A 72,089-nucleotide genomic window follows, 5' to 3' on the forward strand; every position below is an offset into this window, starting at 1 on the left:
CTGCAGCCTACACCTCAGGCGTCACAAACAGTGAGTTATGCCAGCCCACAGACATCAGCTACATCAGGATACCCGTCTAACCAGCCTACGACAGTGATGGTTAACAATGTACAGGACAGAGTGCCACAAGCTGCACAACTACAATACCTGCCCATGCAGACAACACCAATAAATCAGCAATACACCCCACTCCCGTCTGCACAGCCCATGCAGCAACACGCTCCACTAATGTTTACACAACCAGCCTATCAACCCCCCCAAATAGCAACAGCGCCATATTCTGCACCACAGCTACCTATTGCGGCTGGCACTCAGCAAGTTATCAATACATCACCCTACAGTGCTGCCACTCCCCTGGGGACTGTTTATTGGCCTCCATCAACCATCGATCGCTACACCATTAAACCAGTCACAATTTCCACAACAGAACAAACGTCTGTAACTCTACCAGCCTGTGTCTTTGCCGTCAACTCAGCCAGCATATCAATTAGTGTCTCCCCCTGCTGGTTTCCCCCTGCAACAGCCCTCATCAGCTCAACAGGTTCAGTATATCCCCCAGTCTCAGTATACAACACTGCAGGTACCTTACACTGCCCAGCCCCCCAGACAGCCTGTTCCAGTACCTGAACTGCCTAAGTTAGTGCATGACAGCGAGAGTTTGCTGACTTAAAAATGGCGTTAGATCACCTGCTCATATCCACACACAGAACTTTCTGAACATTACAAATACTGTGTGCTTATGGAACACTTGATCCTGGATGAAGCCAAGCTAATAGCTCAGTCATGCAGCCATTATGTACAGCCCTACACCGCCGCCATGCAGGCTTTGCAGAGACAATATGGGCAGCCACATCAGTTGGCACAAAGTGAAATTGCAGCCATCCTGAACTCCCCTGATCTCAAATCAGGAGACCCCAAAGCTTTCCAGAACTTCGCCCTCAACGTTGACTTGCTGGTGGGAATGCTAACCTCATTGGAAGGGCCTAATGGGATGGAAGTGATGTCTACTGGCCATGTTGACCAGCTACTTAGCAAACTCCCTAGACACATGAGAGACAACTTCGTGGAGCATCTGCAGATTCAAGGGCGCCTCAGCACCAGCAGCCTACACCCATATAACCTCAGAGACCTAGCAGAGTGGCTCAAAGTGAAGGCAGAAGCTCAAAGACTGTCCGCGAAAATGGCACAGCGCCATCGAGCTGAAGGAGCACAGCCTCTCAAGAGAGACGGACCTGTTCCTACTTCCCGGCCTCGGACTCAGCCTGTTTCTGTGTATCACGGCGCAGACCAGCCCAAATCAGCTGAAACGCCTCGGCCAGCAGCCAAGCAACAAAGGTATAAAATGATGTGTCTCTTCTGCAAGAGAACCGAGCACTACTTGTCGCAGTGTCCAGACATTATTCAACGCTCATCACAGGAAATTGAGAAGTGGATAGCAGACGGAAAGCGCTGTCATAACTGTGGCTGTACTAACCACGATGGAGGGAGCTGCACGTTAAAGAAACCCTGTAGTGAGTGTCAGGAGATCCAACTGAGAGTGCTGCATGACATCACCAGGCCGGGCTCCCACATCTACCTCATCACACCCAAAGAATGCACCTCAGCAGCTAACTCGATGCAAGGAGGGAAAGTATACCTCAAAGTTGTGCCAATTATCATCAGCCATGGGACCAGATCATTGCAGACCTATGCAATCCTCGATGATGGAGCTGAACGCACCATAATACTTCCAGCTGCAGTTCGAGACCTGAAGCTCAGAGGCAGAGCAGAGTCCCTCACCCTGCGGACTGTTCGTCAGGATGTGGTTCACCTCACTGGAGCATCAGTTGACTTTCATTTAGCTTCTCCAGCATCACCATCAGAGCAGCATTTGGTTGAGAGGGCCTACACAGCAGGTCGACTTACCCTGACAGAGCAATCCTATCCAATAGCAGCGCTCCAGCGACGCTACCGCCACCTGAGAGGATTACAACTGCAGAGCTTCAACAAGGTGCAACCACTGCTGCTCCTTGGTGCAGATTACTCTCACCTGATCACTGCTACAGAACCTGTAAGATTTGGCCAAAAGGGAGGATCCGTAGCTATCCATACAGCACTCGGCTGGACGCTCCAGGGCCCAGATGGTTCACAGTTCCCCGCTGCATCATGTTACTACACCGCCTTCAAGCCTACACCAGATGACATCTACCAACAAGTCGAACGCCTCTGGAAGCTTGATGTGCTCCCATTCCGTAGTGAGCGGCTAGCGGTGCGGTCTCGCCTGGACCAGGAAGCGGTGAGCGTCTTGGAAGCATGCACTAAGAGAGTGAAAGTTGGTGACACACTTCGCTACACTACACCTCTGCTCCGGGTAAAAGGTGCACCACCACTGAAAGCAGATGTTGAGGCCGTGATGCCAAAGTTACGCAGTACAGAGAGACGACTGCATAAAGACCCTGTCAAAGCTAAAATATATGAAGCAGAGATCCAGAAGCTTATAGATGGTGGGTGTGTCACAAAGCTCCAGGGGGGAGAGGAAAACAGCTCCAGTGAGTCATGGTTCATACCTCATCACCTCGTCCATCATAATGGCAAACATCGCCTTGTCTTTGACTGCTCCTTTAATCATGGTGGTCTCTCCCTTAATGAGCAGCTTCTCCCAGGTCCAACCCTTGGCCCATCTCTCATTGGGGTCGTCCTGCGGTTACGCCAGCACGCTGTCGCCATCAGTGGAGATATCCGAGCCATGTTCCACAAGTTTGGTTGCTACCAGAGGACCAGCCGTTGTTGTGGTTTGTTTGGAGAAACCTGCAAAGGGAGAAACAGCCTGACATATACAAATGGCAGGTGTTGCCATTTGGTACCAGGAGCAGCCCGTGTTGTGTAACATTTGCTCTGCAAAAACATGTCAAGGAATGTGCTGCAGGAAATGAAGACGCCCTGCAATCCATCGAACAGTCTTTCTACGAGGACAACTGTCTGCAGAGCCTGTCGACAACGGAATCAGCCAAGCTCCTGGTGGACAAGATGCGACGATGTCTGGCCTCAGGAGGATTTGAGATTCGACAGTGGGCAAGTAACTTCTCTTGTGTTGTCTCCCACTTGCCTTCCAGTGCCCAATCTGAAAGCACTGAGCTGTGGCCGGCCGAGAAGAGCAACTATCTACAGGAACCGGCCCTTGGTTTGCGGTGGTATTGTCCATCTGATCGGCTCGGCTTCAAACCAAAGCCTCCAGAGAGCGAGACCCCTACTATGCGGTACATCTATAAGGTACTTGCCCGCCAGTATGATCTGATCGGGATCACACTACACGGGCCAAGATTCTTGTCCAGAGACTGTGGGCAAAGAAGCGGAGCTGGGATGACCCGAACCTCCCTCCTGACATCCTCCAGGCTTGGTCCAGCTGGGAGAGAGAACTCCCCGAGCTGGCCAACATCTCCATCCCTCGAACCTATGCACCATTGGAGCTTGCTACTGACACCACAGAGTACTCTCTCCACGTCTTCTGTGACTCCTCTGAGCAAGCCTACGGGTCAGTGGCATATCTCACCATAAATACTAATGACACTGTCTATGTCTCATATGTGATGGCAAGGTCTAGGGTGGCCCCAAAACATTAGCAGTCAATGCCACGGTTGGAGCTCTGTGCAGCGCTGACAGGAGCCCAGCTGTCCTCCCTCATCCACAAAGAGCTCACCTTTTGTATTGCCCAGACCTTCTTATGGACTGACTCCACGACAGTTTTCACCTGCTGACATCTCAGTCATGCAGGTTCAAGGTTTTCGTGGGAACTCGGGTTTCTGAGATCCAGGAGCTTACTGCCTCACACAACTGGAGGTATGTGGACACAGCTAACAATCCGGCAGACGGTCTCACCCGTGGCAAGACGTTAGCTGAGCTGGCTGCGCCGAATCGTTGGATCCAGGGACCAGCATTCCTTCGCCGTCCACAGGATGAATGGCCATCATGTCCTAGCATCACGGAGCCACAGGACAGTGGTGAGTAAAATAAAGTGTTTTTTGTGCTCTCACACAGACCAGCTCACCACCCAAGATACCAGATCTCACCCGGTTCAGTAGCTGGAGAGAGTTGGTCAAGGCTACGCAACAGTCTCTTCATGGGGCGGCAGCCGAGCCTGCTTCCCCTCTGTGCGATCTAAGAGATGCTGAGGTCCACCTGCTCAAAACCAGTCAAGCAGACTGCTTCTCTGAAGAAATCCGATGCCTCAGAGCCGGCAAGCCTGTGCCACCCAGCAGCAGGCTGAGTACGCTAGCCCCAGAATTAGACCCTACATTGGGTCTTATACGGGTTGGAGGACACCTGCGCCGTTTAGACAGCTCTAGCCCCACTGACTTTCATCCAATATTGTTGGATCCCCGTCATGCAGTCACCACACTCCTCATTAAAGAGATGGATGCTCAACTACACCAGCCTGGACCTGATAGAGTGTTTGCAGAGATGAGGCGCTACTACTGGGTTCTGCGAGGAAGGCAGGCTATCAAGAAGTACCAGAGAGCTTGTGCTGATTGCATGAAGTGGAGAGGGAAGCCAGTGGTGCCAAGGATGGCAGACCTGCCCTCAGCCCGTCTGCGGCTGCTCAAGCCACCTTTCTTATCAACAGGCGTGGACTGCTTTGGTCCGTACATGGTCAAGGCTGGGAGGCGAAGTGAAAAGCGCTGGGGGATCATTTTCAAATGTCTCACGATGAGATGTATACATCTGGATCTGCTCACTAGACTCGACACAGATGCTTTCTTCCTCGCACTGAGACGGTTCATCGCACGGAGAGGCACTCCCTTTGAGGTCCTCTCTGACCAGGGGACTAACTTCAGAGGGGCAAATAAGGAGCTGAATGAGGCCTTTGCAGCAATGGAATCACAGTTGCAGGAACGGCTTGCAGAAAAACAGATTAAGTTCCGTCTTAACCCACCCGCATCTCCCCACTTTGGTGGTGTCTGGGATTGCGAGATTCAATCAGTCAAGAAATCCCTACAAGTGGTCATAGGTGCACAAGTGCTGCAAGAAGAGGTCCTGCTCACACTCCTCATCGAGGTGGGAGGCGTCCTCAATGCCAAGCCTTTAGGATATGTATCCTCTGATGTGGCCGATCCAGACCCAGTGACGCCCAACATGTTGATGGGGCGGCAGAATGCCTCTCTCCCACAAGTTGCCTATGCTCCTGACACCCTCACCAGGAGGTGCTGGCATCATTGCCAGATGATGGCCGACCACTTCTGGACACAGTTTATCAGGAGCTAGTTGCCCTCTCTTCAAACCCGCCAGAGGTGGTGCCAACACACAGATCATCTCCCCCTGGACACAGTTGTGATGATTGTTGATCCTCAGCTTTCACGCGCTCACTGGCCAATGGGGAGGGTGGTGAAGCTAAATGCGGGTGATGATGGATGCTGAAATCAAAGTTGGCGAGAAGACTTACCTAAGACCAGTTGCTCGGCTGGTACAGCTGTCAGCTCTTCTTGAAGATAATCCTGGTTAAAGGACTGTTGTGGGAATGTATGTTTGTTTCAAAATAGCCATGCTATTTAGGGGGCGGCTGTTATAAATTCCCTTTGTCAGTGATGAAGATAGAAGATAAAGTCCTTATTTAATATGTTAATTGTTGAATATAATTGACTATTATTGTTGACGTAACAAGCTATTAATATAGTCATGCACTTTTAAGTTGAGTCTGTTTTATTTCAGGGAGTTTACCGGGCAGCTATGTTTACTTCTCGGGGTCCTTGGGTCGGTGTGTAGAACTGTGTGTGTATTTGAGAGTGTACTTAGCTGCTGCTGCTAAAAAGTTACATAAAGAAGTTGAAACGTAAAAACGGTGTCCTTATTCCCTTACGCTCACGGGTGAAGAGTCCCAGCTCAACAACAACATCATAACATCCATATGGTTCTTTAATACTTAGATTGGGTCAATTGTCCCTGCCTTTGTCTGCGTTAATTGATTCTGGTGCTGAAGATAACTTTTTAGATTTTGAATTAGCTAACCATTCTAACATCCCCTTACAAGCACTTAAAGCTCCCATTAAAGCTAATTCTTTAAATGGGAAACTTTTGGCTAATGTTACTCACTGCACTGTACCACTAACACTTTGCCTCTCTGGAAACTACCTTGAAGAGATTCAGTTTAAGATAATCTCTTCTCCCCACACACCACTTGTGCTTGGACATCCGTGGTTGAGTCTGCTCTACCCCACCATCAACTGGTTATACGCTGATACTGTATTATAATAATGAAATAGTCAAATTTTTTGGACTTGATTGAATAATTTTGTGAATTTACCTCTTGTTAGTTGATTATGGCCCATAAAAAAGTTTTCCTAACTAAATTTAACAATCTAAAACAATGTAATACATTAAAAACAAAAGAAAACAAAATTATTTTCCTTTTGACTCCTCACATTTGTTTCAGAAAAAGTCACTTCTACAAAATAACGAAAAAAAGGAACACAAATTTAAAATTTCAAAATGAAAACAAAATCTGTGTTGGGACAGAATCTTTAGGTGTGTGCTATATTGATATTAACGTAAAGATAATGTTCGAAACTGCTCAATGCCTAGGTTTCTTTTTTTTTGGGATGTGGTAAAAAATAAATAATCTTGTATGATCTGTATATATCTCTTTATGTTCACCCATTGAGGGAGATAGATATATTTTTATTGTCCTAGTCAGGTTTTAAGACAGCTAAGTGTTGGGCCATGAGTAGGCCCTGGAGCTTGAAATGTAACTAGCAACAATAACACCCTCCTTATCTCAACTGGCCGAGGCAAGGAGGAGGGGGGGAGGAGAAGAAGGGGGGCCGGTGAGAGTGAGAAAAGAGGCGAAACTTCGGTAGTAGAATTAGATAAATTTGGGCAATGCGATTGAACTGTTGTATCTAGATTGATCTCCCAAGGCTTTGGATTAAAATATCAAAATGAGCAACCTCTGCCTCTGATTGATTTAAAACCAGCTTATGTGTCATCAAAAGAACCTGGGGGGGACCGGCGGAAGAACTGGTCCAACGCAACACCATCTTTTTGGGGTTTTAATGCCATAAACACAGAGTGGACAATTTGTTTGCTTTATGATAATGTTTGTTTATTGAACATTATGCTTATTTTGAACAGCTCAACAAACAATGGACACAAAGACTCACACTGCTAAAACTACAAACACGACTGACGGGGCGGTGACACAGTTGGAGGGGACGAGGCATGAAGGAGGTCATTTGCGTATAAATAAAACATCTTGATATAAAAAAAACACCTCAAAAAGGCTTGAAAACGGTCTGTAAAACCTAATCTATGTAAAATTTGGTCCACTTTTACATGTTGCGGAGAGCAGAGGTTCTTAACCTTTTTGACTTTTCTACTACACAGGGGCCTGGGGTCCAATCAAATAATGCCCCTTGAATTACTGATCTTATTCTTGAATTTAATTGTATTCAATCTTTGTATCTAACCTACTGACAGCTTAACAGGATAAACCTTTTCAAATTATATGAAAGCAATCACAAATATTATTATTAAGGCTTAGGTCAGGCTTATTACAAAACAAATACTAATAAAAAATGATAAATAAACATAATAGATTGCTAGGATAAATAAAGTAGAATTAAATTAATAACAAATAATAAAAAATATGTTTCTGAAATAAACTGTCAACAAAATTAAAGTGCAAATAAAAATATAGCTTCACCACTTTAGTTCTAATTTTTGCGCTAAAAATGCCTTTAGGTCTAGACTTCTTCAGTTTTTTTTTTGTTTTGTTTTGTTTTTAATTGTCATAACTTCCACAAGTAGTGCAAAAGTGTATTACAGTTGAGTATTGCTCTGGACTATACAGACCACAGATATTAACAATGGGCACTGGCCCTCTGGTTTTAGAGGGCCCTGATATAGAGTGTGTAAAAATAATAATAAGACCTCTTTATTCAAATTTCTTAAAATTAGTTTTGCTTGCAAAGCAAATGAGCCTGTTAATTTAAAAGGATATTTGGTGTTACAAGATTTTGAGTTAACATCCTGCTCACAATTTCAACCATTCTTATTTTTGTATTTTGGTACTGTTCAGTTCAGTTCAGTTTTTTATTTATTTCCATTCATCCATCCACCCATCCATTTTTATCTTATCTTATCCAAGTCGTGGCGGCAGCAGTCCAGCAGAGATTACCAGACCTCCCTGTCCCCGGCCACCTCCTCTAGTTCTACAAGAGCGATAGGACACCAAGGCGTTCCCAGTCCAGCTGTGAGACATAGTCCCTCCAACGTTCCCCGACATCTCCTCCCGGCTGGACATGCCTGGAACACCTCAACAGGGCGTCCAGGAGGCATCCGTAGTAGATGCCCAAGCCATCTCAGTTGGCACCTCTAAACGTGAAGGAGCAACGGCTCTACTCTGGGTCTCTCCCTGATGACCAAGCTCCTCACCCTATCTCTGAGAGTGATGCCAGACATCCTGTGTAGGAAACTAATTTCTGCCGCTTGTATTCAGGACCTTATCCTTTCTGTCATTACCCAATGTTCATGACCATAGGTGAGGGTAGGAACGTAAACCGACCTGTAAATCCCAGCAGCTTCACACTCGGCAGCAAACTGCCCCAATGAACGCTGAAGGTCCCAACCCGATGAAGCCAACAGGACCACATCATCTGCAAAAAGCAGGGATGCGATCCTCTGGCCACCAATCTGGAAACCCTTCACACCCTGACTGCGCCCAGAAATTTTGTCCATAAAGATAATGAACAGGACCGGTGACAAAGGGCAGTCGAATGTCCACATGTTTGACAATGCTAACCAGACTCCTGCTCCGCTTGTAGTATGCCGCGCAGGAACGGACCCTCGACCCCTGGAGCCCCCTCCACAGGACACCGACGGGGACACGATCGAAGGCCTTTTCCAAATCCAAAAAACACATGTTTACTGGTTGAGCAAACTCCCATGCCCACTCCAGTACCTTAGCGAGGGTATAAATTACGATCACGACGAAAACCGCATTGTTCCTCCGAGGCTCTACTAACGGCCGGACTCTCCTCTCCAGCACTCTGGAATAGACTTTCCCCGAGAGGCTGAGAAGTGTGATCCCTCTAAAAATTGGAACACACCCGGTCTGCCACTCCAGACGTACCGCCCCAGACTTCACGCTATGTTAAAGAAACGTGTCAGCCACAACAGTCCCACAACATCCAGAGCTTTGAGGGTATTCGGGGCAAATCTCGTCCTCTCCTGGGGCCTTGCCACTGGGCAGTTTTTTGAATACCCCAGCAACTACGGCTCCAGTGATGGACATGTTCGCGTTTGCGACCTCGGAATCTGCTTTCATTTATTTTGTTCATAAAAAATCAAACAACATAATTAAATACAAATAAACCAATCAATATAACATCAAAGTAAAATGTGAATGAAAAGGAGCAGAAAGAAGTTAAAAACGTGTAAGATTTGCCCCCTATTTTCACAAATACAACAATTGACTTTTAATGTTGGCGACTACAAAGCCATATTTTCATATTACAAGATTTAAACCGCCAGTGAATAAATAATTCTACTACGTCATACCTTTTCATCATCATGATTTAAAAAAAAATGTTGAATACAGAAAGAGATATACATTGTTTTATTCCACTGTCAAATTTGTTCCATAATTTAACACATCTTTTTTATTTTATTGTTTTTATTATTATTTGTATTTTTTAAATGTAATTTAATTTCATAATAAAAAAAATGAATTGGATATTTTTTATCACTATTATTATTATTTATTAATTTGTTTATATTTTATTATTATTATTTAAAAGTTTTTATTTTCCCCGGAGGATTCGACAGGGCGGTTGCTGGTTGTTCCAACTCCATCGTTGGGGTCCCTGCGGGTGGGGTTGGTGTTTCCCGTAGCCCCATGCTGGGCGGTCCTGCGGCCGCCGACTTGGGAGCAGTGGCCTGGGGTTGGGCTCGTGGGGGCCCGTTTGCTGGTGGGGCAGTCTTCCCGTCCATTTGGGGGGAGTCTGTGGGACCCTTGGGTGGGGCGTCCCACCTTTCTGCCCGTGTGGTCTCTTGCTGGCTTGGGGGCTGGCTGTCCCTTGCTTCTCTCGTGCCTTGTCCTCTGTTGGGCGCGTCTGTCTACGGCCTGCTGCTGGCTCTTCCGAGCGGCATGGTGGGCCGGGCTCTGGGGTTCCTCTAGCTGGCCGGCCTGGCTGCGTGGGGCCGGTGGTCCTTTGTTGCCTGGGCGCCACACCTGCTGTTTGTGGGTTGGGCTCCCTGGGTGCGGGTGCTGTACTCTGGCTCCCGCACACACTGGGAGTCAAATATATTGTACATACAAATACACGTATATACTTACATACACACAGTTATTCCTACATACATACATACATAGGTACTTATGCTCCCACATGAATACACAAATACAGTACATACCTACACACGCAAAGTTCATACATCCACACGCACATTCACGGTACAAACATACATATACACATACATGTACATATACATTCACTGTACAAACATACATATACACATACTATACATATCCCGTTAAAAGTACATATACATAAATACACTCATGCATATAATCATGTTTCATCAAACATATCATTGTTCTTACCAACACATGGCACACTGACAAAGCTTAACCTCTTGTTACTATAACAATCTACAAGTTTAATATAGGTCGCTACTCTTTCTTGAATGGAGATTTATTTGCTTTCTTTTGTATTTCAAGTTATCATTACATATACGTTTGGTTGCATTTGAACAACTGTATTATTGATTATAGAGGTAAATTATTGTTATTATTTATTATCGATAGTCCTATTTTTATTAGTATTTGTATTGCTCCATTAGTAGTGTAATAATGTTCATTGTCATTTTTGTATTATTATTTATTTCACTAACTGCTTCTTTGCTATCAGTTTTACTATCATATTTTACTATCATATCTGATGCTGTTCTATTGTTGTTGTTGTTGTTGTTGTGTAACACAACATAAACACAACAGAACAAATACCCGGAATCCCATGCATCCCCAACTCTTCCAGGCTACATTATACACCCCCGCTGACACCAACCGACGCACGGAGTCCAGTATTCAGCGTTCAACAGTGTGGCGGGACAATTGGACTTCTGATACCCTTCTTTTTAGTTTGTCATCTTCAGGAGACAAGATTTCAACAGTGTCACTGAGGCATTTTTTAACAAAGTCCCCTTCATTGTATGGCTTTTTACCCTGTGCAATGTTCCAAGCCAGTTAATAGATACAAAGGTCTCTGAGTGCTTTGTACATTTTTGGAAAAACTGTTTCTGCTTTTCTGCCTGACTTTTCCAAGTGGCCAACTTGTGCTCACGAAGTTCTGTCGCTTTTGGAAATTCCTGGTCTATGTTAGCAAGGAGTGAGCTAAAGTGACGCTGAAGATTTGAAGCTTTGAAATGGACTAATAACGCCTGATATATAAGGCAGAATGGCTTGCCATTACATTCAACAAAAAAATATAAACTCTCCCACACTGTTGAAATGTCCTGTGTTCTGCATATTTTCGTTTTGCTGAGCTTTTTTTCCCTGCCATTTTGAGAGCGAACTTGTCACAAATTGTTTACTATTGTGATCTCACGCACATGCACGTTTGATGTCACTCAAACCGGCTTCGGCTTCTTTTTCTTCTTATGTTCAACTCAAACCGGCTGGAACCGGGTGAAAAAAGTAATCCGGATATTGTAAACCAAGTATTTCCTTTTTTTTTTCGTGATGATCACGATCACGGACGATAGAGGAGGCTGCGTGTTGAACGCCACGGTGTTTTACAAGCTATATTTTGATAAAACGCCCTCTTTGTGCTGAGCGGAAGTCAATGAAGCGGCCGTTTGTCTCGGTCACGCTGCATTTTGGGAAATGTAGTGCTTTTCGTCCTGGCGAACGCCAGGGGCAGTAGATGTACTACAGTACAGTAACACGGCAACGTGGGCCTCCGACATCAAAGAGTTTGTCGTGTCTACACCTCGTGGGCACTAGTAGATTCTTTAAAAAAAATGTTTTAAAATTATTATTATTATTATTTTTATTTTATTTTTTTCTAATAGAGTTAAGAACCACATGAAACCAGCCAAAGAGGCGCATGAGGCTCCCGAGCCGCAGGCTGGACGGCCAAGGTGTAGTAGAACCAGTTAACCCTTTTGCTAACCTTAACCCTAACACCCTCCTACCCCCTCTTCCTTCACCCCCAACAGGCCCTCGGGGCTGACCCTAATCCTGCACCGTGACCCCGCATTCTATTTCAATATTAAGTCAGTGAATGTTTGGCTCTCAGCCAAACAAAATAAACTTTGTGTTGCATCGGTGGGAAAGTGTTTGTGATGAGTTACACTACTTCCTGACCTTGTCTGCCAAGTGTGGCCTTCACCTAGAGCTGAAAAAGATGTATCCATACATCCATTTTCTACCGCTTGTCCCTTTTGGAGTTACGAAGGGGAGCTGGACCCTATCTCAGCTGCATTCGGGCGTAAGGCGGTGTAGACCCTGGACAAGTCGCCATCTCATCACAGGACCAACACAGATGGGCCAATTTTGTGTTGCCAATCAACATATCCCCAGGTGCACGTCTTTGGAGGTGGGAGGAAGCCGGAGTACCCAGAGGGAACCTACGCAGTCACGGGAGAACATGCAAACTCCACACAGAAAGATCCCGAGCCCGAGATTGTATCCAGGACTACTCAGGACCTTTGTATTGGTGTACAAACGTGTTTTTTATAGGTAGATATCAATAATTATTGATATCTAAACTAAGGACAAAGAGAAAAATATATTAAACGTAAATATTATTATTTTAAATGTAACCTCTGAGTGAGCTAGGCACCAGCGCCCCCCGCGACCCCAAAGGGAATAAGCGGTAGAAATGGATGTATGGATGGATGTAACCTCTGAGTATAACCCCCCAACCTTTAAAGCAGAAAGGAAAGGAAATGTGAAACACTCAAAACAATCTGAATGCAATTCTAAAATTACATTGAACACCTAACAATAACCTCTTAAAATTAATGTGCAAAAATAAGAAATATGTAAGAAATACTTAATAAAGTCATGGTTTCCCCTAAAATTGACAAGATACTTGTGGCGGTAGTGTTTAGAGACTTTTAGTGACTTTTTCTTTATTGAAAATAACGACAAACAAATCCAACATCTTTTTTCTGGTGTTATAGACCAGGGATCGGGAACCTTTTTAGCTGAGAGAGCCATGAAAGCCATATGTTTTAAAATGTATTTTCGTGAGAGCCATATAATATTGTTTAACACTGAATGCAACTAAATGCGTGCATTTTTAAGTAAGACAAACATTTTTAGAGTATTATACTTCTCTTATTCTTTTTAATAAATCACATTGTTATTCTGAGGCCAACCAATGATAAATAAAATACTTCTTACCATTAATGGGACTTCTTGAACAGGTGGGGTATAAAACGAATGGATGGATTAAAATGCATGTTAATGTATTACATTTTGAACTTGATTTTTAACACTGTGTGACCAGTTGGACTTCCTCTCTTTAAAAGCCGCCACTGTTGTCTTAATATTTGCAAATTTGAAGTTTGCTGTCTGTGGGTATATCTGGATATATTACAGTTACGTCATATACGTCATTGCAGACATGCTGACTACGCTCCAGACAATGGTGTGTGTTTTGTTCATGTCATCGCGACATCCAATTTCGGCAGTGTTGTTTTTGGTTATCAAAGTATTTTACCTGCAGCCGAATTTTGGTGAATTACTGGTCAATAGAGCACAAATAATAGGCTAACTGTATATATACAGTATATAAAATCACACTGTAACGACTTGTTGGCGATAATGTTTGATGTTGGTGTGGTTTTGATTTGATTTTCATTTTTCAAATACGCTCTACATGCCTGAGAGAGTATTGGCCACAGAATAAGGAGATGTTGTTGTATTTGCACAGGAGGTAAAACCTGTTGGAATTGGGCTGAACACCGGTTGTTATCACAAGATTAGCAATAAAAATTATATATTGTTGGACTGCGTGCGACTTCTTTTGGAGGCTACAATCCGTTATATTACTTTGATTTGATTTCACGTAAAAAAAAAATCTTATTTTCATGCTGTGGCGGCTATGATTTTGTCGTGGCGTTGCGCCATAATCACAATCAGTAAACCCTGAAAGTGTAACAAAATTATTTCTGAACCACACTGGACTACGGTACTTTTCAAAAAATCCAAAAAACTGCCATACTGTTGAGGTGAGTTTTCCTGTTTAATCACAAACTTGATATTTGACACTGTTACCTAAATGGCGGTTCGCGTGTCACTCCCACTGATCAGTGACCACTTCTTGCATTGACCGGTTAGCGAGGGCCTTCGTTCATGCAACCAACCTTGCTTGGCAACTTCCGGTTTCTTCCGACAAAGAACAATAAAACATATATCCATATATATCTGTATATTGATAATGTTTTGTCACTTAGCCCTAGATCCGACGTGATATCAGCACAAATGTAGCCATATTTATTCCGAAAAATTTCTTATTTTTACCAAAAATGTGTAAATAGTTAAACACACATAGTTTTGTGTGTTGTTAGCTACTGATAAGGATTTAGACAAATTTAGGTACTAACATTAGCTATCATTGAATATATGTTCTATCATAACAACAACAACGTATGTGGACGTCCAAAGGAAAGATGCTGTAGCTCTCCAGCATCGTCTGAGGACGATCCGTTGATGGCACATGTTGTTTATGTATTTTCTCTGTAGAAAAAAGGCATGCTCAGGTAGGTTTGTGTTGCCTTCCTGCAGAGAGGCTGAATTACTCGCCTGCAGCTACAGCACTGATTGGAAGTGCATGGCCTCGTTAGACTGGAAGCACAATAGTCAATGTTATGTTCAATGAATACTTTTAAGACATCCTCAATCTAAACTGTGCATTATTCTCTTTGGGAAGGATGGATTTTTGATAGAACTTGTGTATGGAATTCAATAATTTGTACTCGGTTTCATGTTTCTGAATAAATAGTTTCTTGATGTGTTTGGACTAGAGCAGTGCTTCTCTAACAGTGGGGAAGGGGCGTGGGGGGGGGGGCTTGAGGTGTTGTGGGTGCTTGAGAGGAAAGGGACTTCCAGTATTATATATATATGTATATATATCAGTGGTTCTTAACCTGGGTTCGATCGAATCCTAGGGGTTCGGTGAGTTGGCCTCAGGGGTTCGGTAGGGGTCAAGGAGGACAGTAGGGGCGGTATAGCTCGGTTGGTAGAGTGGCCATGCCAGCAACGTGAGGGTTCCAGGTTCGATCCCCGCTTCCGCCATCCTAGTCACTGCCGTTGTGTCCTTGGGCAAGACACTTTACCCACCTGCTCCGAGTGCCACACACTGGTTTAAATGTAACTTAGATATTGGGTTTCATTATGTAAAAGTGCTTTGAGTCACGAGAGAAAAGCGCTATATAAATATAATTCACTTTACTAATTCACTTCACTTCAAAACACACCCGACTCTCCGTGTAAATACAAACTTCTCCCTATCGGCGTATTAGGGATACGGCAACAGCCGACTGATTTGCAAGTGTGTAATTTGTTGTGAGTAAATGCACTGTGTTGGTTTTGTTGTTTGAACAGGGTGATGTTCATGCACGGTTCATTTTGTGCACCAGTAAAAAAAACATGGTAACACTTTAGTATGGGGAACATATTCACCATTAATTAGTTGCTTATCAACATGCAAATTGGTAACATATTGGCTCTTAAATAGTCATTAAGTACTTATTAATGCCTTATTTGGCATGGTCTTATTATAACCCTAACCCTAACCAAATAACTCTAAATTAAGTCTCTATTATTAAGAATATGTTTTCCGAGTGTCCAAATGACTCTAAATTAAGTTTTCGTTACTTAGAATATGTTCCCCATACTAAAGTGTTACCAAAAACATATAACTTTGTCTTGAATTTGAAAAAAAAAAACATTTTATTTTTCATTAAAGAAGGGTTCGGTGAAAGCGCATATGAAACTGGTGGGGTTCGGTCCCTCCAACAAGCTTAAGAACCACTGATTATATATGTATAGGTATCTCTCTCTTTCTCTCTCTCTCTCTCTCTCTCTCTCTCTCTCTCTCTCTATCTATATATATATATATATATATATATATATATATATATATATATATATATATATATATATATATATATATATATATATATATATATATGTATCAGAGGTGGGACCAAGTCATTGTTTTGCAAGTCACAAGTAAGTCGTAAGTCTTTGCCCTCAAGTCCGAGTCAACTCTCGAGTCAAGACAGGCAAGTCCCGAGTCAAGTCTAAAGTCAAGACTGGAAAGTCTCAAGTCAAGTCCCAAGTCTTGCATTTTGAGTTTCAAGTCCTTTCAAGTCCTTTTAACCACCGACTAATATATTAACACAGATTGTGTATGCTTTTAAAACGCTGTATTTATTTATTAAAACAAGTGCATTTTAAATTGCAGGAAAGAAAATTGTGCTGACATTGCACTTTATAATAGCACTATTAACCAGTCATTTTAAACATTTGGAAAATAAAGTGCAACTGTACTTATTTGTACAAAAGTGTTAACATTGAAAAAACATGACATATATGTGAACATAACAAAAAAGCTCAGGGTCATCAAGATGATCTCCATCATTGTCACCCTCTTGTTCACTGGGGAAGTACACAGTGAATGCTTTTCGCATGTTAGCAGCGTTGTCACTAATAGTGTAGTCCAGTTTAGCTTTAATATTGTATTCATCACATATTGCCTCAATTTTGTCACAGATTCGTTCAGCTGTATGTGAGCCTTTGTAGCGCTCACAAGCCAAGAGATTGGACTTGAGCTGTATCCTCTCTGCCTCTTTGTCCATCCACTGCACGGTGACACCGAGGAATCCCCTTATCTTTCGGTCAGACCAAATGTCCACAGTCACTGAAACATGGTCAGTGTGGCTCAATTGAGTTTTTAATTTTGATCGTCTTTCTTCAGCGAGGTTCTGTTTTTGATGTCAGCGTTCTGCGATACACTGGGCTGTACTTGCTGTCAAGTACTGTCAGAAAGTGGCGAAAACTCTTGTTTTCCACAATAGACAGGGGCAAGTTGCAATCAATAATTAAGTCAGACAGTATTGCATTGGTGATAGTGTTCTGCTGTGAATGAGTCATACTGTAATGCCCGACGTGATTGTCCAGGAACTGCAAGATTGAAGGCTGTTGTGGTTCATTTGTGATGCTTTTGTTCATCAGGTATTCTTGAAATCCGTAAGCATATTAAACATGTGACAGAAAATCCCTTATAGCCATATATGAAAAGTACTGAAACTTCTCTTTATTACTCATATTATTAATATCAATCTTAACAGTGTGTGTGTGTGTGTGTGTGGTAAACATTAGGTTACAGTTGCTGCACTAGTCATGTATTTTAAAACTTATTTCGAGTTGAAGGGATAGTTCGGGATTTTTGAAGTGGGGTTGTATGAGGGACTACACGGAAAATGGCGTGCAACCCACTCTCAATAGAGAGAAGCAGACAGGCTACCAGCACACGACTTAGGCTTTACATTGCTGTGGACGGGGTCAGCTGCTATTGATTAAAACTTTTATTAGTAGATTGCACAGTACAGTACATATTCCGTACAATTGACCACTAAATGGTAACACCTGAATACGTTTTTCAACTTGTTTAAGTCGGGGTCCACGTTAATCAATTCATGGTACAAATATATACTATCAGCATAACACAGTCATCACACAAGTTAATCATTGGAGTATATACATTGAATTATTTACATTATGTACTTTTTTTTGTCATAAAAAAATACAATCATGTGTGCTTACGGACTGTATCCCTGCAGAATGTATTGATCTATATTGATGTATAATGTAGGAGCCAGAAATATTAATAACAGAAATAAACAGCCCTTTTGTACGAATGAGTGTGAATGATTGTGTGAATGAGTGTGAATGAGGGAGGGAGGTTTTTTTGGGTTATTGCACTAATTGTAGGTGTATCTTGTGTTTTTTATGTTGATTTAATTTTTTTTATTTTTTATTTCTGGTGCGGCCCGGTACCAATCGATCCACGGACCGGTGGTTATGGACCACTGACTGGTAAACAGCCAGCAGTATGTCGGCAAGCTAGCTAAAACGGTACACATATTCATATAGTATACATTTTAACTGACCTTTTTTTTACAATTTTCGTCTTTTTTTAGGTGGCTAAAATATGCGGTGCTGCTGACCGCTGTCTAAGTTACGTTACTTTGTGTGATATATTGACTAACGTAACCCTGCTTGAAAAAAATCACTGAACAAAAAGTATGAATAAGGTAGTGAACTGCAACAGATTCCTGTGTTTGCAATAACGTTGTAACGTTAGCAGTGAGTTTACAGCCTCACTGATTTGACTACACAGCAAATAAAAGTCACGTTACTTAGCCAATAAACTTTAGCTTACATTCAAAACTTACCGTTCTTTGTGCGACTTTAAATGTTAGATGAAGTTGAAAGTTGTTGCCTTTCCATCAGTAATTTTCGAACCACATGTGCTGCATACTGCAAACCGTTTTGTGTTGACCACCTCGTAATTTTTATACCCAAACACAATTATTTTAGGTATTATTTTTTGTTCACTGGCATTTGGTTTGGACATTCTTCTTCGTTGGTTTTCCTGCAATTCGATTGGATGAAGGCTGTGTGATGAAAACAACGTAGATCTAATTTGATTGGCTGTTGTACTGACAGCGCACACGCAGACACGCAACGCTGATAGACAGGTACACAATGAAATAGCGCGCCCGAAACACTTTTTAATCTTTGGGTTTTGGGGAAAGTAGCAAGTCATGTCAAGTCATGTCAAGTCAAAAAGCTCAAGTCCAAGTCAAGTCACAAGTCATTGATGTTAAAGTCTAAGTCGAGTTGCAAGTATTTTTACATTTTGTCAAGTCGAGTCTAAAGTCATCAAGTCTGACTCGAGTCCAAGTCATGTAACTCGAGTCCACACCTCTGATGTGTGTGTATATATTCATCCATACATATATGTATATATATATGAAACATATTTATATATATATATATATATATATATATATATATATATATATATATATATATATATATATATAACATATTTATATATATATATATATATATATATATATATATATATATATATATAAATATGTTTCATTCTTGAACGATACACAAGTCTCCAGCCGGGTGGCATCACTGCTTCAATTAATCCGGCTCAATAAGAAATAGGACCAAGTATACATACATATCCCTTCAGCTTACCTGTAATGAAAATAAAATACACTGGCATGTAGGTGCCAGTAACTCATAGGGGTTTGTAAAGACAAATACATAAATAACAAATATTATCAGGTTCTCAATGGTATTTTAATTTAGGGAGGCGTGTAAAAATGATGTCCCTGAAGGGGGCGTGACAAAAAACAATTGAAAACCACTGTGTAGTGTAACTGGACAAGAGAGTTACACCGCACACACACACACACACACACACACACACACACACACACACACACACACACACACACACACAAACACACACACACACACACACACACACACACACACACACACGCACACACACACACACACACACACACGCACACACACACACACACACAGGTCAAGAAACACACGTGCACACACACGTACACTTATTAAGAAAAAAACATTTACGCACACGTCACGTCAATAAACAACCATTTACACACGCTCACACTTGTCAAGAATATCTACACAATATGACACACACAATTTCATGCACACACATATCAAGAAACACATTTGTACACACGTTTACACACTTCAAGAAAGAAACGTTTACACACACACGCACGCACGCATGCACGTACGCACACATCAAAAACACACATTTATACATACACACATCAAGAAACACATTTACAAACATTAAGAAAGACACATTCACACAATCACACACATTAAAAAACATAAATTTATACACACACATAAACATACATACTTATATACACACATTAGGGTTGTACGGTATACCGGTACTAGTAAGTACCGCGTTACTAATGAATAATAATCAGTACTACAGTAAGCAAAGTGACCGTAAAGATGTGCTTGACACTAGAATTCAGGAGGGGCCAGTGTTTTAATCTTGGGTGCATCCATGTGGTTTTGTGGTGGGGTTAATGAGCAGAAGGTGAGAAGAAGCTCAGTCTTCGGTCTCACTATCCACTCAATGTTGTCCCTGCTGGGGATTTGCTTCACCACTTGTCTTAGCTGGCTGTAGAATAGCTCTTTCACCCCATCAGTGATGGTCATCGTTGGGGCGTACACGCTGTTAAGTGCGGCATTATTATTTTGTAGCAGGATAATCCATAGAGTCATGATCCTGTCACTCACGGGCATTGGGTCCTGTTCCAACCCACGAGCAATTGGGTTTCTGATGGCAAATCCTACTCCAGCTTCCCGTGTTTTATCCTCTCCTCTTCCACTCCAAGGTTTACCCCTGGTCCTCTATGCCGTCCAGTAGAGGCAGACACCTCTCGCACAGTACGGTTATGCCAATGTTGTATCGTTCTGGCTCTCTCACAAATAGTTCTATCAGGCGGTCTGGTCTCTTTGCTCGATTGCTGTTAAGCCACGTTCTAAAATTCAATTCTGCGAGTTTTAGAACTCGCTTAGTCCTTTATTTTTCTCCTAGCTGACTTTTCACTGGCCGTCGGAGAAGAAGCAAACCAGAGCAAACCTTGATTTCCCGGGCGATGTTGGAGCCGGTATGGAACCATTTCATGAAATTAACTGTGTGCAAAAAGGGTTTAGTCGTATTGGTTTTTGCAATTACTAATACAACTCTCTTGGCGTGGCGAATATGTTATCCAACGGGCAAGAGCAAGTTGAGACATGTTGGCATGCTCGTCACATTGCAGCGGCTGGCGGAGGAATACGTTTATCTATCCCTGTCCTCAGTGATGCTGTGGGCACTTACTGGGGTGGTCCACCACAGACCTTAAGACAGTTGTTGTTTTTAGTATTGTCAGGATGCCCAGATTCACCCTCCTCATCCTGAAAGGATGGGGTTTTCAGTTTAGTTGCCGACTGCTCGACCCATGACACAGGTGGTAATGGTCTTACATGGTCTACTAAGTAGCAGGATTTTTTTGTAGCCTAACCTGACCTGAACATTTACACACACTGGGGTTGTACGGTGTACCGATACTAATGAATCAAAAACGGTACTATATTCTATACTTTTACGGGCATGACGGCGCGTCGTCGTCAAGTTATAACATTGCTGGTTTTACGAGCAGAGGAGCATGTTTGGCAGCACACAATCCCGGAGTACTTACAAGCAGACACAGTGTGTGGACAGAATAGAGATAACGGACGCATTTTGCCCTAAAAACTAGAAGATAAAGGTGAAGTTCTAACACTGAAACGCCCTCCAGAAGGGGTACTTTAAGAAATGGCTAGCTAACTAGCAGCTAACATCCATCCGCAGTTGGTAGTGTTTTAGCTACTTCTAAATTACTAATCATCGCCTCGATGGTGAAAAATAAGGTACGTTTTTAACAAGTATCATCCATTCAGGACGAGGAATAGCTAAACATGCTTCACAAAGAAAAAGGCTCCGCTTCTGCTACTGGAGTTTTTGTTAAGTCTGAAGATGTTGACCACTGATTTGCACAGCTAAAGGAGAGTTACCTGGCTTCTTCGACCTGATTTTGGTCCGCTGAGAGGCACCTATACGCTGAAATAAGACGAGTTGGAAGAGCCGTTGGCCTCAAGCCATTGGCGCCTTACTGCAATTCAAAGCGGTTGCCTAGCAACCAAAAGCTACGGCGGGTTTACAGCTGTTTTATAGTGCTTCCGACGTCGCAGAGTGAAATAATTTGACAGGCTGACACCTGAAATTGATCTTTGGACAGCGCACGGTACGAAATTGTTGGAAAAAACAGGTTAAAAGTGCCGCAAGTTGCTAAAGAAGCAACTGCCGTTCAAGACGCAAGAGGCACTGACGTCAGCGACTGCCGCGATGCCAAAAGCTAAAGGAAAGATTGAAATTCCGAAACGTTCGGTGTTAGCTGACACAGAACCCACGTGGGAACAAGATTTGAGGCTGGACACAGAACATGATAGGAATCAAGAAGGGGTACTACAAAACCTATCACATGAATTTAAAGAAATGAAAGAATTGAAAGAAGAAATTAAAGAAATAAAAAAAGATGTGAGAAAAGCAACAACAGAACACAAACAAGATGTGAAAAGTCTGCAGGAAAATATAGAAAGTCTGCAAATTCAGAACACCACCAGAAGAAATGAAGCCCCTGATATGCGCCAACAAATAAAGACCCTTCAAGAAGACAACTGCATGCTGTGGAATATCATAGATGAAATGCATCAGGATAAACAAATAAATTATATCATCGTGACAAGGCACCGAATTAAATCAAGATCCTATGCGAAAGCTGTGAATAATGAAGGTGAACCAGATGAAATGGATCTTGTCTCAGCAGAACAGCAAGTGGTCAACTTCCTACAATCAAAGGAAATTGAAATCGACATTGATATCATCGAAACATGAATCCCACTGAACAGAAGAAACAACAACGCCACTCCAGTTGTGCTCGTGAAACTCGTAAACACAAAATCTAAAATGGCATTGCTGAGACAGGGAAAGAAGCTAAAGGGAACAAATGTGTACATGAATGAGCATCTCACAAAACGTAATGCTGGAATCGCCAAGAAAGCACGCGACTTGAGAAAGCAGGGAAAAATCCAGGGTACTTGGAGCGCCAGCTGTAAAATCTACATCAAGCTGAATGGAGGTCCAGAAGCAGGAGTACTTGTTGTCAATGACTTCAAGGACCTGGACATTTTTTAAAGTTTACACAGCTTCCACAACAACGATGATGATGGACAGAAAACAAGCACCTAAATTCAACATCAACACTACTATGCTCCAAGGGTCGACTAAAAAAGAAGCCCTAGATTCAGGATTGCATCCACCTACACTTATAGAGATTATTGAAACAACATCAAAGATTGTTGAACAAGAAAATATGGAACTAAAAACTTCTACAACAAAGATCACAAAAACCAGGTGTGACGGTCTCAAGCTATCGTGCTGGTTCCAAGGACCACCAAGCACAGAAAATTGCGAGCAGGTGTAGACTTCTTTATTTTTCAATAAGGAGAATCTTTCGCGGGTTGCTTTTCAGCTTCCGTCGCTATCACTGCTTACTCCTTTGTTTAGCTTTTCAGCCGCCCACGTCGTTTGCGTCTGCCTCTCGCTCTCGTTCTCTTGTTGTGTCTCTCGTCTCTCTCCTCCTTCTGCCCTGCCGTCCTCTGCTGCTTCCCTTTTACCTCTTGCGAGGAGATTAGACGATCGTGCCCAGCTGCGCGATGCCACTCCTGATCTTGTTTATGGCATCGATTCTGGCGTACCCCGCTGGCCACGCCTCCTCGCCGCCATCTTGGAGCGGGCTCTGGTGTGCCCTGCCTCGCCGTTGGAGTGTCGGCCCCGCCTCTCCACACCAGGATTTGGAAAACGATATAGATCCAGATACAATTTTTTTTCCCACATCAGTAATAATTGTTTTTATTATACAGATGAGTATAATAGTAACATTAAAAGTGATAACAAATAGTCAATTATTAGTTTTAATAGCCGAAGCTTGTATGCAAACTACAACAACATTAAGAACTTTTTGGAACACATCAACGAACCCTTCAAAGTGATCGCTGTCACAGAAAAGTTGGATTGATGATAAAAAAGGAATAGATTTTGATCTGGAAGGATATAAACTAAACTACATAACCAGAACCAACAAAAATGGAGGAGGAGTAGCGGTGTATGTGATGAAGAACCTGAACTACAAAGTGGTAAAAACATGTCATTTGCAATAGATAATATCTTAGAATGTATAACCATTGAAATATGTAAAGAAAAAAACAAAAACATATTCATCAGTTGTATATACAGATCACCTAAGTCAAGTATAGAAACATTTGAAGAATGGATCAAGGCAACTTACATGGACAATGGTAAAATAATAATATTCTTATGCGGTGACTTTAATATTGACTTATTGAACCCTAACAAGCAAAAGTCTAATGTACAGCATCAGTTCGTATCCTAAAATCCCAAAGCCAAGCAGAATCACAGGACACTGTGCCACGCTTATTGATAATATTTTTTACAAATTATTTTGATAAAAACACTACAAGTGGTCTACTTATAACCATCGTTAGTGATCATCTGCCAGTTTTTACAATATATGATGAAACATGCAAAAAGAACATGGAAGGCAAAAGGACATTTCGAAGACTGTGCACAGAGAAGAGGATGATTGCTTTCAAAATCGAGATACAAAAGCAAGATTGGGACAATATATGAAAAAGAGGTTGATGAAGCATATGAACATTTCTTAAACAAGTTCATAATACTTTATGACAAACATGGTCCATGGAAAAAACTCAGTCGTAAGCAGAGAAAGAATAATAAACCATGGATGACAAAAGGATTAAAAAATGCTTGTAAAAAGAAGAATACACTTTATAGAAAATGAATAGCACAAAAAACTACAGAGGCAGTAATTAAGTACAAAAAGTATAAAATCAAGTTAACAAACATGCTACGATCATGTAGAAAAGAATATTACAGTGAATTATTGGACAGGAAAAAAAATAATATGAGAGCAACATGGGGCATTCTCAATAGCATTATTAAAAATGGTACTAAGAGGGATTACCCCCAATACTTCTTAGATGGAAATAAACATAATGACAACATAAAGGAAGTAGTTTAAAGCTTCAATAATTACTTTGTAAATATTGGACCGAAATTGGAAGAAAGGATTCCAGACCCAGTTTCAATTGAGGACTATCAAAATACCATTGAGCGAAATCCCAACTTCATGTTCTTCAGTAATGTGACGCAGGACGAAATAGTTATAGTCGTGAAAAAATGTAAATATAAGACTTCAACTGATAGTAACAGAATTGATATGGAAACGATAAAAAAGGTTATTGAAGAGAGCTCAGGACCATCAATGTATATTAGTAACCTATCATTTCAAACAGGTACATTTCCAAACAAAATGAAAATATCTAAAGTTGCACCAATTTATAAGACTGGAGACAAACGTCAATTTACAAATTATAGACCTGTTTCTTTACTTCCACAATTTTCGAAAATCATTGAAAAACTATTCAATAACAGATTAGAGAGTTTCATAAATAAAAATAGAATACTCCAAGAGAACCAATATGGATACAGAGCTAATGTTTCAACTTCAATGGCTTTAATCGAAATTACAGAAGAAATTACCGATGCAATAGATAGTAAAAAATGTGTGGCAGCAGTGTTTATGGATCTAACTAAAGCATTTGACACAATTAATCACAATATTTTAATAAAAAAACTAGAACGATATGGCATCAGAGGGTTAGTCTTAAATTGGATAAGAATTTATCTAACGAACAGGAAACTTGAAGCTAGGTGAACACACTTCTACAACGCTAAATATATCCTGTGATGTACCTCAGGGATCAATACTAGGACCTAAATTATTCACTCTCTATATAAATGACATTTGTAAAGTTACAAGAGATTTAAAGTTAGTATTATTTGCGGATGATACAACAGCGTCTTATTCAGGAGAGAACACACAGAAGATAATATAAATAATAACACAAGAAATGAACAAATTTAAAAAATGGTTTGACAAAAACAGACTATCGTTGAATCTCAGTAAAACTAAAATAATGCTATGTGGCAACAGTACAAGAGAAAGTCAAACACAAATACAAATAGACGGAATATAAATTGAAAGAATAAATGAAACCAAATTTCTAGGTATAACGATTGATGATAAATTGAAGTAGACATCTCAAGTAAAAAATACACGGCATAAAGTAGCAAGAAACACATCAATAATGAATAATGCTAAATATGTTCTAGACCAAAAATCACTTCATATTCTCTACTGCTCACTAGTGTTGCCATATCTGAGTTACTGTGTAGAAATATGGGGAAATAATTACAAAAGTACACTTCATTCACTAACAGTGTTACAAAAAGATCAGTTAGAATAATACATAATGTTGGATATAGAGCACATACAAACCTTTTATTTATTGAATTAAAGATACTGAAATTCCACGACATACTGAATTTGTAAACAGCTAAAATTATACACAAAGCAAACTATAACCTGCTACCCAAGAATATACAACAATTCTTCTCAAAAAAGGTGAGAAATATAATCTTAGAGAAAAATGTAATTAAAACATTTGTATAGACGTACAACACTTACGACCTTAATATATCAGTATGTGGAATAAAATTATAGAATGGATTAAGCAAAGCACTCAAACAATGTACTAATATGATCCACTCCAAGAAACTCTTCAAACTTAAAGTGTTTATAAAGTACAAAGAAAAAGAACCATGATAAACATTCTGAATTTATTCATCCATCCATTTTTTCATTCTCAAAATAATCTTATTTATCTCATCATATGGATTATAATTTACCTCACCAATTATTTATTAATTCATATTTATTGTGATTACTTATGGAGTATATTGTGAATACATTGAGAACAGGAAGTGAACACAAGTTTTAGCAAAAGAAAAGGGGTAAGATTAAACAAGGTCTGCTTCTTCCTACTCCTTTTCAAACATGTTGAAAAGAGAAACTGGAAATTGTGATGTATCATGTTTTATGCTTGCATGTTCCAAATAAACTCAAACTCAACTCAACTCAACGTAGCTCACGTTCCTAAATGTAAACACATGCAAACTCATCCACTGTAATGATATCAAGTACAAGAGTGTATCCTTTTTTTCCTTTTTTTAAAATTCATATTATGTTAAATTGAAAAACTCATGATAAACTTAAAAAATAAGACCCTGAACACATGAGGACTTTGAATCTGACCAATGTATGATCCTGTAACTACTTGGTATCGGATTGATACCTAAATTTATGGCATAATCCAAAACTTAGTAAAGTATCAAACAACAGAAGAATTGGTGATTATTACATTTTAACAGATGTGTTGATAGAACATGTTAAAACAGAGAATAAGCAGATATTAACAGTAAATTGACAAATAGTTTACCATTTTTTTTCGGAACATAAGTCGCACCTGCCGAAAATGCATAATTAAGAAGGAAAAAACCTATATAAGTCGCAGTGGAGTATAAGTCACATTTTTGGGGGAAATTTATTTGATAAAACCCAACACTGAGAATAGACATTTGAAAGGCAATTTAAAATAAATAAAGAATAGAGAACAACAGACTGAATAAGTGTACGTTATATGAGGCATAAATAACCAACTGAGAAGGTGGCTGGTATGTTAACGTAACATTTTATGGTAAGAGTCATTCAAATAACTATAACATATAGAACATGCTATATGTTTACCAAACAATCTGTCAATCCTAATTGCTTAATCCGATGAAATCTTATTCGTCCAGTTTCTTACGTGAATGAGCTAAATAATATTATTTGATATTTTACGGTAATGTGTTAATAATTTCACACATAAGTCGCTTCAAGTGTAGGTCGCACCCCCGGCCAAACTATGAAAAAAACTGCGACTTATAGTCCGAAAAATACGGTAATAATCAATTTTTACAGCTTGTCCCTCATAACGTTAACAAAATAATAGTAATAATACATGACACAATATGTTACTGCATACGTCAGCAGACAACATTAAGAGCCTTTGTTTGTTTAGTTACTATTAAAAGACAAGTTGTCTAGTATGTTCAGTATTTTATTTAAGGGCAAAATTGTTTTTCGATTGCAATAATAAACGTATGTTTCATGTACCGTCAGAGGTTTTGTTAAAATAAAGCCAATAATGCCATTTTTTATGGTTCCCTTTATTTAGAGAAGTATCGAAAAGTATCAAAACACAGTATACGATACCACACACACACACACACACACACACACACACACACACACACACACACACACACACACACACACACACACACACACACACACACACACACACACACACACACACACACACACACACACACACACACACACACACACACTTTAAGAAAGACACTTTCTTTTCATGCATGTTTTTGCGATTCCAAAGATGCGGTGGACCTCAGCCAGTGTGCTGGAAAAGAGGACTCTTTACTTCAGTACACAAGCCAGGTTACGTAACACAAACAGGGTGCTAGCATTAGCGTGGCATGAAGATAGCAGAGTGAAAAACGTACGTAGCATGAAAACAAACGTCAAACCGTCGTATGTCGCGAACAATGGACCAGCAACTAACAGCATAGCAAGACAAGTATAAATAAGGGTGATAATTCGCCTTAAACCAGGTTGACAACACCATCCATCCATCCATCCATCCATCCATCCATCCATCTGCCTCCGCTTATCCAAGGTCACGAAGAAGACTCCGAGGTCACTTGAACTCCTCTCCAGTACACCTGAATAGACATTACTAGGGTGAGGAGTGTAATCCCACGATTGTTGGAACACACCCTCCGGTTCCCCTTCTTAAAGAGAAGTACCACCACACCGGTCTGCCAATCCAGAGGTACCGTGCCCGATGTCCACGTGATGTAGCAGAGTCTTGTCAACCAAGACAGCCCCACAGCAGCCAGAGCCTTAAGAAACTCCGGGCAGATCTCATCCATCCCCTTGTCTCCGAGGAGCTTTTTAACTACCTCGGCAACCTCAGCCCCAGAAATAGGAGAGCCCACCACAGATTCCCCGGGAACTGCTTCCTAACAGGAAGACGTGTTGGTAGGATTGAGGAGGTCTTCGAAGTATTCCCTCCACTGATTCACAACACCCGCAGTCGAGGTCAGCAGAACACCATCCCCACCATACACGGTGTTGACAGTGTACTGCTTCCTCTTCCTGAGCTTGCTTATGGTGGTCCAGAATCACTTTGAAGCAGTCTGGAAGTCGTTTTACATGGCTTCCCCGAACTCCTCCCATGTCCGAGTTTTTGCCTCTGCGACTGCTGAAGCTGCACACCGCTTGGCCTGTCGGTACCTGTCTGCTGCCTCCAGAGTCCAATGAGCCAAAAGAGCCCGATGGGACTCTTTCTTCAGCTTGACGGCATCCCTCAGTCAGGTTCTAGGCTTACCGCGACAGGCACCAACCACCTTCCGGCCATAGCTCCAATCGGCCGCCGCGACAATAGAGGTACGGAACATCGTCCACTCGGACTCAATGTTCAGCACTCCCCTTTTGACATGTTCAAAGTACTTCTGGAGGTGGGAATTTAAACTCTCTCTGACAGGAGACTCTGCTAGGCGTTCCCACAATGCGTTTGGGCCTGCCAGGTCTTTCCGGCATCCTCGCCCACCATCGCAGCAAACTCACCACCGGATGGTGATCGGTAAAAAGCTCCGCCCCTCTCTTCACCCGAGTGTCCAAAACACAAGACCGCAAATCCGATGACACAAGTACAAAGTCGATCATGGAACTGGGGCCCAGGGTGTCCTGGTGCGAAGTGCACATATGGACACCCTTATGTTTGAACATGGTGTTTTTTATGGACAATCTGTGACGAGCACAAAAGTCCAATAACAAAACACCACTCTGGTTCGGATCTGGGCGGCCTATCTCCCCAATCAAGCCTATCCAGGTTTCACTGGCGTTGCCAACATGAGCGCTGTAGTCCCCCAGTAGAACGAGGGAATCACCCGGGGGAGCACTCTCCAGTACTCCTGAGATGCCGCTTGGCGCGTACACACAAACAGTAAATGACCGCCATAAACACAACACCGGGGGAGCTCCACAAACCACGTTAAACCCAGATTCCAATCTAACGAAGGTCTTACCTCATTCTCCTTCTATGCCACATCAATGTAAGATGCACTCCCAACAGTTGTAAAAGTACGTGCATCTCTATCCTTCTTCAAAACCGCACTAAAACAACACCTCCATGCAACTTCAACCCTTTACTAACACCCTCCCCCCTCCACATCCCATCTCCCTGGATTGTAAATAACCAAATGTAAATAATCAAATTTGATTCCTATTGTATATACTTGTTCTTATGCTGTCTGAACTCTCAATGTTCTCTGCTCGCTGTACATAGCCTACCAGTCAGACCTACACTGTTTCAATGTCTATTTCTCTGATGATGCAATTGAAGTGCTGATATCAATCAAAGCCTCCTCATCCCACCCCCCGTATAGTAAATATTGTAAATAATTAAATGTATATACTCTGATGATTAACTTATGTGATGACTGTATTCTGCTGATAGTATATATTTGTACCATGAATTGATTTACGTGGACCCCGACTTAAACAAGTTGAAAAACGTATTTGGGTGTTACCATTTAGTGGTAAATTGTACGGAATATGTGCTGAACTGTGCAATCTACCAATACAAGTTACAATCAATCAATCAATCAATCAATCAAAACCCGTCCCCCCAGAGGGAAGCTACCCTCTCGTCCACTGGGTCGAACTCCAACGTGCAGGCTTTGAGCCGGGGGGAAACAAGAATTGCCACCCCAGCCCGTTGCCTCTCAAGCCAGCAACACCAGAGTGGAAGAGAGTCAAGCCCCTCTCGAGAGAACTGGTTCCAGAGCCCTTGCTGTGCGTCAAAGTGAGTCCGACTATATCTAGCCGGACCTTCTCCACCTCGCGCACTAGCTCAGGCTCTCCCCCAGCGAGGTGACGTTCCACGTCCCAAGAGCTAGCTTATGTAGCCGAGGATCGGACCACCAAGTGCCCTGCCTTCGGCTCCCGCCCAGCTCACATTGCACCTGACCTCTATGGCCCCTGCTATGGGTGGTGAGCCCATTGGAGGGGGGACCCACGTTGCCTCTTTGGGCTGTGCCCGGGCGGGCCCCATGGGAACAGGCCCAGCCACCAAGCGCTCTCCACTGTGCCCCACCTTCGGCCTGACTCCAAACGGGGAATCCGGTGACCCGCGTCCGGACGAGGGAAATCTGGGTCCTTCATTGTTATTCTTCATAGAGGTCTTCAAGCTGCTCTTTGTCTGATCCCTCACCTAGGACCTGTCTGACTTGGGAGACCCTATTTATGCCCCCGGACAACATAGCTCCTAGGATCATTGGGACACGCAACCTCCTCTTCCAGGATAAGGTGGAAGCTCAGAGAGGAGCAAGTGACAATATTAATCATAAAATGAGGACAGGTGTGGTTGTCGCTCCTAACAAAAGAAAATAAACAAAGGATACTGTTAAGAACAGATCCAGGAGGTTACCCCAGGATGCAGAGATGGGGGGCAAGGTTGAATTACATTAAGGGAAACATTTAATAAGTCCAAAAAGTGTAACAAAAGGCGGTGGGGCAGAAGTGCACACCATGAATTACCAACAAAAACAGGTTCCTCAGTGGTCGGCAGGGGGAAAAGCCAGGGCGCACTGAGCACAGCATGAAGTCCGCTTTACCTCAGGGAGGCTGGGAAACAAACACAAAAGGTGAGCGAGTACAGGACTAAGGAGAGACAACGTACCAAAACTGACGAGGTGAAGCAGGCACATGCACGTGGGAGGTACAGAAAAAAATAACCGGCAAGACCCAGCTGTAAGTGACAAACTTAAATACTCCTCGGTTGAAATTGGTTGCAGGTGTGCATTAGTGTCCGCCCCTCGCTGGAGACTAATGAGCCGAAGAAAACGCATCACAATAGAGGAGAAGGCAGAGAAATGACAAAACACAACATATCCAGGTGGCGCAAAAAAACAAAACACATTAAACACAGGCGGCTAATATAATCCTGCGCAGCAGATCATACCAATTATCAAGGCTTTAGTCAGGCTGATAAATAAATACTAAAAAAACATATCTTATTTATAAGGCATACTTAAAATCTATTTTTTCCTCAAAACTCAACAGTGCGACTTATAACCCGGTGCGCCCAATATACGGAATAATTCTGGTTTTGTTTACCGACCTTGAAGCAATTTTATTTGGTATACTGTATGGTGTAATGATAAGTGTGACCAGTAGATGGCAGTCAAACACAAGAGATATGTATAGACTGCAATATGTACAATATGACTCACGTAAACAACATCAACATTTTATATGTTCCATTGAAAATATAGAACATTACACACGACGCTCAAAAATCCATCATAATGTTTTAGTACGATTTTGGTAAGCTATGAAGCCTCACAGCTTGATGGATTGTACTGTACATCAACATAGGAGTATTATTATGGTGTGTGTATAAGGTAAGACATATTATCTGGTGTTTTGTTTCGAAATATTATGCAATAGCAACTTTTCTTACCTTCTGGTACCTGCTGATCTGTATTTGGGATCTGCATAAACCCTGAAAAAATTGTGCGCATCCACCATTGTAGTGCTTGCCGTCGTCTCTATGTTCTTGTTGTGGGACATTCATCCTCCGCTGTTGCCATTTCTAATATAAAGTAGTTTAAAGTTCTTGCTTATTTCTGTCAGTGAACTCACTATGAAAGCTCTAAAACATACTGGTGTAGTGAGTTTACATTATTTACATTATATAAATAAATACATTCTAACTAAATTAAAAATAATAATGAATATGTTTCATAAATAAACTGTCATCTAAATTAAAGTGCAAATGAAAATACAGCTTCTTCACTTTAGTCATAATGTTTGCACTAAGAAACTTTACGACTTCAGCTTCAGACTTCTTCTGTTTGTTTGATATTGTCACAAGTGGTGGAAAAGTGTGTTACAACCAGAGTCCTGCTGCGGCCCATACGGACAACAGCTGAGAAACAGATGTATTTTGGGCGGTCCTCTACGGGGTGTCCGCGGTCCAACAATGGGCCTCTGTGGTTAAGAAAAACTGACTAACAATGCCCGTCACAAGGGGTGACACAAAACTTATAAAAGCGACAGTTTGAGCACCTAAAGGTGGGGCAAACATTTCTGAATCATAGACAAGCTCCAGGAAACGTCATTAGAAATAATATTTTCATAATAGCCGACATTCAAGAGTTTACACTAAATATTGTAAACATACTTTATGGATGAGTGAGTGGACTTTCAGGTATGTGAAGATGTGTGTGTGTGTGTGCGTGTGTGTGTGTGTGTGTGTGTGTGTGTGTGTGTGTGTGTGTGTGCGTGCGTGCGTGCGTGCAGGCGAGGCCATAGAAAATGACGTGACTCCCAGACGATGATGTGACCCAGAGCTTTGTCTTTGATGAACAGTGAACACGCTAACAGCTGATGGGAACTTCTCTCTGCAGCCAAAAGTTTTTTTTCTGTTTTGTCCCTCATCAGATTAGTTCGGATGTGATGAGAACATTCCTTTCCGCTGTCAATATGTCCTTCATTATATAACACACTTCATAATGCCACACGCGTTTGTTGCTGGTTCAGCACAACGGTTAGGAAGGTAGGAAGCTTTCAAAACCATCACTTGATGAGAAAATTGGCCTAGCAATAACAAAAAACAACCCAAAAAACATTTAGAATATTGAATAAATGCATGAAAATGTAATTAAAGTAATATATTAAAAAAAAAAAAAAAATTTAACAAATGTATTTAATTATTTACATTATTATATTGCCTCATGCCTGTGGCATGCATTTAGATTTTACTTTAGTAGCAAATATGGCTCCCTGCCCTCACACGGCCTTTAATAAAAGCAACATATTTCTTATGCTTTTTTTTCATGCATGCTAGCTTTTATCAGCAAATTTAGCAGGGGTCAATTTTGTCTCAGAGTCAAATTAAAGTTAAAGGCCTACTAAAATGAGATTTTCTTATTTAAACGGAAATAGCAGGTCCATTCTATGTGTCATACTTGATAATTTCGCAATATTGCCATATTTTTGCAGGAAAGAATTTAGTAGAGAAAATCGACGATAAAGTTCGCCAATTTTGGTACTTCCTGAAAAAGCCTCGCCTTTTCTGGAAGTCGCAGACGATGACGTCACAGATTGTGGGACTCCTGACATCCCGTTGTTTACGATCATGGATGCCAGCAGCGCGAGCGATTCGGACCTTGAAAGCGACAATTTCCCCATTAATTGGAGCGAGGATGAAAGATTTGTGGATGAAGAAAGTCAGAGTGAAGGACTAGAGGCCAGTGGGAGTGATTCACATAGGGGAGATGCTGTGAGAGGCGCCATGGCAGCCGTGGGGGTTGCAGGACTGCTCGGCCACCTCCAACAAGGGATAGAGCCATACAGTTTTGAACCCAACGCAGACGGTGACTGTCAGGAAGACGCTGATGATATTGATGCTGGAGTAGCACACGACACAGATTGCCTTCAGAATACAGAATGGTAAAATGTTATTCATTTATAGACTATTTTTAGCGTGTAGCCTAGTCTTGCACTGTTATTGTTAGTGTTACAACTTACACCGCAGGCACAGGCCTATCTATAGACTAATTATCTATCATTGACACAATGTCAAAACGAATTATCCTGTCATCCATCTTCTTCCGCTTATCCGAGGTCGGGTCGCAGGGGCAGCAGCCTAAGCAGGGAAACCCAGACTTCCCTCTCCCCAGCCACTTCGTCTAGCTCTTCCCGGGGGGTCCCGAGGCGTTCCCAGGCCAGCCGGGAGACATTATTCCTATGGGCCACAGCTCCATATACCGGCAATGTTAAAAATATGCATGTAAAAAAAAAAAAAAGCCTGTAGATTAATAAGATCCACAACAAGACAATGATAATATTAATTTTAGCACATGTATGCAGATTGCAGGTGTCAATAACATGAATTGATTTTCAATTATTATGAATATTTCTATTTCCAGGTGTACATGTCACAACTGTGTGAACATGGAGACAGTGGCTGAGTGTGCCTGCTGTAATGAGATACAGGCAGTGGCCAGAACCATTGAGCAGGAAAGGGTGGAGACGTGCATCATCGACCACCCTGGCTTTCAATCTGTGTGCCTGGATGAATGGGTGCTGCAGACAGCGTATTACACCTACAAACAGCAATATGGCGTGCCGCAGCAACAGCAAAATGAATGAGGCGCTAATAAGTTTAAATAATTCTTTATTCTATCAACCTTTGGAAGATAAGTCAGAATAAGCACTTTCTTATCTTATCTTATTCTGTAAATTGTACTGTTCTACATAGTAAATGACATTATATATCATAGAAGTATTACATACATGGACCGTAGATGTCAACAATATTTACGATTTATTGCAACAGTAAATTACAAATGAATAGAATGCATGACAATGTATTTTGCATCTCAGAGTATAGTGAGTCACTGTGTATCCATGTCTGGATAATAACAGGTGCCATAATGTGCTATTAACTATTTTGTACTTCCAGGTGGAGACGGTACACAACATATCGACAGTTTGTCCGCTTCTGCTGGGGATATCTGGGAAAGGAGATAAGGGTGGCACTACCAGCTTGTGTACATAAGATCAGAACAACATTTCCATCGATGGACTACACAGGGTTCCAAGACGTGCAGTGACTGCAACAGAATTCATATGGCCACTGTAGTTAACGCTTAGTGAAGCAACTCCTGTGCTAGGCGATGGCTTCCTCCTTGTCTGGCTTCTCCAGTTCATCGCAGAGGAAGGGAGGCACATCCACGGTGAGGCTGACTGGTGTTCTCACGTCAGGGGTCTGTCTGCAGCCAGCAAAAACCTCCCTGATCAAGTTGTCTACGTAGCCTGCAAATTACAATTGTACATTTTCCTGCTCACAACATAATAAACTTATCACGATACAAAGTGTCGAGTGTTTACATGTTTTGTGTCCTCTACACTTACGATATGTTGGCTCTGTCGCTAATTTCTTGACCACATGGCCCCCTGCTTTATATTTCGGGTAGCGTACTGCATAGCGCTCAGCACCTGCTTTTGTAGTAGCTGTAGAGCGGCTCGAGTTTTCATTCCAGTGCAGCCCAACAAGCAGGTTCCTAAGTGTGGTAACAGATTAATGTAATAATTAGACATTGTTTACTTTACTCAGCAGGGAGAACAGATACATTTGAACGTGTGTGTTTAATGATGTCATATATCCATCAATCCATCCATTTCTACCGCTTATTCCCTTTGGGGTCACGGGGGGCGCTGGTGCCTATCTCAGCTACATCGGGCGGACGGCGGTTTACAGCCTGGACAAGTCGCCACCTCATCGCAGGGCCAACACAGATAGACAGACCACATTCACACACTAGGGACCATTTAGTGTTGCCAATCAATCTATTATATGCAAAAGTACTAAAGTATGGCACACACTAGTGACTCTTAGATTAGTGTGGAAACATACCTGCACAGCATTCCGATGTATGAAAAGACATACATTTTCGGTGCGGACTGTAAAAGATAAAAGACACTTTATTCAGTCATGCGTCCATACAATGTGTGTGTAAATTTATAAATTGTTTGTAGATTTGAATTCAAATGTTTGTGTATTAAACTGTTTATTAAAGATTGATCTCCTGCAATAATGAAGCTGTTTTGTAGCAACAATTCAAAAATCCTTTATAAATATATTTATTGAATAATCCTTCAACAAAATATGAATGTAAGGTCATAAACTGTGAAAAGAAATACAACAATGCAATATTCAGTGTTGGCAGCTAGATTTTTTTGGTGGACATGTTCCATAAATATTGATGTAAAAGATTTTTTTTTTGTGAAGAAATGTCTAGAATTAAGTTCATGAATCCAGATGGATCTCTAATACAATCCCCAAAGAAGGCACGTTATGTTGATGATAACTTCTATGTGTAGAAATCTTGATTTAGAATTGAATCAGTAGTTATTTTTATATCTTTTGTTCTAAATAGTTCAAGAAAGACCACTACAAATTTGCAATTATTTGCACTGTTATACAATTTAATAAATCAGAAACTGATGACATAGTGCTGTATTTTACTTTTTTATCTCTTTTTTTCCAACCAAAAATGCTTTGCTCTGATTAGGGGGTACTTGAATTAAAAAAACCTTCACAGGGGGTACATTACTGAAAAGAGGTTGAGAACCACTGCTGTAGTATTTTGCTCCCTGGTGCCTACCTCAGCTACAATTGGGTGGAAGGCGGTGTACACCCTAGACAAGTCGCCATCTCATCGCAGGGCACTTTCAAAAGATGTGCAGGAAAATACTGCTATTCCCTCACTGCTTTCGGGCAACCCATTTGCCTACTTACTTGGTTTGAGCCATTGCTTTTGCATACTTCTACCATGCAGTTGTCCATGAGCACAAATGGGGAAGAGGTCGCCATGGTCCTTGTGGATGTTCAGAATGGGTCGCTCCACAGACTTCCACTTGGCAACCAGAAGTTCCCCCTCTCCAGGCGGTGTAGACGCTGCTGCCCAATAGAGGTGGTTAATCATACTTAGCACCCAGGGCTTCAGGTCTTCACAGTCCTTCAGCTTGACGATGGCCTTCAGTTTCTTCCCGATGGCTACAAACATAAAAAAGCAGAAATTTGTGGATTAAATACAATATCGCATTCATCTGATCACTAATATGTACACACTACTTCACAACTTGTCATGCATACAAATAATCCAACTAACACTTTCCAACATGCCAGATGTCATAGCAGTGCCGTGTATTGGGCATGTTTTCCCGAATCCATTTAGCGATCTGTCTGTGTCTGTCTGTCACCAGCACCCCGACATCAAGGTCCCAGCTGATCAGCAGCTCCACCATCCTCTTCAGTCCTTCCATCTCCATATGGTAGCTGCCATGACATTCGTTGCTCTGAAATATATATAACAGAAAAGGAATGAGCAAAGAAAAAAATGAAAAAGGGGCTTAGTATAAACCTAATGCAAGCTTGTGATTCATTGAAATCATTCATTGAATTTAGACACATTTACAAGGATTATTCTGTTACAAGTTTTTTAGTGAGATTATATGGTCGTACCTGTACAACCTGAAGGTCGAGAACCACATTGGACTCTAGCTCCATTGTGGTGTATGTACCGAACTTGGCGCTGTGTCCCGGACTGTCTGCTCGCCCATCACCACCAAGGACGAGGGGTCGGCCTTCCACCTGCATCATGGTGAGGTGCGTCTGTTGCTGTTCCTCCCACACCTTTTTGATGGCTGGCTGCAGGATGAGCTCTTGGTGGTTGACAAAAATTCTCTTCACATACCTGACCACTCCGATGCTGTTCAACACTTGCAACACCTTGCCAGAAGATGAGCCAGCGAAGAGAATGCCAGGAGATAGCAGGATGTTGCCCGCGGCATGAGGGCCAATGTTTGGCTGGCTGCTCCACCTACTCCTCCGGTCACATGATGCACATTGTATGGTCATGATCAGCTGTGTACCGTTCATATCCCAAAAAGGGCTTATGTCCTGGCTGCCACAGGCTGGACAGTGACACCCCTCGATGAGACTCTGGAGGCATGACTCAAAGATGATGTACTTCGGTTCCTTGTGGGCGCCCTCTTCCCGCATCTTGGGAGTACGTGTGGCATCTGGCAGCCCGTCAGATTGGCACGGATCCGATGTCGATGACCCACTCGGCACATAGCTGACATCGGAAGAACCACTATCAGAAGACGCACCGGGACTTGATGCTGGTCCTTCGTCAAACAATGCAGGACGTGGTCGTAGCTTAACTTGTACTCCAGACACACCTGGAGATGCTATGTTGGGCTGCATCTCGGGGCTGTCAGATGGAGCTGCTGCACTTGACCATTTGGACTTCACTAACCCTGGCTGGCCGAGCTCTAACCCTCTCGAGGATCTCTGGGGTCACCTGGTGTCCTAGCAATAAAATAAAACACAAGTTGTTTTATATAATCTGTTAAAATTAAATTAGGATCACATACTAATTATTGTCTTTGAATCACCTAATGTATCTCTCTACTCTACTCTGCACAGGCAGCTGTGCAATGTGTACTGTGATGTGCAGAATCATGTTCATCACCGAAATAGACATACCCTTTGATCTATGATGTATTTTCCCTGTTTGGGAGCTCATGCCACTAGCCATTGCCGTTGGTGCTGTCCCAATCGGTACCCAGTCCGTCAGGCATCTTTGTTCTCTTGTATTTCCCTGGAAATGGAGAAACAGCTGCATGTAATATGGATACCTCATTTACATAAATTATGAATACTTTTTCTATTGGGCTTGAACTGTAATCCATTTGAACATTGATTTGGAAAACAAATCGAACCTGTTCTTGATCGCCCTCCTCAGCAGGCAAATCGAGTGCCATTGCCATTGGTTCATCCACCGCATCCACCACTGATGCCGTAGTCGTACTGGCCATAATCTGATCTATTGTCTGTAATTGTACAAATATACAATACTTCATATTATTGTCAATTGTAGTGGTTCTCAACCTTTTTTGAGTGATGTACGCCCTGTGAACATTTTTTTTAATTCAAGTGCAAAACATTTTTGGTTGAAAAAAAGTGAAAAAAAAAAGTAAAAAGTAATCAGTTTCTAATTTATGTGTATAAAAGTGTAAAACATTGCTCATTTGTTATGGTCTTTCTTGCATTATTTGTAAAAAAAAAAAGATGTCAAAATAACTAAAAACTTGTTGAAAAATAAACAAGTGAATCAATTATAAATCAAGATTTCTACACATGATAGTAATCATCAACTTAAAGTTACCTCTTTGGGTATTGTAATAGAGATCCATCTGAATTCATGAACTTAATTTTAAACATTTCTTCACAAAAAAAAAATCTTTTACATCAATATTTATGGAACATGTCCGCCAAAAATGTAGCTGTCAACACTGAATATTGCATTGTTGCATTTCTTTTCACAGTTTATGAACTTACATTCATATTTTGTTGAAGGATTATTCAATAAATATATTAATAAAAGATTTTTGAATTGTTGCTATTTTTAGAATACTTAAAAAAAAGATTTCACGTACCCCTTGGCATACCTTCAAGTACCCCCAGGGTTAAGCGTACCCCCATTTGAAAACCACTGGTCTATTGTAATCTATTGACAGTAATGTCAGTAAATGTATGATACTTTATACTGCAGATAAACTTGACTAGAACTTGGAGCAATAATTATATGTAGACTATTTTATTGTTAATTTATTTCATTGTTCATGGAGTAGTCTATGACTATATATGTCTGTGAGTATGACTATGGAAACTTGAAATCAAGATACTTACCCTCTTCCTTTCCCTTTTGGCAAATGCAGACCTCCTGTGCATGGTATGTCCACTTGTGGACAGCGTGGGATGGTCTGAACTTGTCGAAGCACTGCCACTAATGGCTGGTTGTGGTCTGTTGAAAATAGTAGGCGCCGCACCTTTCTTTAGCACCAGTCGACGGGTTGTGGCGATGCCCATCTCTGCCCTTCGCAAGGGACCCTCTTCGAAACGCGATGTTTCGAAATGATCGCTGCATAATACACTGTACTTTGTGTGTGTGGTTCAATCCAACCGTGTTCGCTTGACCGCTTGATTCCAAATTAAAGCTTCACTGCCATCTTTGGGGAATGTAAACAACGAATCACCGACTTTGTTTGTGTTGCTACAGCCCGCTGCAATACACCGCTTTCCACCAACAGCTTTCTTCTTTGTAGTCTCCATTATTCATTGAACAAATTGCAAAAGATTCAGCAACACAGATGTCCAAAAAACTGTGGATTTACGCGTTGAAGAGAGACGACTTTTAGCCGTGTGTGGACGTGAACTAAGATGTCCCCCACAATTAGTTACGTCACCCGCACGCGTAATCATACACGTCATCATTCTGCGACGTTTTCCAAAAAAAACTCCCGGGAAATTTAAAATTGTAATTTAGTAAACTAAAAAGGCAGTATTGGCATGTGTTGCAATGTTAAGATTACATCATTGATATATAAACTATCAGACTGCGTGGTCGGTAGTAGTGGGTTTCAGTAGGCCTTTAAAGTTACAGTACCAATGATTGTCACACACACACTAGGTGTGGTGAAATGTGTCCTCTGCATTTGACCCATCCCCTTGTTCACCCCCTGGGAGGTGAGGGGAGCAGTGGGCAGCAGCAGTGCCGCGCCCGGGAATCATTTTTGGGGTTTTAACCCCCAATTCCAACCCTTGATGCTGAGTGCCAAGCAGCAAGATAATGGGTCCCATTTTTATAGCCTTTGGTATGACTCAGCCGGGGTTTGAACTCACAAGCTAGGCCACTGAGTAGGTTTTTGTAATTTAGTAATAATTTTGTTCCTTCACACATTCTAACTGATAGCATGCTCGCTTTTCAGCAAATTTTACATGTGTACACCTCAGAGTCAGATATATTTTACTTCACACATTTTAATTGTTAGCATATTAGCATTCCAGTTTTTAGCATTTTTTTAGGTGTACACCTCAGAGCCAAAAATGTTGTTACTTCACACATTTTAATTGTTAGCACATTATCATGCTCGGTTTTTAGCACACTTTGGAGATGTACACCTCAGAGTCAAATATTTTCATTAGCACTTTAACAGTTTGGAGTCAAATATTTTGTTACTTCATGTCTGCTAACTGTTAACGTGCTCGCTTTTGAGCTAATTTTGCTGGTGTGCGCCTCAGAGTTAAATATTTTGTACTTTGTACTTTGACAGGCCAGCTTGTTAGCTATATCTGCAGATGTACACCTTGTAGCCAAATATTTTTTACCTGATCATTGTTAGCACATTAGCATTCCAGGTTTTAGTTAATTTTTAAGGTGTACATCTCAGAGTGAAATATTTTGTTAGTTCATGTGTACTAACTGTTAGCATGCTCACTTTTTAGCTAATTTAGCAGGTGTACGCGTCAGAGTCAAAAAGGTGTTATTTCACACGTGACAATTGTTAGCACGTTATTATGCTTGCTTTTTAGTAACATTTTAAGGTGTACAACTCAGGATCAAATCTGTTGCTACTTCACGTGTGCTAACAGTGATCATGCTAGATTTTTAGCTAATTTTGTAGGTGTATGCCTCAGAGTCAACTATTTTCCTACTAACTTTTAATACGCTAACATTTTAGCATTACAGCTAATGCCCAGGAGTCATAGTTGTGTTACTTGGCGCTAGAGTTTCAGTTCAGCTTTTCACCATTTACTACTGAAACTGCATTTTCAAGTCATGTCAATTTTGTCATTAATACCTTCCTTAAGTCATTGACTGGGGACATGGGAAAATGCAAAACATGATTTTATTTTTTGTTGTTGTTTGTCGTCTGTCCAAGCAGCAACAGGCATTAAATGTCTGCATACCGTCCGAAAGTAAAGAGTGGAGTGTTTCTTGCACCAGTGGGGTTATTCCTGCACTCTGTATTTATTGTTAAATGTGTCTCTGACTCAAACACCAGTCGGTGACTTTGCACGGCCGTGTGGGTTTTAATGCCTGTGATTGGGTGAGAGCAAGCAGCCGTACATCTGACACAACTTAATGCACACCAGCTGAACTTCGCCAATAAAAATCACGCATTGATACGGTTAAGTTTCAACATCATTAACATTTCCTTTTAAAGCTTTATCACGTGGAATCCTAAAAGTAAAATCACAACGCAGTATGACGGAAACACTAAATCTACCTGAACAAATTCATACGTTTTATGTAGAAATTGTAGAATAAAGTTGTACTGCCATCAATTATTTTTCTACTGCTTGTCCCTCTCTGGGTTGCTACAAGTTAAATAAATGCTTTTATGAGTATTAGGTTTTAACATTATGATAAAAAAAAATCACACTTTTAAAATAATAACTTCGGATGTACATTTAGAACAATAATTAATCATATACATTTAAATAATTACATTTGGAATATGGCTGGAAGTACATTTAAGACAATGCATTTGTAATGTTGCCAAAAAAAGCCATCGTTTTGAAGTTTAAACGAATAAAAGAGCACAATTGCTAAAATAGAACATTAGCATGCTAACATTAGCACGACGACAGTGGAATTTTTAAACATCCACGTTAACATGACAACATAAGGTACTTTTCAGATGGCGCCCAGCATTTATATCCATAACTTTTAAGGTCAACATACAAAAATAGCTAAAATGGTAGCACACGGCATTAGCATGCTAACATTAAAATGACAACATTCAATACTTTTAAGATGGCGCCAAGTATCAAAAGCCACGATTCATGGGTTTAAACAAATAACATTTGCAAATGAGACTAAAGTCGTAATATTATGAGAAAAAATAAAATCATAATTTTACGAGAATAAAGATAATTTTTACAAGACTTTAAAGGATTATTTGCTGCCTTTACTTTGGCTGAGGGCACTAAATTTAGTAGTGCTGCTTGCACCCATCTTCTCCCAGGAAAATATCTTAGGCATTTACAGTATTTGGGTCACTACAAGTTAAATAAATGTTTTTTATAAGAATTAGGTTTCAATATTGCTAGAAAAAAAAACATACTGTTAAAAGATTAAAAAATATATATATTTTTGGATGTATTATATAAATTTAAATAGTTACATTTAGAATATGTCTGGAAATACATTTAAAACAATACTTTTGTATTATCGCAAAAAGGCCATATTTTTTAGGTTTAAGCGAATAAACGTTAGCAAGCTAACAGTAGCATGACAACAGTGTACTTTTAAAATCCATGATTTTTAATGTAACGTACAAATTTCGCTAAAATGCTAGCATAGCACGTTAAAATGAAGATATAAGGTATTTTTCAGATGGTGCCCAGCCTTTAAATCCATAATTTTAAAGGTTAACATACAACATTTGCTAAAATGGTGGCTTAAAACATGAGCATGCTAACGTTAATATGACAACATTGTATAATTTTAAGATTGCGCCAAGTATCAAAAGCCATAATTCTTGGGTTTAAACAAATAACATTTCGAATGAGACTAAAGTCGTAATATTATGAAAAAGAAAATCATAATTTTCCAAGAATAAAGTTCATTTTTACAAGTCTTAAAATAATTTTTTGCTGCCTTTACAAGGCTTTACTTTAGAACTTTAGCAGTGCTGCCTGCATCAGTCTTCTCCCAGGTAAATCTTTTACAAATTTACAGTATCCATCCATCCATTTTCTACCGCTTATTCCCTTTTGGGGTCGCGGGGGCGCTCGCGCCTATCTCAGCTACAATCGGGCGGAAGGCGGGGTACACAAATTTACAGTATTTTTATTATAAAAAGTGTAATTATTTTTCATTTTGCCTAAAAGTTCAGTTTGAAGACATGTTTTAGCTTGTATATATAATTCTCCATCTCGATACAAATATGCATTAGTTAATTGATTAATTCATTCATTCATTCATTTAGCAGAACTTTGAAATATATACTTTTTTATTTTGTTTGTGAGGAAAAAATTGTGTGGCAGCAACAAGTGCCTGATGGCTCATGTACACCCCCCAATTCCTACTGATTCAGTGTGTGGCAACTGAGGGTACTACAGCGCATCTCACTTGGATTTATCTGTATTGATAGTCTGTTTGGCAAAAATATTACTGTCACAATCATACAAAAAATACATTCATAACACAGTTTAATGAACGAATATTACTTTTTTTTACGTCATGCATGCTTACTTTTAACATGCTAACACGTCAGGATGCCAACTTTTTTTTCTCATTTTGCAGGTATACCCCCAAGTGTCACATTTTCGTTACTTGACGTGATCTGCCTCGCATGCAAATTTGCATTTGCACACTATTACTATTGAAATTGCATTTTGAAGAACACATTTGGATTACCGTATTTCCTTGAAATGCTATAGTATGCGCCTGCCTTGAATTAGTGCCGGGTCAAACTAGCTTCGCAAAATAATTAGCGCATGCTTAGTATTACCGCCTTGTCAAACTCGTGACGTCACGAGTTTCCCCTGTGATCATTTTCAAAATGGAGGAGGCTGATTTCAATGCCGGTAATTTGAAATTGCATAAAGGGAAGAAGATTAAGAGTTATTCAGTAGGATTTAAGGTCCAAGCTTACGTCACACTCAAATTTTTACTGCATGCCTTTGGTAAGTGCCGGAGTGAGAAGAGGTTTTAAAATAATTAGCGCATGCTTACTTTTACCGTGTGCCTTTGGTAAGCGCAGGAGTGAGAAGAGGTTTTAAATTAATTAGCGCCCCGGCGGCAATTCAAGGAAGTACGGTACTACTTTTTAGAAGATAAATTTCTAATATTGCAAAAAAAAAAGTTGAAACATAATATGCAAACAAAAATATCCTAATTTTATGAGGACAAAGTCTTAAAAGGGTTGTTTGCAATGTATACGTAGCTGCCTAAAGGGCGCTAACTTTAGTATGGTTCGACCCATCTTTTGGACGCTATCTAGCTAGCTAGCATGCTAACTGTTAGCATTTCAGTTCGGCTAGTACTAATGTTATGATAACAAGTGGTTATACTGACATCCTGTAGTACAATTGATTAATTTCATTCATAAAAAAACAATCTTGACTGTAAAATATTACAAATGAAAGGTTATTATGGTTAATAGTAGGTTATTATAATGTTTGTAGCAGATGTTTGAGTTACGTTCATTATGTCACGGCAGCAGCGAACAGGAAGACTATTTGCTTTCAACATTTCGCTTCAAATGACAGGATGGCCCAGATGATATCAGCCTGAGGCCAAATTCAGTCTCATCACTGAAACGCTCTGATACGCCATGCTTGTCGGTGTGTACGTGTGTGCACGTGCGTGTGCGTGTGAAGTTCATGTTTTGGCATCCCATACAAAGATGGCAGCTGCAGGCTAATGTGTTCTCCAGCTGTCCTTTCGTGTGTTCCTAATGTGGTCCCCTACCTGGACATCACCATTGACGTGTGACATACATCCGTGTATGTGTTAAACATTTAATTGCTTACGACAATCATAATCTTTGTGTGTAAGACATGCTTTCATATAATTAAAAATATGTATCCTGTTAAACTGTAAGCAGGTTAGATCTAATTATTGAACATGATCAAAATCAAGAGTACGATTACTAATGAGGTGTTTTAATATTTGAGTGAATCTCGGGCCCTTCTGTAGTGGAAAATTTGGGCCCGGACGCCAAAAATGTTAAGAAGCTGTGGTTTACGTTTTAACCGATACTAGTAGTAGTTCTTCGGTGTAAAACAGTGCCCAAACAAGTGAAGTGAAGTGATTTATATTTATATAGCGCTTTTTCTCTAGCGACTCAAAGCGCTTTACATAGTGGAACCCAATATCTAAGTTACATTCAAAACAGTGTGGGTGGCACTGGAAGTAGGTGGGTAAAGTGTCTTGCCCAAGGACACAACGGCAGTGACTAGGATGGCGGAAGCGGGAATCGAACCTGCAAACCTCAAGGTGCTGGCACGGCCACTCTACCAACCGAGCTAAACCGGTTGGTAAAAAAAAGAAAAATATGCAAAAGATTTTACCAAATAAAGCCTTTTTTGAATGCAATTGAACAGACGAGTAATTTATTAATTCATTCATTTTCTATCGGTTGTCCCATAAATACTTCAATTGTATAAAATAATTGATAAATAAATTATACATTTTGAAAATAAGAAATAAAATCCACAATAAATTAACAAGATTATTGAGATGGAGAATGTGCAAAAAAATTACTCATAATTTATGAGCAACATGCAACATTACTCACAGTAACTGTCATTGCTGCATAATCAGGAAGTGTTGTGTTATTGATTTATTTTTATTTAATGAACATCGAACACATAAACGGCAAATATTGACAGAATGTAAACAAGTCAAGCCATTTTCAATACATCTCAATATCACAGCTATTCATTCTTATATATTCTGTCTACAAACAGAAAATATTCAGAAAGTAGAGTAAAAGATTTAAACATTTGTTTTAAAAATACAAAAAAATAAAAGAAAACTGCAAAAAATTTGCTTATCAAAATTTCCTATAAAGGGGAACATTATCACAATTTCAAAAGGGTTAAAAACAATAAAAATCAGTTCCCAGTGGCTTGTTGTATTTTTTTAAGTTTTTTTTTTTATTTTACCGGTCCCGGAATATCCCTAAATAAAGCTTTAAAGTGCCTTATTTTCGCTATCTTCGAAAACACTATCCATTTCCCTGTGACGTCATACAGTGCTGCCAAAAACAAACAACATGGCGGTTACCACAGCAAGATATAGCGACATTAGCTTGGATTCAGACTCGGATTTCAGCGGATTAAGCGATTCAACAGATTACGCATGTATTGAAACAGATGGTCAGAGTATGGAGGCAGATAATGAAAACGAAATTGAAGAAGAAATTGAAGCTATTGAGCGAATAGCTATTGACGCTATCCGGCCATAGCGTGGGTGTACCTAATGATGTGGCCCACAGCACGGCTGCCTTATTAGCATCGCCGGTAAAATGTGCAGACCAAACAATCAGGACTTTCGCATCTTGTGACACTGGAGCAACTTAAATATGTCGATTGGTAAGTGTTTGTTTCGCATTAAATGTGGGTATCTAGTTTCAAATGTAAATACAGCTAGCGTAAATAGCATGTTAGCATCGATTAGCATAGCATGTTAGCATCGATTAGCTGGCAGTCATGCTGCTACCAAATATGTCTGATTAGCACATAAGTCAACAACATCAACAAAACTCACCTTTGTGATTTAGTTGACTTAATCATTGCAAATGCATCTGCAGGTTATCCATACATCTCTGTGCCATGTCTGTCTTAGCATCGCCGGTAAAATGTGGAGACACTCTGGCACATTCAATGGGGGTCTGGCGGCAGACACTTTCGTATCTTTGGGCCAGTGGTGCAACTTGAATCCCTCCCTGTTAGTGTTGTTACACCCTCCGACAACACACCGACGAGGCATGTTGTCTCCAAAGTTCCAAAAAATAGTCGAAAAAACGGAAAATAACAGAGCTGAGTCTCTGTGTTTGTAATGTGTTGAAAATGAAAATGGTGGGTGTATTACCTCGGTGACGTCACGTTCTGACATCATTGCTACGAGACCGATAAACAGAAAGGCGTTTAATTCGCCAAAATTCACCCATTTAGAGATCGGAAATCGGTTAAAAAAATACATGGTCTTTTTTCTGCAACATCAAGGTATATATTGACGCTTGCATAGGTTTGGTGATAATGTTCCCCTTTAAAGTATTCCTCCAGTAAAAACAATATTTTAAGGGTTTTTCTACTTTTTATGATTTTTCAAGATTGTATTAACAATTTGAAATCCTTGATTCAATGGGAGAATTTGGGTTTGACTTTCAGAAATTGACTTTATGTACAAAAAGTGTTAACTTTCAACATAACAAAATAATAAAATATCAGGAAGTGCTGCGTTGTTAACTAACTGTTACGGTATTATGAGGGGAATCTCCGAGTATGGAAACCTTAAAATGAGGGAAATTCTGGCTGTCTATTCCAAAAAAAGGAGTTACCATTGTAACTGACTCCGAGTTTGTCTCTGAGTTTTTTCATGTCTTCTTCCTCCTGATAAACGTGAAGCAAACTGTCAGACTTGACTCGTTTCTTACTTTGTAACTATTAGATGTTAAACTAAATTCATTTAAAAAAATATATGTTGGGAGAGGATTCTGAAGCCATAGTTATTTAAATGTATAAACATTTATACAAATATCTTGTTAGTCTATTTTTTTAAATCCTCGATTTTAGATATTTCATATTAATTTTATTTTTTTGTAGGTACATTATTTAGTTGTTTTCACGAATGTAACATAAACATAACTGAAATCTTTGGTATATTATGCTGAGAACCATAGCGTCATGGAAACTAATGCAAAAATGTCAACTGTGAATGACATTGGATCTCGGGAGGATATTACTTCAATGATCATTGACTTCAGGTTAACAAAGTAAGAAGTAAGTAAGAAAAAACCTTAAAAAAGGAAAACAATATTTCAGTTTTCACCTGTCGTTCAGATATTCAGTATTTTTTAGTCATAATTAAATAGATTTAAAAAATGTTTTTTCCTAAATCATTGTTGTAAATATAACTTGTCTATGAGCTACAATACTTACAATAAGTGTGGAAATGGTTATCATTATAAGACATGCATCTCATATTTTAGAATATAGATATTAGGTCCTAAAATATGAGATAAGCACATTGTTTTTTTCAGAAAGTGTCTGACTAGAAAAAAAAATGATGTAACCACTCAATTACACCTACTTTGCATTTGCAGTGACTTTATCGTCAAATATATTCCAATCCAATCGAATCCATTTTAGTTATATAGCACATTTCAAATAAAAATAAAAGTTTCACAAAGTTCTGCACATAAGTTGAGACATACATACTGGGAGCGCCAGTAATATGTAATACTAAACTATAAAAAAATTAATACATAGAATACATCCGAGAAAATAAAATAGACTAAAATCACACAACTCTCATGCTGGTTTGAAAGCCAAACAGTAAAAATATGTTTTAAGACGTGATTTAAAACTCATAAAAAGGTAGTCGTCCGAATAGCAGCAGGGATATCGTTCTAAAGTTTTGGAGCCAGAGCGGAAAATGCACGATAACCTCTGGATTTTAAACGGGTTTCTGGGACGACAAGAAGAAACTGATCAACTGACCTCAGAGACCTTATGAGGATGTACATTTTTAAAAGGTCTGACATATATTGTGGCGCTACTCCTTTAAGAGATTTAAAAAAAAAACAGCAATACTTTACAATGAATTCTAAAATGAACTTGGAGCCAGTGAAGGGATGCTAAAATGGGGGAAATGTGTTAATGTTTTTAGGGCCAGCTAAAAGGCGAGCAGCAGCGTCAATCGAGCGATCGAGGCCTGGTTCATTCCAACGTAGACGGAGTTGCAGTAGTCCAAACATAAGAATAAAAACATGGATTATCCGCTCAAAGTTGTTAAAAGGTAAAATGTGTTTACAAACCCCGTTTCCATATGAGTTGGGAAAATGTGTTAGATGTAAATATAAACGGAATACAATGATCTGGCAAATAGTTTTCAACCCATATTCAGTTGAATATGCTACAAAGACATATAAACCTTTTTTTTTTTGCAAATAATCATTAACTTTAGAATTTGATGCCAGCAACACGTGACAAAGAAGGTGGGAAAGGTGACAAAAAATACTGATAAAGTTGAGGAATTCTCATCAAACAACTATTTGGAACATCCCACAGGTGTGCAAGCTAATTACTCAGTCTTTCACAAGAAAGGATGGGGTGAGGTACACCCCTTTTTCCACAACTGCGTGAGCAAATAGTCAAACAGTTTAAGAACAACGTTTCTCAAAGTGCAATTGCAAGAAATTTAGGGATTTCAACATCTATGGTCCATAATATCATCAAAAGGTTCAGACAATCTGGAGAAATCACTCCACGTAAGTGGCATGGCCGGAAACCAACATTGAATGACCGTGACCTTCGATCCCTCAGACGGCACTGTATCAAAAACTGACATCAATCTCTAAAAGATATCACCACATGGGCTCAAGAACACTTCAGAAAACCACTGTCACTATATACAGTTTGTCGCTACATCTGTAAGTGCAAGGTAAAGCTCTACTATGCAAAGCAAAAGCCATTTATCAACAACATCCAGAAACGCCACCAGTTTCTCTGGGCCCGAGATCATCTAAGATGGACTGAGGCAAAGTAGTAAAAGTGTTCTGTGGTCTGACGAGTCCACATTTCAAATTGTGTTTGGAAATATTCAACATTGTGCCATCTGGACCAAAGGGGAAGCGAACCATCCAGACTGTTCAAAAGCCAGCATCTGTGATGGTATGGGGGTGCATTAGTGCCCAAGGCATGGGTAACTTACACATCTGTGAAAGCACCCTTAATGCTGAAAGGTACATATAGGTTTTGGAACAACATACTGTATTCTGCCATCTAAGCGGCGTCTTTTTCATGGACACCCGTGCTTATTTCAGCAAGACAATGCCAAGCCACATTCAGCATGTGTTACAACAGCGTGGCTGTATAAAAAAAGAGTGCGGGTACTTTCCTTGCCCGCCTGCAGCCCAAACCTGTCTCCCATCGAAAATGTGTGGTGCATTATGAAGCGTAAAATACGACAGCAGACACCCCGGACTGTTGAATGACTGAAGCTCTTCATAAAACAAGAATGGGAAAGAATTCCACTTTCAAAGCTTCAACAATTAGTTTCCTCAGTTCACAAACCTTTATTGAGTGTTTTTAAAAGAAAAGGTGAGATAACACAGTGGCACGTGTTGCGGCCATGAAATTCTAAGTTAATTACTATTTCCCCCCCAAAAAATAAGTTTATAAGTTTGAACATCAAATATCTTGTCTTTGTTGTGCATTCAATTGAATATGGGTTGAAAAGGGTTTGCAAATCATTGTATTCCGTTTATATTTACATCTAACACAATTTCCCAACTCACATGGAAATTGGGTTTGTAATTTTTGCTTAAAATTTTAGATAAAAACTAGAGCGTACAACAGAGGTAATCTGATGATCATTGTCGAATTTACAACCAAAATACAAACCAAAGAGTCTTGGTTTGTAAATTTTGTCAGGTAAGATTAGCTTCCTAGCAGCGCCTCCGTTGGTGCGCTTTTTGTTGTATTTGGTATATTTTTGTGGCACCTTTTTCCCTTCGTAGCCGGAGAGTTTTCAGTTGTTCATATTTGTGTTCGTTTAAAGGTCAGGTTAGATCTGTTTTGTTTCTCCCGTTTTGGACCCCTTCCCTTGTCCGAATAAATATTTGTTTCTGAAATCCTGCATCTGTGTCCAGAGGCCTATTCGGGTCGTGACAGTGGTCCTGAAGTTTTCCTGGGTTCGGGCGATCCCCTGGATTCCCTGGCCCAAGACTGCCACCAGCTCCTCATAACCGTAGACGCGAGGTTCCAGCACGTTGAAGCGGTGCGGCCAACTGCTTCGATCCTGCTGTGTCCATACTGGCCAGAGTGTACTGTCACAACCCAAATAGGACTCTGGTCTGGACACAGATGCAGGATTTTGGAAACATATTTATTCGGACAAGGGAAGGGGTCCAAAACGGGAGAAACAAAACAGATCAAACCCGACTTTTAAAGTAACACAAATATTAACAACTCAAAACGCTCCGGCTACGGAGGGAAAAAGGTGCTAAGAACTAGTTATACCAAAAACAACTAAAAGCGCTCCAACGGAGGCGATGCTAGGAAGCTAATCATACCTGACAAAAGGTACACAAAAAACATGGCAATGGCTGTAGACAAGACTGTGGCAAAGGAACGCACCAGAAGATACGAAACTCTCTTGCACAGAACAGAAGAAGGATGAGACAATTATACACATGAGGGAGGGTGACAAGGTGGGCACAATCAGGAAATACAGGCCAATGATACAGGAGAAAAGGCAAGTGATCTGAAACGAGATGGACATTTAGCATTTCAAAATAAAACAGGAAATGACAAGATAACATGAAACGAGATGAAACCCCTCCTCTCTGAGCTGCTACCTTACCGTGGTAGAGGAGTTTGCGTGTCCCAATGATCCTAGGAGCTATGTTGTCTGGGGGCTTTCATGCCCCCTGGTAGGGTCTCCCAAGACAAACAGGTCCTAGGTGAGTGATCAGACAAAGAGCAGCTCAAAGACTTCTATGGAATTACAACAAAATGAACCCAGATTTCCCTCGCCCGGACGTGGGTCACCGGGGCCCCGCTCTGGAGCCAGGCCCGGAGTTGGGGCACGATGGCGAGCGCCTGGTGGTCGGGCCTGTCCCCATGGGGCCCGGCCGGGTACAGCCCGAAGAGGCAACGTGGGTCATCCCTCCAATGGGCTCACCACTCATAGGAGGGGCCATAGAGGTCGGGTGCATTGTGAGCTGGGCGGCAGCCGAAGGCAGGGCACTTGGCGGTCCGATCCTCGGCTACAGAAGCTAGCTCTTGGGACGTGGAACGTCACCTCACTGGGGGGGAAGGAGCCTGAGCTAGTGCGCGAGGTAGAGAAGTTCCGGCTGGATATAGTCGGACTCACCTCGACGCACAGCAAGGGCTCTGGAACCAGTTCTCTCGAGAGGGACTGGACCCTCTTCCACTCTGGCGTTGCCGGCAGTGAGAGGCGACGGGCTGGGGTGGCAATTCTCGTTGCCCCCCGGCTCAAAGCCTGCACGTTTGAGTTCAACCCAGTGGACGAGAGGGTAGCTTCCCTTCGCCTTCGGGTGGGGGGACGGGTCCTGACTGTTGTTTGTGCTTACGCACCAAACAGCAGTTCAGAATACCCACCCTTTTTGGGTACACTCGAGGGAGTACTGGAAAGTGCTCCTCCGGGTGATTCCCTTGTCCTACTGGGAGACTTCAACGCTCATGTTGGCAACGACAGTGAAACCTGGAGAGGTGTGATTGGGAAGAATGGTCGCCCGGATCTAAACCCGAGTGGTGTTTTGTTATTGGACTTTTGTGCTCGTCACGGATTGTCCATAACAAACACCATGTTCAAACATAAGGGTGTCCATATGTGCACTTGGCACCAGGACACCCTAGGCCGCAGTTCCATGATCGACTTTGTAGTTGTGTCATCGGATTTGCGGCCTCATGTTTTGGACACTCGGGTGAAGAGAGGGGCGGAGCTTTCTACCGATCACCACCTGGTGGTGAGTTGGCTGCGATGGTGGGGGAGGATGCCGGACAGACCTGGCAGGCCCAAGCGCATTGTGAGGGTCTGGTGGGAACGTCTGGCAGAGTCTCCTGTCAGAGAGAGTTTCAATTCACACCTCCGGGAGAACTTTGAACATGTCACGAGGGAGGTGCGGGACATTGAGTCCGAGTGGACCATGTTCCGCACCTCTATTGTCGAGGCGGCTGATTGGAGCTGTGGCCGCAAGGTTGTTGGTGCCTGTCGTGGCGGTAATCCCAGAACCCGTTGGTGGACACCAGCAGTGAGGGATGCCGTCAAGCTGAAGAAGGAGTCCTATCGGGTTCTTTTGGCTCATAGGACTCCGGAGGCAGTGGACGGGAACCGACGGGCCAAGCGGTGTGCAGCTTTAGCGGTCGCGGAGGCAAAAACTCGGACATGGGAAGAGTTCGGGGAAGCCATGGAAAACGACTTCCGGACGGCTTCGAAGCGATTCTGGACCACCATACGGCGCCTCAGGAAGGGGAAGCAGTGCACTATCAACACCGTGTATGGTGCGGATGGTGTTCTGCTGACTTCGACTGCGGATGTTGTGGATCGGTGGAGGGAATACTTCGAAGACCTCCTCAATCCCACCAACACGTCTTTCTTTGAGGAAGCGGTGCCTGGGGAATCTGTAGTGGACTCTCCTATTTCTGGGGCTGAGGTCGCTGAGGTAGTTAAAAAGCTCCTCGGCGGCAAGGCCCCGGGGGTGGATGAGATCCGCCCGGAGTTCCTTAAGGCTCTGGATGCTGTGGGGCTGTCTTGGTTGACAAGACTCTGCAGTATCGCGTGGACATCGGGGGCGGTACCTCTGGATTGGCAGACCGGGGTGGTGGTCCCTCTCTTTAAGAAGGGGGACCGGAGGGTGTGTTCCAACTATCGTGGGATCACACTCCTCAGCCTTCCGGGTAAGGTTTATTCAGGTGTACTTGAGAGGAGGCTTCGCCGGATAGTCGAACCTCGGATTCAGGAGGAACAGTGTGGTTTTCGTCCTGGTCGTGGAACTGTGGACCAGCTCTATACTCTCGGCAGGGTTCTTGAGGGTGCATGGGAGTTTGCCCAACCAGTCTACATGTGCTTTGTGGACTTGGAGAAGGCATTCGACCGTGTCCCTCGGGAAGTCCTGTGGGGAGTGCTCAGAGAGTATGGGGTATCGGACTGTCTTATTGTGGCAGTCCGCTCCCTGTATGATCAGTGTCAGAGCTTGGTCCGCATTGCTGGCAGCAAGTCGGACATGTTTCCAGTGAGGGTTGGACTCCGCCAAGGCTGTCCTTTGTCACCGATTCTGTTCATAACTTTTATGGACAGAATTTCTAGGCGCAGCCAAGGCGTTGAGGGGTTCCGGTTTGGTGGCCACGGGATTAGGTCTCTGCTTTTTGCAGATGATGTAGTCCTGATGGCTTCATCTGGCCGGGATCTTCAGTTCTCACTGGATCGGTTCGCAGCCGAGTGTGAAGCGACCGGAATGAGAATCAGCACCTGCAAGTCCGAGTCCATGGTTCTCGCCCGGAAAAGGGTGGAGTGCCATCTCCGGGTTGGAGAGGAGACCCTGCCCCAAGTGGAGGAGTTCAAGTACCTAGGAGTCTTGTTCACGAGTGGGGGAAGAGTGGATCGTGAGATCGACAGGCGGATCGGTGCGGCGTCTTCAGTAATGCGGACGTTGTATCGATCCGTTGTGGTGAAGAAGGAGCTGAGCCGGAAGGCAAAGCTCTCAATTTACCGGTCGATCTACGTTCCCATCTTCACCTATGGTCATGAGCTTTGGGTCATGACCGAAAAGATAGGATCACGGGTACAAGCGGCCGAAATGAGTTTCCTCCGCCGGGTGGCGGGGCTCTCCCTTAGAGATAGGGTGAGAAGCTCTGCCATCCGGGAGGAGCTCAACGTAAAGCCGCTGCTCCTCCACATCGAGAGGAGCCAGATGAAGTGGTTCGGACATCTGGTCAGGATGCCACCCGAACGCCGCCCTAGGGATGTGTTTAGGGCACGTCCAGCTGGTAGGAGGCCACGGGGAAGACCCAGGACACGTTGGGAAGACTATGTCTCCCGGCTGGCATGGGAACGCCTCGGGATCCCCCGGGAAGAGCTAGACGAAGTGGCTGGAGATAGGGAAGTCTGGGCTTCCCTGCTTAGGCTGCTGCCCCCGCGACCCGACCTCGGATAAGCGGAAGATGATGGATGGATGGATGGAGATGAAACCCAGACAAGACTTCACCCAGGTGTGACAACATCAAGAATACTGTAGCGTGCAAATCAAGATAATACTGTAATTGTAGAGACACAGTTCTCTCTAAAATCTTTGAATTAAAAGGAAGCTTCGAAATGGGTCTAAAATTTGTTAAAATAGAGGGATCTAAATTTGGCTTCTTTAGCAAAGGTTCCACAACAGCTTGCTTTAAAAAAATAATTTGGGACAGTCCATGAAGCAAGGTCGCTGTCAATCATATACTACACATGTTAAAATAAAGTCTGGAGCTTAGCCAATGATCAGTTAGAAAGCGTTGATCTTTTTTATTTTTCTTGAGTCAATACGCTAACCTAATATGATTTAATTATATATCTTGTGGATTTTGTAGACGTCACGACAGACTTCAACATGTGTTGGAGGCAGGACAAGTTAAACGGAATGTGAGTAGAATAATTACCACTTTTGTACTACTTTTACACAACTGCTGTTTTATTTCTTTCTTTTGAAATGGTGTGCTCTTCAAATGTGCCTGAGGGGGAGCACCCTGCTACCTCACCCCTCCACACTACACACCACAACACAAACTTTCACACACCCACACATGCACCCGAGTTACCTCACACACATCGTTCCACCATTTCTCGCCAATCAGATGTCAGGAAGCTTCAGATTTTTTTTTGTGTACAACAGCGACAGTAAGACTGTTACTTTAGAGCGCAGGTGTCAAACTCAAGGCCCCGGGGCCAGATATGGCCCACAACATCATTTTATCTGGCCCATAAACACCTGGAAATGATGTGTCAAAGTATCTAACATTTTCTCACTAAATGTAATGGATTTTTAAAATTTCGACAAAAAATATGTGAACTGCTAGAAATTGCATACCTTCTAAACTTTAATAGTATCCAATACTGCAACACACATTACACTATGTTATCATACTTTCCATTTTTGTCTAAATAAAAATATTAAACTTTACAGCAAACTAATAAAAATGACAATACATTTTACGTTGTTCATTACGGCATATTACTGTAAATTGAGAAAAACTACTGTTATTTTGCGTTAAAACTCTAAATTTGTAAACACAAAACCGCTGTCCAGGGCCTTTTTTTTAAAAAACTGTCATGCTCAAAAATAATGAATAAAAACCAATGTTATGAATTTTTGACCTATTCAAGGCAGCAACTGATAATCAACAGATCTACAGTTGATGTAAAGATTTAATAATTGAAAGTAAAAACAATACATATGTGACTTGTCAACACTCTTATAAGTGGGGACCTTTTGGATCCTGACGAAGATAGATATCTACATATATCCATATTTAAAAGTTATTTATTTTCTGTAGTCATATTTTAAATAGCTAGTGTTCCATCTTGTACTCTTTTTATCTTTTCTTTATCTCATGACCGATGGTACACTGTAGACTACCTTGAGCTTGGAATGCAGGAGTGGCAATACTCCTTCTTCCTAATCTCTTTCTGTCTCCAGCTGAGGAAAACAATGGATAAGTTTATTCGCTCTGATGGGTGGGGGCTAGTGGCGTATTGAAAAAGACAAGACATTCGTAGTGTTTTCAGATCAACTTAGGCAACGCGAATTGAATGTGTTTTTTTTTTTTTAGGTTGGTCTCTCCAAAGCTTTGGAATAAATTGCAAAATACCTATTCTGTTCTGGGTGTTCATTTAAAATCAGTTTATGTGTCATCAAAAGAATTTGGGATTGGCCAGCAACTTAAATTCCCTCGGAGGAACATCTGGTCCAAACGCAACAATTTGGGGGCCGGTCCGGGATGACACGCTGAGAATTGGACATTTCTTGCAATCTTCCGGACAGACTCACTTGGCCAACACATGAATCAAGGTAAGCAGAGCCTTTTTCTAATATCTGCATTAGGAGTCTGTCCTGAAGTCTGTAAGTCAAACATTGTTTTTCACCCCAGACACAGAGTGGTGATTTTGAAGGATTGGTTGTCTGTCTATCTGTGTTGGCCCTGCGATGAGGTGGCGACTTGTCCAGGGTGTACCCCGCCTTCCGCCCGATTGTAGCTGAGATAGGCGCCAGCGCCCCCCGCGACCCCAAAAGGGAATAAGCGGTAGAAAATGGATGGATGGATGGATGGTTGCATTTTTGCCTTGTTCGCCATTATATAAAAGTTGTAAATAAGTGGTCAACTCACGGCCTTTTGTCAAGATTACCGTGACGGGCTGTTTATTGACGAGTAAGCAAATAGTCGGGTGTGGCTCGCCCTGGGGATTTGGTCTCCCCTAAAAGAGTAACGGTTCGGATGACCAGTCACATGGCTTAGTAAATACTCCCTGGTTGTGAGTTTCCTGTGACATTTTTATGTGCACTGAAATTAAGGATGGGTTGGAAGCCATTTGTAAAAGTACAATAAAAGATTCCCTGGTTGCGAGTTCCATGTGACATTAACGTGTGCACTAAAATTAAGGACCGTATGCGTGGAGGCCCTTCTATACCATATGACAAATTCCGCGGCCGGAGACCATTTGTAAAAGTAAAATAGAGATTCCCTGGTCGCGAGTTCCAGGCGGCACTGAAGTGTGCGCTAAAATTTAGGAAAATAGACACAATGGCCACGGAGTGTGACAGACAGAAATGTGATGTCGGCTAGGGAAATGTGATGAATCGTTACTGTTTAATGATCAATTGAATGTACTGTTGTCGACAATGAAATTAGCAGGTAGAGTTTGAAAAAAAAGAGAGAGAGAGAGAGAGAGAGAGAGAGAGAGAGAGAGAGAGAAAGAGAGAGCAGGCGAGGTTTGAAGGGTAGGTGAAGAGAATGGATGGTTATAACCTTACGTGAATGGTTTCTAGGAGAGAAGAATATAAATACAAACATTGTGTGAAGTGTAAGGAAGAGACGGATACAGGATGTGGTTTGTAAAGGAAAAAGCAAGTTGAAGAAAAGATGAGAAAGTGAAAAATGAAGGTATTTGTAAATGTATTCGTGTGTCAGCGTATGCTGTTGGTGGTGGTTCACTGCAAGTTTGTTTGTTTGTTTGGTTGGTTGTTAACTCCTAAAGCTGAAAGACATTTGTATTTTATAGTTGTTCTTACTTTACCTAGTTCACAAATCATATGAGTGAATGATCCATCCATCTATTTATCTTCCTCCGCTTATCTGAGGTCGGGTCGTGGGGGCAGCAGCCTAAGTAGGGAAGCCCAGACTTCCCTCTCTCCAGCCATTTTGTTCAGCTCAGAGAGAATGATAAATGTTGTTTATTGTTAATAAGGTTTGATATAATACAGCTGTGCTTCCGGGTGAGAAAAATAGGTTAAGGTTGTTTTTAAATGTGTTGGTGATTCCGCCCGGTTAACTGTGTGGGTGTGATTGTGACTGTGCGATATTATAGTTTTGTAAGAAGGGTCTGCGATTTGGATTTCAGAAAAAGGCTCTCTGTCTTTGTTAAAAATGTTTTGTTGTGCGCGTGTGACGCAGAAATAAAAAGAGGTGTTGTGAGAGATAAGACATAGCTGTTTGACTATTAAAAAGGCTCTGTTAAGAGACATTTGAGATAAGAGATGTGTCTTGGTAACGAGGGCGTGTGACGAGGCTGTGTGACGTGCTGCACGTTAGACGTGGGCCGGAGAGGTGTGTCACTGTTAGCATAGCATAGGTTAGCATAGCATAGCATAGTTTATCATAAATTAGATTAGCATAGGATTAGTTTAGCATTGAGCTAGGTTAGGAAAAATTAGCTTACTGAGGCCTTGTAAGGCTAGGTTAGCATTTAGCTTGGCATTACAAAATGTGAGTGGACAGCTTTCTTAGTCTGAAGAAAATAAATGAAATAAAAGATATATGAATAAATTAACATTTGGATATTGGTAGATGAATTTGGGTAGTTTTGAATAAATGTTTATATAGCAAGTACATTAAATAAAGTTAAATAAGTGAATTCAATAAACTTGAATTCAAATTTGATAAAGGTGAATTGATTGTTTAAATATATTGACATTTTAATTATTTTAAGAATAATCACGATAAAGTTGAGTTTAGTTATAACTTCTTACCAATTTTTTTTACTTTTATCTGTGCAACTGGTACTAATCATATATTGTCGACGTTTATAGTCACACCTGTGTGAATAATGGAGTCTGAGTCGCAGGTGAGGAAGAAGTACAGACAAAAGTCGCCACACTCAGCGCCCCCTACTCCAGTGACAAGCGAGGGCGGCACTCCCACGCCCCCTCTAAGATTGATCCTACCTCCGAAACTTAAAATGTCTCCATTGGCTCAAATTCTTGGACCCTCCCTTTGCACTTCTGACCATTTTCCCCGGCAGATGGCAACCTCGCATTTGCACACCAGACATTTTTGACACATGACATACATTCATATAACACACGTTACGGAATGCAGGAAGGACACATAGAACCACTTTTTCTTTATAATAGTGGCATATTTAAATATAAGCCTTTTGCCGTTGCAGACATGCAAGCCATTGTTGACAAACTCCCACCTATACTGGAAGGAGAGAGCCTTTGGCTAAACACTTTAGACAAAGCTAACCCTGATATACACGGTGCCGAAAGCAACACATGGGAGGGACATATTATTAATCATATGCAAAATTGGACAGAGCAGGATGATGACAACAAGGCTGGTGGTAGAGTAACAAGGAAACAACTCCTTAATTTACAGATCGCTAAAGCTAAAATGTCAAAAGAACCAAAAGGTCAAAAATCAGCTAAGGTATATTCAGCAGTGGGTGACCTTGCTTTTGAGCTCCAGCAGGTGGAGGAAAGAATCCCCAACAGACGTGAGACCAGACGGTTAGACTCGGGTGGTGTACAACGCGGTGCTTCAAGGCCAGTGGAAACTGTTTCGCCTGTGACCAGCCTGGTCACTGGGCCCAAGACTGTCCCAACATTTCCGAACAGGAAAGATTGCGTTATGCTGCCAGACGAACACAAAGACGTGGCAGAGGGCGCCCACAGCAGAAGCCCCAGCAGGAAATACAGACAGGCCCACTGCTGGATATAAGTGTCAATGGACAATGTTATCGGTTCGTGATTGACACTGGTGCCACCCACTCATTTCTGAATGCAAAGGTACCAAAGAAACTGTGTGCTTCCCTTTTGAAGGTCGAAGGCTTTGCTGAGGTCACAAGAATGTTAGCTGTCACCAAACCACTTCTGGTTCAAATTGCTGGAGACACACTGAAGCACCCCTTTGTGGTCGACCTGCAAACACCTTGTCTGCTTGGAAATAACCTGCTTTACAAACTGTACCCTGACATTCAATATCGCACAGAAGGGACCTTCCTGGTGTTACCTGACGGCACAATCACCAAGCTGCGACACCACTACCAAGGCTCCTCCACAAGCTCATACCACAGCCTGAAGCATCAGAAATGGTTGACATCTACTGAGCACCCCAACTCCTGCTCCAACTGTTCTATCAGTGAAAACCCTGGCTGACTGAGCTGTTTCTGTGTGTACCACCACCCGACTCGCCATATGTTATGATCACCAGGAAGACGACTCATACCAGGAGGCCTTTGACTCCTTTATATATATATATATATATATATATATATATATATATATATATATATATATGTTGGAACTCAAGGTGTGGCTGCTCATTTTTGCAAGAACTTCCATGGTATAAGATGGACACAAATGCTGTCCCACATTGTTCCGTTGCTCTCTGTCCCGCCTGCGAAACCAAAGACTTAGGTTCAATGATAAAACACGGCGCAGCTGCCACTCATTGAACCGACACACAAATACCCCATTTTACATTTTTTCAGTTGTCTGTTAAACACATAGCTATGGGCTGCACTTTGGACACCCCGGCTGTAGGTTACGAGGAGCTAGCTGCTACACAACAGCTGAGCTAAAACTACACATTACATTTAAGCATATCAAATAATTATAGTTACTTATTACATACATAAAGTCGCCAAGACAGAAGTCTGATAGAAAGTATTCAGTAACACACGTGTCCACATCATTCAACTTTCTACAACATAAGCTTAACTTAATGAATTATTGTGGCCACTAGGTGTGGTAGAATGTCAAATTACTATTGCAAAAGCATCCACCATAAAGTTAGTGTTTTTCTAGCATTTGTGTCAATATAAATATAAGCATATTTTGTCGCCTTCACCATATTGAATAATTTACATAAATTGTAGGCTTGATATCGCTAAGGGGTCCCATACCCTAATACCACCCTCCAGTGGTCCACAGAGACTGAAAAGACTTCCATTGACCTCAAACATGACCTGTCCTCCCCCTCTGCTCTTGCTGTACTTGACTATCAGCTGACCTTTTTCTTAGATGTTTCTGAAAGTGATAGTACTAATAACACAGTCCCTTTTTCAGAAACAGAAGAGGGAGGAGGTGAGGGTGGATTCAGAATCCTTACAACAAAATCGACAATCATTCGACTCTGACACATTCCATAGTTTTAACGTTTTTCCGTGGGTAAGGAGTTATAACTAAATTGAATTTGAAAATAATAATTTCGCACATCGATAGTAGTTTAGTAGATTAATTTGGAATATAGAGGAGGTGAGCGTGGATCGTGTATAGATTTTGATTTCATTGATATAATCAAGCCGGTATAAGGGAAAAGGTACTTGCTGACTTGTGTTGACAATTACAGTGGTGGGCCGGAAGCAACCCCAACCTCAAGAGGATCCAAAATCAGTAATTAAATGGCTTGTTAATGACCTAATTGTATTGTGGGTAGCGCATAGTGATGCGCATTTTGTCCAACCCAGGATGCAAAGGACCAATCTGACAGGACTAACAGGTAAGGTCTTGATTTTAATACAAAAAATGATAACACTGGTACAAAAACAGACAAAAACCAACCAAAGGAAAGCGTGCCGAATGCACGGGAAGCTAAAGCTAAAGCTTAGCACTGAGTCGAGAGTCCAAAAGTAACGTGCCAAGCGCACGGGAAGCTAAGGGGATACTTAGCACAGAGACAAAAACTAGGAAACATCCACGAGTGGTGCTTACCGCAAACAAAGGATCAGGACCGAAAGACGGGAGAAGGCTGGCTTAATTAGGGAAGTCATTAACAAAAACAGGTGTGCGTCTGGAGCAAGGGGCAGGTGAAACAAATCAGAAACAATGGTAACAAGATAAATAAGGAAGTGCAAACTAGGAACCGGAAAAGTCCAAAACAAACAGAAAACACAAAAGGACTCAAAACCCGAAATCAGAATGTGATCCGGGAAGCGGATCACAACATAACCCCACTTTAAGGGACAGATTCCAGATGTCCTACGATAGCTTGAACCCCCTCCCCCCCACCCCAAAATAAGAAAGTTTAAACGTGAAGGGAGGGCGGAGGGAGGACATGATGGAGGGTCGCCATGTCGTGTGTCCCCGAATCCACCGGGCGACACGTTAGTCTAGGAGCACAACCTCGAAATAGCCACATTCGTGGCCGACAGGGAGGAGAATGCGCCCGGAGAGGAGGACGACCAGGGCACGGCCACCGTGGCCGACGTGGAGGTGGGCGCGTCGGCGCCGTTGTCGTGGCGGGCTTGGTAGCAGCGGATGAGTCAGGCGTGGACACAGCAGCGGACAAGTCAGGCGCGGGTGCTGCAGGTAAAGCAGGCTCGGGTGCAGCAGACGAAGCCCGCGCTGATGCAGCAGACGAAGCCGGCGCTGGTGAAGCAGATGAATCCGGCGCTGGTGCAGCAGACAATGCAGGTGCGAGTGCTGCAGGCAAAGCAGGCTCGGGTGCAGTAGACAAAGCCAGCGCTGGTGCAGCAGATGAAGCAGGCGGCGTCGTCGTCGTGGAGACAGGCGTAGTTGTCGTCATCGTGGGAACAGGCACTGGAGTATGATCCAGCCAAGGGTCAGGTGCTGGACTGTGATCCAGCCTTGGATCAGGTGCTGGAGTGTGATCCAGCCATGAAACAGCTGCTGGAGTGGGATACAGCCTAGGACTAGGACTATGACTAGGAGTCGGACTAGGATTCGGACTAGGACTAGAACTCAGACTAGGAATCAGACCAGGACTCGGACCAGGACTTGGACCAGGAGTCGGACCAGGAGTCGGGCTAGGACTAGAGCTTGTACTAGGGCTAGGACAAGGACTAGGACTAGGACTATGACTATGACTATGACTGTGACTGTGACTAACTACAGGTGCAACTCGTGGTGCAGCTAGCCATGGTGCAGGTGGAGGCGGCCTAGCTGGGGGTTACGGTTTGGCAGGCCGGAATATCAGTGGAGGGGGCCTCGCCAGAGGTTGCGGTTTGGCGGGCCGAAAGACCGGTGGTGGAGGTCTAGCTGGGGGTTTAGGCTTGGCAGGTCAAAATACCGGTGGTGGAGGCTGCGCCGGAGACTGCGGCTTAGATGGACGCAGCTGTGCTACCTCCGTAGCAGTTACCAGCACTAGCCCCCCCTCTCAAGAAGCGAATCCCAGATGCGCTCCCTGTGGTCTGAGATTGTCCTTAAGGGTGGGTGGTGGGAGGTCAAGAGGGGGGTAGACTGGGTGGGAGCAATAGACACTGGGAGGTAAGCCAAAGTCACTGGGGGCGGGACTTGAAAATCATAAGACTGAGAAAATCTAAATTTGGAAAATAATCTATCGTGAGGATTAACTATAGGATTCAATGCTTTGGTAGGCGGCTTACACAGGGAATAAACCGCATCTAAAATTGTTTTTTGGTGTATGGCGTCATCATTAGTGGGAGAGGTGACGTCATCACGGTGAAGTGGAGAAACGTCCATAGCGGAAGTTTGCTCTTGCCTCATAGCCCAGTCGAAAGAGTGTTTGGTAGAATTAGTAAGTGAATTGCCAAACCTCAGAGGGGAATACTGGGCCGCTGTTGGTGTGCTGTTGTCCGGAAAAGGCGTCTTCAGGAGCGACGCGTCTTGGCAAGGCGAAGACTCCATGTGGTCCACTGCGGGGAACGAGTTGCTTGATCCTTTCTGTCACGTGGGTAGCGCATAATGATGTCCGTGAATAAAACTGTTTTTCCGCCCTTTGAATTTTTCACCCTATGAATTGCATACAGGTCAGCCCTTCCCAGGACCAGCAGCCCCCCTGGAAGGAGCAATCAGCGTAAGACCAAAATGGTATTTTTACAAAATGCAGAATTTATGTGCCAGTTCCTCTCTACAGATTCGAGGATGACAGCCCGCCACTCCAAATTCCCTTCCGCCCGCTGAGAGTGTCAGGGTCAAGGTCATCAAACGCAAGTGGATGGAGCCCAGGTGGACTGGCTCCTTCAAGGTCGTGGAAAGGACCTCTCACGCCGTTCGTCTGGCTGGCAAAGGGGACACCTGGTACCCCCTCTCCCTCTGCACTCCTGCTGAAGAACCTAACAGATCTCCAGCAGATGTCATTGCCGCCATCGCCACATCACCTGCCCCACTCGACCCCCTAGCAGCGCCTTTTGAGCTTGAGGCATCTGAAGAAGAACGGGAGCAGGCAGAAGACTTACTGTTAGCCACTGAAGGGGGTGATGTGCTGGTAACCTCCCCCCAGGTCATAGAAGAGCAAGGCTTTAGTAACTTACACACACATAGTCTTACAGTAACTTACTTACACACACATAGTCTCACAGCCCAGAAGAAGACGCCGAGAGAGATCTCCCCCAGTTGAGCTGCCGTCTACCGTCGTGCAGATCTACCAGACCTGCTCAACTGCTGTATCATATATCCTTACTTGAGACCAACCTATGTACTCGATGTTATCCAACTTCTCTTACTTGTTTTCAGAATAACTACTGGTGTCGTTCCAATAAGGGAAAAGTTTGATGTTGATCCCTGTTTCGTTACCTAAATTACTTGATTTTATAGATTAAAGGCAGGATGTTACACCCAGTAGTATAACCTGACGGACTGGTACTTGGGCTTGTTCTACTGTCCTTGTGCCTCAGTCCTTCCTTCCCGACGACAGTGACTGACAAGTGTCTTAAAACATATGGCAGACTTGAAGTAGACTGGATCAAGGGGGACAGCAAGACTTACTTTTTTGACCTGTGCAGTGTGATTGATTGCGAGGGACATAATAGCTATTACCGTGGTAGTAACCTCTATCTTTGTTACGACTCAACCCTGAACTATTGGTGTCAGAAGCAGAATACATACTCTAGTGGGTGGTGCCCCTCGTGGACGCAGGTAACCCACTACACAGGGCATTGGAATATCCCTGGCCCCTATTATTACAGCAAAACTATTCGGAAAGGGATGACCTTTCAGAGGAATTTTGATCGTTCCAAGAACCCCCTTGCCCTTACAATTACCAACGTGGGTGTCATGCCCAGTCCCTTTTATGTTGTTTTGGGGGTTGACCAGACTGGTACAGACTCTAAAGGGATTATTAAAATTAATGTCCTTGAGTGGGCGTTAACTACCTCTGCCCCCTCTGTAGCACCTAGAGTGCAACTCCACCTCGGTGACGTTTCAAAGGCTCTCACATCTGTGTATACTAATGACATCACCACTGAAGACCTGGTAGCTTTGACCCTAGGAGCGGGTGCAGGCAACCTGTGGCTCAGGTGGATTACTAGCATGGCCAAGAGCCAAAACATGGGTAACTCTGTTGCTTGTTCCGCTGGACATCCCTTTCCCCACACTTACCCCGCCGCGTTTAAGTTGGCTGACACAAATGGTTCAAACTGCCTTATCTCCTTGTTTTCTGAACCCACGCCGCCAGGGTGCGATTTGTTGGCTAGTGTGTACCCTCCTGTTGACAATTCCACGCGACTTTTCAATTCACAGGACCCTCTTCGTCCCCCAACAAATTAGGTGACGTTGACCCTTCCCGGTGCACCACACTGATAGATGGCTCCAAAATAGGCCCTTGGGGACGGGGTGACTTATTCTGGAATTGTGGGGAGCACAGATTGTACATTAGAATCCCGACGTCAGCCGTTGGGCTTTGTGCTCTAGTTAGACTGGTGACCCCACTCACCTTAGTGGGTACCAAATTAACACCCCTTGGAACTCCTGTTTCAGCTGCCTCTTTAACTTCGCGCCGACACCGCCAGGTTCTATCTAGGAGGAGTGTTGATTTGATGAGAAACCCTGATGGTGTTTACTTTGATGCAATAGGACAACCAAAGGGGGTCCGCTCACAACATAAATTGTGGTGTGAATCCTGTGTAGGTTTCGAGAACCTTCCTATCATAGGTGCTATTTTCCCTGTGACTGCTACTAAAAATGTAGAACGCATTAACTATGTTTTTTATAATCTGTTGAGACTGACCAACCTGACTCGTGACACTGTTGAGGGACTTGCTGAACAACTTCCCCAACCTCCCTCATGGCCGTCCAGAACCGCATAGCCCTTGACTGCATCCTAGCCAAGGAAGAAGGTGTGTGTGTAATGTTTGGTGACCAATGCTTTACCTTCATTCCTAACAAAACCGCCCCCGATGGCTCGGTCAGAGGGCCTTAGAGGGCCTCCAAGCCCTGTCTAAGGAACTTACTGAAGTTTCCGGTGTCTCTGACCCCTTGAAAGATTGGCTCCAAGACACCTTTGGCAGGTGGACTGACCTAATTAAGTTTTTCCTGGTCTCCATTGGAGTTTTCTTGGCCATCATATCCTCATGCGGTTGCTTTATCTCCCCTTGTGCTAGGTCTCTACTTCAGGAAGAGTATGACCCCGGTGGAGCCCATCAAGATCCAGGGCCGGGACGTGGCAGTGGTGGGGCAATATAAGTACCTGGGAGTTCATCCTAACAGCAGACTGGACTGGAAGGACAACTGCAATGCTGTTTACAAGAAGGGAATGAGCAGACTCTTTTTCCTGAGGAAGCTTAGGTCCTTTAATGTGTGCAGCAAGCTGTTTGAGATCTTCTATCAGTCTGTTGTGGCCAGTGCCTTTCACTTCGCTGTGGTTTGTTGGGGGAGCAGCACCAGCAAAAGGGACTCAAACCGGATTGATAAACTGATCCGGAAAGCCGGCCAAACTATTGGCTCGCAGTTGGAGGCGTTTGTAACAGTGAGGGACAAGAGGACACTGGACAAACTGCTGGCCATCATGGACAATCCTTCCCACCCACTCCACCAGACAATTGAGGGACAGCGGAGTTCATACTCCAAAAGGCTCCTTCAGCTTCCTTCCCGCACTGTGCGATTCAAGAACTCCTTCATTCCACACTACATCCAGCTGTATAATCACTCCCCATACAGCAACAGATAATACCTGACACCTTCTATGTCAGCTACTTCTCTTTGTTGTTAATGTCTATATTCTATTTTATGCTGGACTTACTTTCTTTTTTATGCTGGGGCTGCCAAATATACTGTGATAGTGTACATAGTATTTGGTATATATTGTATATATGTTATAGACATATATACAGCTCTCTGAGCTGCAACCTTATCGTGGTAGAGGAGTTTGCGTGTCCCAATGATCCTAGGAGCTATGTTGTCCGGGGGCATAAAGCCCCCTGGTAGGGTCTCCCAAGGCAAACAGGTTCTAGGTGAGGGATCAGACAAAGAGCAGTTCGAAGACCTTTATGAAGATGAAAAATCATGGACCCAGATTTCCCTCGCCCGGACGCGGGTCACCGGGGCCCCCTCTGGAGCCAGGCCCGGGGGTGGGGCACGATGGCGAGCGCCTGGTGGCCGGGCCTGTTCCCACAGCCCGAAGAGGCAACATGGGTCACCCCTCCAATGGGCTCACCACCCATAGCAGGGGCCATAGAGGTCGGGTGCATTGTGAGCTGGGCGACAGCCGAAGGCAGGGCACTTGGGGGTCCGATCCTCGGCTACAGAAGCTAGCTCTTGGGACGTGGAACGTCACGTCACTGGGGGGGAAAGAGCCTGAGCTAGTGCGCGAAGTCGAGAAATTCCGGCTGGATATAGTCGGACTCACTTCGACGCACAGCAAGGGCTCTGGAACCACTTCTCTCGAGAGGGATTGGACCCTCTTCCATTCTGGCGTTGCCGGCAGTGAGAGGCGACGGGCTGGGGTGGCAATTCTTGTTTCCCCACGGCTCAAAGCCTGTACGTTGGAGTTCAACCCGGTGGACGAAAGGGTAGCCTCCCTCCGCCTTCGGGTGGGGGGACGGGTCCTGACTGTTGTTTGTGCTTATGCACCAAACAGCAGTTCAGAGTACCCACCCTTTTTGGGAACACTCGAGGGAGTACTGGAAAGTGCTCCCCCGGGTGATTCTCTTGTCCTACTGGGAGACTTCAACGCTCACGTTGGCAACGACAGTGAAACCTGGAGAGGCGTGATTGGGAAGAATGGCCGCCCGGATCTGAACCCGAGTGGTGTTTTGTTATTGGACTTTTGTGCTCGTCACAGTTTGTCGATAACAAACACCATGTTCAAACATAAGGGTGTCCATATGTGCACTTGGCACCAGGACACCCTAGGCCGCAGTTCCATGATCGACTTTGTAGTTGTGTCATCGGATTTGCGGCCTCATGTTTTGGACACTCGGGTGAAGAGAGGGGCGGAGCTTTCTACCGATCACCACCTGGTGGTGAGTTGGCTGCGATGGTGGGGGAGGATGCCGGACAGACCTGGGAGGCCCAAACGCATTGTGAGGGTCTGCTGGGAACGTCTGGCAGAGTCTCCTGTCAGACAAAGTTTCAATTCCCACCTCCGGAAGAACTTTGAACATGTCACGAGGGAGGTGCTGGAAATTGAGTCCGAGTGGACCATGTTCCGCACCTCTATTGTCGAGGCGGCAGATCGGAGCTGTGGCCGCAAGGTAGTTGGTGCCTGTCGGGGCGGCAATCCTAAAACCCCTTGGTGGACACCAGTTGTGAGGGATGCCGTCAAGCTGAAGAAGGAGTCCTATCGGGTCCTTTTGGCTCATAGGACTCCGGAGGCAGTGGACAGGTACCGACAGGCCAAGCGGTGTGCAGCTTCAGCGGTCGCGGAGGCAAAAACTCGGACATGGGAAGAGTTCGGGGAAGCCATGGAAAACGACTTCCGGACGGCTTCGAAGCGATTCTGGACCACCATACGCCGCCTCAGGAAGGGGAGCAGTGCACTATCAACACCGTGTATGGTGCGGATGGTGTTCTGGTGTTCTGCTGACCTCGACTGCGGATGTTGTGGATAGGTGGAAGGAATACTTCGAAGACCTCCTCAATCCCACCAACACGTCTTCCTATGAGGAAGCAGTGCCTGGGGAATCTGTGGTGGACTCTCCTATTTCTGGGGCTGAGGTCGCTGAGGTAGTTAAAAAGCTCCTCGGTGGCAAGGCCCCAGGGGTGGAGGAGATCCGCCCGGAGTTCCTTAAGGCTCTGGATGCTGTGGGGCTGTCTTGGTTGACAAGACTTTGCAGCATCGCGTGGGCATCGGGGGCGGTACCTCTGGATTGGCAGACCGGGGTGGTGGTTCCTCTCTTTAAGAAGGGGGACCGGAGGGTGTGTTCCAACTATCGTGGGATCACACTCCTCAGCCTTCCCGGTAAGGTTTATTCAGGTGTACTGGAGAGGAGGCTACGTCGGATGGTCGAGCCTCGGATTCGGGAGGAGCAGTGTGGTTTTCGTCCTGGTCGTGGAGCTGTGGACCGGCTCTGTGCTCTCGGCGGGGTTCTTGGGGGTGCATGGGAGTTTGCCCAGCCAGTCTACATGTGCTTTGTGGACTTGGAGAAGGCATTCGACCGTGTCCCTCGGCAAGTCCTGTGGGGAGTGCTCAGAGAGTATGGGGTATCGGACTCTCTTATTGTGGCGGTCCGTTCCCTGTACGATCAGTGCCAGAGCTTGGTTCGCATTGCCGGCAGTAAGTCGAACACATTTCCAGTGAGGGTTGGACTCCGCCAAGGCTGTCCTTTGTCACCGATTCTGTTCATAACTTTTATGGACAGAATTTCTAGGCGCAGTCAAGGCGTTGAGGGGTTCCGGTTTGGTAACCGCTGGATTAGGTCTCTGCTTTTTGCAGATGATGTGGTCCTGATGGCTTCATCTGACTGGGATCTTCAGCTCTCGCTGGATCGGTTCGCAGCCGAGTGTGAAGCGACCGGAATGAGAATCAGCACCTCCAAGTCCGAGTCCATGGTTCTCGCCCGGAAAAGGGTGGAGTGCCATCTCCGGGTTGGGGAAGAGACCCTGCCCCAAGTGGAGGAGTTCAAGTACCTAGGAGTCTTGTTCACGAGTGAGGGAAGAGTGGATTGTGAGATCGACAGGCGGCTCGGTGCGGCGTCTTCAGTAATGCGGACGTTGTACCGATCCGTTGTGGTGAAGAAGGAGCTGAGCCGGAAGGCAAAGCTCTCAATTTACCGGTCGATCTACGTTCCCATCCTCACCTATGGTCATGAGCTTTGGGTCATGACCGAAAGGATAAGATCACAGGTACAAGCGGCCGAAATGAGTTTCCTCCGCCGTGTGGCGGGGCTCTCCCTTAGAGATAGGGTGAGAAGCTCTGCCATCCGGGAGGGACTCAAAGTAAAACCGCTGCTCCTTCACATCGAGAGGAGCCAGATGAGGTGGTTCGGGCATCTGGTCAGGATGCCACCCGAACGCCTCCCTAGGGAGGTGTTTAGGGCACGTCCAACCGGTAGGAGGCCACGGGGAAGACCCAGGACACGTTGGGAAGACTTTGTCTCCCGGCTGGCCTGGGAACGCCTCGGGATCCCCCGGGAAGAGCTAGACGAAGTGGCTGGGGAGAGGGAAGTCTGGGTTTCCCTGCTTAGGCTGTTGCCCCCGCGACCCGACCTCGGATAAGCGGAAGATGATGGATGGATGGATGGTTATAGACATATTATATCTGTATATATAATATACTGTGCCCATATTAAGTATATATTGTATATATTCGCAGATATGTTATATTTTACATTGCTATACCTAGTCTATTTATACCTGCATTGTCCTTTCCATCCTTACACTTTCCATCATTGTAACTAAGCTACTGTGTTGAACAATTTCCCTTGTGAATCATTAAAGTTTGTCTAAGTCTAAGTCTAAGTCTAAGTCTAAGTCGAAGTCTATGCACCCGCATAATTGTTAGAGCTGTAGAAGTTCAACCCCACCCTGTTCCTGGGTTTGCTATGTCTCTGAAGGGGGTCAAGCAAAGTGGTGACTTTCGAGAATTGCTAGTTTCCCTCGCTGACCATGACGACTTTGACGTGGACTCCCTCCATCTATCTCCCATGTAACTATGCTGTTATTTTATTGCTAGCTGGCTAAAACTTTAATGTGGGGCGTGCTTTAGAATTTCTGTAATTGTGTTAGAGATCTTTTGGAGAAGATCTGAAGAGGGATTTACGGAGATAGATATCTACATGTATCCATATTCAAAAGTTATTTCTTTTCTTTAGTCATATTTGTGTCATGATCCGCTACTCGGATCAGGGCATATTCTGGTATTGTTCTGTTTTGTTATCACCCTGTTTAGTATTTGACGTCCTTAGTTCCTAGTGGCACTTCCGGTTTTGATGAGATCCTACGGGCGCAGTATGTCTGGAGTGTGTGTGTGTAGTCAAGTTTCATGAATGGCGGTGTTTTACTGGGGAGAAACTAACGCGGCTAGTTAGCATTTGGCGCATCACAGC

At 42.9% G+C, this 72,089-nt stretch overlaps 1 protein-coding gene and 1 long non-coding RNA gene across 2 annotated transcripts; both read right to left on the minus strand.

The window, feature by feature from the left end:
• Nucleotides 1-34,964: 34,964 nt before the first annotated feature.
• Nucleotides 34,965-36,099, minus strand: LOC133555688 (uncharacterized). Its single transcript, XR_009807373.1, has 2 exons — nucleotides 35,722-36,099; nucleotides 34,965-35,622 (listed from the first exon to the last, which is right to left on the minus strand). It is a non-coding gene; the product is annotated as an uncharacterized LOC133555688 (long non-coding RNA).
• Nucleotides 36,100-36,105: 6 nt separating this feature from the next.
• On the minus strand, nucleotides 36,106-38,639 carry LOC133555687 (uncharacterized). Its single transcript, XM_061905012.1, has 3 exons — nucleotides 37,835-38,639; nucleotides 37,482-37,668; nucleotides 36,106-37,366 (listed from the first exon to the last, which is right to left on the minus strand). The coding sequence occupies exons 1-3, from the start codon at nucleotides 38,579-38,581 to the stop codon at nucleotides 37,101-37,103; spliced, it is 1,200 nt and encodes a 399-aa protein (XP_061760996.1). The 5' UTR covers nucleotides 38,582-38,639; the 3' UTR covers nucleotides 36,106-37,100.
• Between the last annotated feature and the right edge of the window lie 33,450 nt (nucleotides 38,640-72,089).

Source organism: Nerophis ophidion, linkage group LG07 (assembly GCF_033978795.1).
Source record: "Nerophis ophidion isolate RoL-2023_Sa linkage group LG07, RoL_Noph_v1.0, whole genome shotgun sequence".
In the NCBI taxonomy this organism is placed as follows: Eukaryota; Metazoa; Chordata; class Actinopteri; order Syngnathiformes; family Syngnathidae; genus Nerophis; species Nerophis ophidion.

Coding starts and splice junctions, on each gene's coding strand:
- LOC133555687 (XM_061905012.1), bottom strand. CDS start 38,581: ATGCAGCCCAACATAGCATCTCCAGGTGTGTCTGGAGTACAAGTTAAG. Junction 37,669..37,834: donor TCGACCTTCAGGTTGTACAG/GTACGACCATAT, acceptor TATATATTTCAG/AGCAACGAATGTCATGGCAG. Junction 37,367..37,481: donor CATCTGGCATGTTGGAAAGT/GTTAGTTGGATT, acceptor TTATGTTTGTAG/CCATCGGGAAGAAACTGAAG.